This window comes from Hydra viridissima, unplaced genomic scaffold (assembly GCF_058129835.1).
Source record: "Hydra viridissima isolate aposymbiotic clone 2 unplaced genomic scaffold, HvirCarnegie_v1 scaffold_9, whole genome shotgun sequence".
Lineage (NCBI taxonomy): Eukaryota > Metazoa > Cnidaria > Hydrozoa > Anthoathecata > Hydridae > Hydra > Hydra viridissima.
This window is the reverse complement of record NW_028324308.1, coordinates 14,242,728-14,295,610: the sequence shown is the minus strand read 5'-3', so window position 1 is coordinate 14,295,610 and position 52,883 is coordinate 14,242,728. Positions and strand designations below refer to the sequence as shown.

Below are 52,883 nucleotides of genomic sequence, written 5' to 3'. Positions count from 1 at the left end.
GTTTCAGAATGTTCGATCAAGTTAGAGACTTCTTTTTATACAATGCTGCTAAACCACTAATTTTATCAAGTGGGTGGGTTTTTGCGTTGCAAAGCTTTTATCTTTATTTTAAAGAAGTCTGGCAAATTTGTTTTCAATCTCGGCGTACCTGAATGCGTGCTTAAAGAATGCGGAAACTTTGTGAATGAAATATTTGGCTTGTTGCACTTCCTTATGTGTCAACTTTAGATGTAAGCTCCTCTAAGTTGGTTCATCATACGAATGTTTTTAGTATGGGTATTTAGCTGTATAGACGGGGCGAATGATGTTGATGGCAACATCAAAAGTTAGCGTTTTCCTTAAACTCTACCTATCTTTATTCCGGAGTTTTTTTTCTGATGTTTTTTTATTTGAGAACCTTTTTACTTTGTAAGGTTCATTCTTTTAAAGTAAAAGTTCTCGGAAATAAAAATCGCGGAAGAAATAGTTGATGAAGCTTATCTTTCTCTAATCATTAAACACCACAGAAACTGAATAGCCGTAGTTCAGTCCGTAACGCTATGTCTAATTCCATAATTTTTTGCTATTTAATGTTTGCCTGGAAATATATTACCTCACACAAGTTCACAAATTCAAGCTTTCAATTGAAGAGGCTCGGGAGGTTGGAAGTACGCCAACAGTTTAAAAACACCATAAAAATAGATTTTAAAAAGCCCCTTTTTCTTTTCATATTCGATGCATTGAACTAAAACGAAGTGGTTTTTTTTTTCTAAACAGTAAAAGTTTAGTAAAAATGACCAAGAAGATATTCTCTAAGTTTCAGTCCCTAGCTTCGTCGAATTAATAACAGAGAAATCAAATAACGACTTAACTTCCAAATTTAAAGATTAGTCAATATATTAGTCACTTTTGTTAAACGGTTTTCGTATAACATGTAAAAGTTATAAACGGAGTGCCATTTAAATTTCCGTGTTTATCGCACATTATCAGGAAACTAGACGTTTCATGATCGTCAGTTATTTTCCTCGTCCCCAATCCCTATGTCTGATGCGCAGACTCTTAACTGCCTTAATGATCAAAATTTTTGAGACGTTTGCATTTTACGACACGTTTTGTCGATACGCGTTTGATTTTCAATTTTCTACGTTTCAATACTTTTTTAATTTTCAAGCCTTTCTTTATAAATTTTAAACCTAATGTCGAGTTTTAATCTGATTTTTAACATCGCTCTTAAGTTTCGCGGTTTTTATTTTTATCTTTGATTTTTAATTTTTTTTTAAATTTTTAAAATAATTAATTTTTAATTTTTTTTTAGATTTTTAAAATAATTAATTTTTAATTTTTTTTTAAACTTTTAAAATAATTAATTTTTAATTTTTTTTTAGATTTTTAAAATAATTAATTTTTAATTTTTTTTTAGATTTTTAAAATAATTAATTTTTAATTTTTTTTTAAACTTTTAAAATAATTAATTTTTAATTTTTTTTTAAATTTTTAAAAAAATTAATTTTTAATTTTTTTTTAAATTTTTAAAATAATTAATTTTTAAAATAAAATTTTTGAAATAATTAAAATAATTAAGTTATTTTAAAATTAATTTAGTTTTAATTTTCGCGGTCTGGATTTTGACGAATCCAAATGATACCTATGTAAGCCGACAGTTAGACCGAGTTCGTGGCTTTTTGTGAAATACTCTACACACAAGTTATGTTTAGGTAAATTAAGAACAACTGTAGTTTTACAGAATCAAATACTGCCGTGAACAGAGGCGATCCAATTTTGTTACAAGCCTTAATTGAAGTATAAAGTATTAGCTGAATCTGGTAAAAAATAAAAAAATAAAAAAGTTGTACCGAATGCGCGGAAAATCTGAGTCGAGTTCATTTACCTGTCGGGGAAAAATGATAAAACTGATGGATTTGTTTACGTGTAACTTTGAACGTTTTAAAAAGTAGATATTGTTTTTAAAAACCACGCTTCCAAAAACGCACATGGTAGATCGAATTAAAATGCACTCGGTGGATCGATAAAAGTCAATTTAAAAGCTCGAGATGATCATCTCGGTTGACGCATTTTTCAAAAGTTTTGGGGTTTTATCTACATGGTATGTATGGATCTCCCAAGAAAGGGTTTCTTCTATTTTCGCCGTGAAGTTTAACGGGTCATTTTCACAGGGTGTGGAAAGTCAGTCCTGGCAGTGGCTTGATCGACAACGAGCTGATGACAGAGTCTTTTAGAACTTACGAGAAAAGCATAACGATGTTACGAACTTTTAAAACGTTTTGGAAATATTAACACTTGCAGACGGTTAATATTTCCAAAACGTTTTGCAATCTCTGCTAATTCAGCTTTTTCGCTGAGATATCAGCATTGAACAGTGATGAGATCTGTTTTATCGAAGCTAAACAGTCGTCATGCAGGAGAAAACCTATTCGTCTTAAGCTTTTTCAAAAGTTTTTATTAAAATATATATATGTCTTATTGCCACATTAAATGTATTGATCTTATCTGAGATGCGGCCTCAGGCTATCGATGAATTATGATTTTGATACTTTGAAGAGGCCGCAACTTGGCATGAAGTATAACATTACAGAGGACCTTCTCTTTTTTTGATCAACAAACCTGAAAATCTAGTTTTTTTTTAGTGATATATGAAGTTCTTAGTTTAAATTTTTTGTTGTCCGAAAGAAAATCATTCAATACAATACTGGTCAATAAATTATTGAACTGTTGGATTTTTTCTAAGAATCTGTTAGCTAACTTGTGCTTATTTCATATGTTATTAATGCTTCAGCAGAATCTAGAAGTTTCAACGAAGAATATCGTGCAGGATTTTTCAGTAATTTTCAGTAAATTTTCAGTAATTTTTCAAAAGTTTTTGTTAAAGCACTCAGTTCGTGTTTACTTTTTAATTTCATATTTACCTTTTTATATCATAGCAACCAGTTATTATAAGAATAGGAAAAAAAAAATTTGCAACACAGCTTGATGATTCACCAAATTAAACAGAAATTCCTAATCCAGTGTCTGGAACTTTTACTTTAGCTCTTTCAGTCATGTTCTTTGAAAATTGGGACTTTTCGAATACTATTTTGTTTTTTTAACAGATTTGTAGGTCCCATGCTGCTTTTTCTTGTACGATTTTCAAACCACAAGTTTCTATTCATTCTCAGATGAGTTTACATTGACTGATGACGGTAAACACACTGCTACGGACTGAGAGACTTTTTTTTTGTCAACATATCAGCCTAATTCTCTGTAGATTAATGAACAATGGTTTTGTTAAACTACATTTACTAGGTCTTTATTGACCTGGCAAATGTAGTTTAACAAAAATTGACCATTTTTTCAGCATCATCACTTTTTCGCTCGGAACCGTTTAATCCTTTGAGCCGATTAACCCACGAGAACAATGACACAACAATAGCTACACCTGCAAAGCCGTACTTTAATCCGCACAGATATTTTTCTAGTTATGCTCCAATTGGGACCTAAAACTAATCAGTCACGTTGTATGTTCCACTCTTATTTCATCATCATCTTGTAATTGTGCCATCTTTATTCCTCATGCTTGTTGCGTTATTTTATTGCATCATCAAACTTCTTGCTTAATAAAAGAAAAGAACTTCAGCTCAATTTTTTTTTTTATCATTAACAAACATCACCAACCGTTTTGAAGCTCCATTGAGTTATATTTTTTATACTTTAAGACACTCAGCAAGATATTAACATTGCTGTAGTTCTTCTTTAGGTGCACAGTATCGAGCCATTGGAAAAACGGGGACTTATTCCCCTTATGAAACACGACAAACTTCTGAATGAACTGTATAATAGGTGCCATTCATTTGGATTACACCCAATTCCTATAGTCTCCAATAGACAAGATTTTTGATACCTTTCTGGCTTTGGAAGTATGGCTTTCTTTTATCAACAGATTTGTTAAAAGGTGCTATGGCTTTACACTATCGCCCTCTCCCTCTCCCACTGGTCTTTGGTTGTACCATATTTAAAACAACCAATTCCAGCTATTGAAGGGCTCATATAGATTGAACGTCAGTTAGTCATCTATAACTTCAATAAGAACAATTCGCCTTTAGAGCAACTCTGAAAAGGTTGGAGGCAGCAGAAGGGAAAAAGAAAGCTGAAGAGAAGAACAAAATGAGTGGAATTTACAAGTAGCTGATATTATTCCGAATTTTGAAATATCATTTAAATTCGTGAAGTAATTTTTAATTGAAATATTTCTCGTTAATTTATATGACGTTACTTACAGTTTCCTGCTCAGACAAAAACAGGAAAGTTCTTAAAAGTTATTTATAGATCTATCCTTGCGAGTATATTGCGAAAGATTAAAAAGTAAAGACTTTTTAAGGTAACCTGACAAAAAATTAAATTTGAAAGCTTCAAGAATACCTTTGTTGCAAACCAAATTGCGTAGGTAATTTGGTTTACAACAGAGAAATTCTTAAGTCAGATGTGCGTTAATTTCTATGTAGAAAAAGTCAAAATATGAACAAAATATTCGTAACATGGACAAATATTCGTACAGGCATTGAAATAAAGAATCCAAAATGTTTACACAAATACTTGTCAGTGATGCGAACATTTGTCCGTGCAACAAAAGCTCTATGTTATAAAACATTAGTAAGTACGATTAAACCATCGTAACTACGTACATTTCTTCGCAGATTGTGATAAACAAATCCAGGTTATCATTTTCCCGCTAAACTAAATTGTAATTGAATTGCGTGAAGAAACTATTTACGGCGGATTTGATTGACGTAGTTTATTTGATATGTTGTAAATATAGTTTAAGCGGTTTATTTTATGAGCATATTTGAGGTTCTTTGTATAGTATAAATTGAAGGAAAACTTTTTGTAAAGGGAATTTTAAGGAGAAGAGAGAATGTAGAACTGAAACGTTGTGTTCGCTGCGAGAAAACAACAAGCTAACCGGGCACATGATGGAGCCATCTTCGAATAATTAGAACATCTTTGAAAAATACGATGGTATATCCGATCCCGCAATTTAGTCGCAGCGAACAAAAGTTGTTGCAGAGAAGCAACGCGTTAAGTTGACAGTGCTCTTTCCAGTTTTGTTGCAAAGTAATACTTGTGAGTAGAAGATAAGAAGGATGTGAAGAGAATCGAAGATGTCTATTTATCGAGTTTTTCCTTTGGATGCCTACGTGGCATGAGTTGTGTACGAAGCAGAAGATGAGAGATGAGGAACAAATGGATGTCTCTTTTGCTGATCTAAAACGTTTCTCGTGTTTGGCAGAGTAGCCTGACGAGAGGGTGCGACTGGCGTTGTAGTTGGATTGCCAGAAGCGGTATTTGAGATTTGGATCCGCAAAAGAAACAATTGTTGTGATGTTCCGCAAAGCAAGAGTTGCTTTGAATTAAATGTGATCCCGAAGGATCAAGGAGGAGTGTAATTGAATTGCGTGAAGAAACTATTTACGGCGGATTTGATTGACGTAGTTTATTTGATATGTTGTAAATATAGTTTAAGCGGTTTATTTTATGAGCATATTTGAGGTTCTTTGTATAGTATAAATTGAAGGAAAACTTTTTGTAAAGGGAATTTTAAGGAGAAGAGAGAATGTAGAACTGAAACGTTGTGTTCGCTGCGAGAAAACAACATAAATGAAAGACGGAAAGACTTATTTTTTAAATTTAATTTTTCAGAAGTAAGGAAAGCAAATTTGTTTTAAATCATAAACTTAAAATTTTTTTAGTATACTGCAAAAGTTTAAAAAAAGTTAATTTTGACCTTTTTTTAAAATTAGTTTACTTAAGTTGAAGTTCACATGATATATATTTTACATATTGTATATTAATGATGTTAAAAAAAAATTATCATCTCTTTAAAAATCTGATTCGCACAAAAAAATGCACAGCTGCCAAAAGACTTCGTTTTGATTTGGTTGAATTGTTTAACGCAGCAATCTACGGACAAATATTCAGAATTACGTTAGTTTTTCCTGGCAAGAGAATGTGCCCAAAATGTACGGACAAACCTCTGTGAACCATGTGCTCATTAGTTTTATAACGTTCGGTTCATGAGCTATTTCTTCATAATCAATTTCTTCATGCGAAAAAGGAATCGATTTGAACTAAGTAGGTGTAAATCCTTTTTTACGGTAGGTTTGTTTATGCTTTTATTTTCTATAGTTTGATTTAACTATTAAAATAGGATTGGTCAGTTTAATTTCCGTTAATACCCGCTATCTTTTGAACTGTTTAAATTTTAAAAATGTTCAAGTGTAGAAAAGCAAAGCTATAAGTAAAAAAGGAGTTTGAAGTTTTCTAAGATAAAGAACAATATGGAAATGCGTTAGTTTCAAACATATTGTAATGGGTGCTTTGGATTCAAAAGAAAGAAATCAATACACAACATCTGATGAAAAGTTGGAGAACCATATCAGACAATTAGTTTTAGCTGACCTTAGTTCTGCCTATAATTCTAAATCGCCATGTCCTACTACAAGCACACCTCTTTTTTTAAGTGCGTTCTTAGATAATCCAAGATCACCAAACAATAAGAAAGAGAGATCGCCTATATATGCTATACCAGAGCCTTTTTCTCCTACCAACAAGTAGAAATATTTTTTCATTTAAGATTCATGTATTACCTAAATGTTTTTATATCATTTTCTATGATATGCCTCATCATCATCATCATCATCATCATCATCATCATCATCATCATCATCATCATCATCATCATCATCATCATCATCATCGTCATCATCATCATCATCATCGTCATCATCATCATCATCATCATCATCATCGTCATTGTCATCACACACACATGCACGCACGCATACATATATACACATATAGTAGCATACAAAAGTTTATAAATAGCTAAGTTTTTCAAGATTTTTTGTCATAACTTTTTAACTTTTCACTAAGAATGAATGAAATTTTCAACAATTGTTCCTATAATGTGATTACATAGTATAATTTACTCAAAAAAATATAGCTTATAATGGAAGGGAGAAATAAAAAATTTATTGAAAACATTCATGCAAAGTTTATAAACAAATGAAAAAATTCAAAAAAGAGATCATTTCTGAGTTCTTTACAATTTTTCATTAAAGCAGATTAGTATTTTGATGAATAGCCTCTAGATTTGAACATTGCTTAACAACAAGAAGGTATAGAATCAACTAAGTTGATAAGAACATCTATCGAGATATTTGCCCAACAATCTGAAAGCACCTGGAAGAAATCATTTTTATTGGTCAGTTTTTCGTCTTTCACTTGATGATAGAAATGTTGCCAAAGATTTTATATTGGATTCAAATCTGGGTTTTGATAAGGCCAGTTCAAAGTAGAAATTTTTTTTTTAATTGAAAAAATTTTTGATAGAATTTAGATTGTTGTCTTGCTGGAAAATCCAACCATAAGGACAAATAAGAATGTTATACCACCCCATGGAAAGGACTAAGTCCTTTCCATGGGGTGGTATAACATTCTTAATTATACCTAAATATACATTCTGACCCATTATGCTTTCGATGAGATGAAGTGAACCAGTAGAATCATGACTGAAAGATCCCCATTTTGTCTTGATGTTCTGTAGTTATCTTTGTCCTGCCTGGATGATGCTTGTTTTCAAGTGTCTTTTGGTCTCTATATCTCTTAACTATTACACTAATTGTGGATTTAGCCACATCATAAAACTCAGAAATTTGCATATAAGGAATCTTCATCTCTACAGCACATTATTAAATTTTTCTTTTCTCTTGACAATTCCTTTGACTTTCCTATTGTTTTTTAAAATCAATTTAAGTTATTATCTCCAGTAAATTAATTTCAATATAAATTAGTTTTTCTTAATTTTGATTTTCTTAATAGGGTATGGAATTGTTTATAAACTTTTGCATATATATAAAACACTTAAAAGTTATATAAATATGAATATATATATATATATATATATATATATATATATATATATATATATATATATATATATATATATATATATATATTCATATTTATATAATTTTTAAGTGTTTTTTACATTAGTTGTGGATGTTAGTATGTGTATGTGTGTTATATACTATAGATGCATTTTTAGCTTCTATATTTAGATATCTTGTGAAGAAAAGTTTAAATGAGTGTTTTGTGTTGAATTGCAAAGAAGAAATTTCTGTTCATCCAAATGAAGAATATGAAAGTAATATAGTGAAGAACCTTAATGCAGAATACTTTTCAAGTAAAAAAGCTTTGAAAAATACCATCTTTCGCACATCTTGTAAAGACAACACAAATAAACCACCAATTGGAAAAAATAATAAGCTGAAGTTAAAAGTCTGTTTTGATAAAAATAAAGAATCCAAAATTTTAAAACATAAACCTATGGTTTGCTACCATAATGCTTCTGTTACAGAAAATGTTAGAAAGTTACATAAAAAAAGCAGGAAGTCACTTTTCATATCACCTTACATTGTGCATGAAAAAGAAAACTTGCTATAACTTATGACGGGTTAGGTTTATTTAATAGATAAGATTATAGATATTGTAATAATGTTTTTAATATATTGTAATAGAAATGAACTTTACAAGAGGTACTAAGTTAATATAGAAGGTATGCTTGTTTAATTTATCTTCCTTTTAAAAAAATTCTTTGTTGACTCATATGTAATTATTGTTGATTCAAACATTTTAATGTATTCGAAATCAAGTTTTATTCATATGCATATTTTTTTTTACACAAGTTTGGAATAATAATTTTTCAGTAAAAAGACAAATGCATTTTTCTTGTAAATTGTCACAAGGAAATGTATACAATGTAGCAGAATGTAAAATGTATTTTTATTCTTAAGCATGTATAAACCTGGAGATTTTTTTTTAAAATATAAAGCACATAGGTTGAACTACCTATTCTTAGAAATAAAAATTATAAATGACAAAAAAAGTCATTCACAATGTTTACAAATTTTCTATAATTTCCATTTAAATACTTAAATTTAAATAAAAAATGGTAAAATTTCTCGTCCTAAATCTAACTTTAATTCATCAATTTATAAAACAAAACTTTAAACTAAGTACATTTATCCATTTATACAACTAAGTACTATACATTTGAGTTTACCATTTTAAAAAGAAAAGTAATTGATAAAAAATATTTCTTAGCGGTAAGAAAAAAGACATTTAAAGTCGCATCTTGATCATGTTTGGAAGCATCTTTCTCATTCATAATTATCAATGTGTGTCAAGACACCAAACTCCACTAGGGTTTCGTTTGAAACATTTTATAATCTTTTCTATATTCATGGCTTAAGGATTTTGCTCCTTAAATACCGCAAGTTGGTTATCACGCAAAAAAAAAAGCTTTCTGCTGTAACCATCTTAGTATAGTTTTATTAGTTACTTCTGATTCTTTTTTGATAAAATATTTTCTTTACTAATGCAATTTTTGTTTTTAATTAAGATTGCCTTTTCTTTTTCAAACAAAATTTTGATAGGTCGGCATAACCTTGTTGATGAAGTGCTATATAAACTTGATCACTATAGGTATGTAATTGTAATCATAAGAAACATACAGAAAATAAATATATCCTGGCGTCTTTTTCACTACATTTTTATCTATAGGTAGAGTGGCTTGATCTACTATCACAACTTTACTTATATATGAGGTTCAGTACTTTTAATACTTCACACATTTTATGCTTTAAAATAATTTAATTTAAAAACATTTAATTCTTTTTGGACTTGTGAATCTTGAAGTATTATCTGCGAGAGCAACAAATTTACTTCTGTAAATATCTATGACATATAAGTAGATTTCTCATCTGTCGCAATCTTTTTTGGTCTTACTTATTTGGTGGTAACTCACTTAACTTACTTATTAGGTGGTAAACACTTATGTGGTAAATATTCAAGCTTGAACTTCACTTCGCATATATCGATATATAAGTATGCTTCTTAGGGCGAATATTTTGCCGGAATAAAACTTTGGGGTAAACTTATCAATTTTTAGCTCAATTGGCTCTTTTAGACGATTGAACTAATACGTTTTCGACAATTTGAGCAGCATCTCTTTTGCTTGAAGTTCGGAGCTCGTAGTGGCCAATAAACAGAGCTCTTCCCTACTATTTGCTTGAACTTACGGCACATTACTTTTTACTTTGAAAAATATTTGGCATTTTTCATTTTTTAGGTAAACTAATAAGTTACTATATCAAATAAAAAAAAACGCCAACTCTCACACCTACTAGAAATATGTAGCACTTTGAAACTTAAATGTAGCGAAAAACTTTTTACTTAACAACCTTTTCACATTGACATATAAACGCTATTGACCCTCAATACAAAACGTACGTTAAAGAATTGTTAATATTCTACCTCTCCTGCACCGTTCTACCGGGACAAAATATTTTATTACATGATCTGTTGATTGTAGACTTTTAGACGCGCCTTTACTTTATTACTGCCTCACCCCATGCAAAGGTTTCAAATGCTACTTTTTACTAACATATTACGCTAGTTTTCTTGTCGTGTTATGTTCAACTGTAATCTTTTCGCAGAAACTTCCCTATTTCAAAATTACTTGTTAAGGAATTGCTATTGCCATAAGCTATTATCCCTTAAAAGGTTTTTTATAGGATATTTCATTGATAATGAATTCCCAAAATTAAAACCGATTAATAAAAAAATATATTCAACTATTCCAAAACTTTACAAATCAATTTTTGCAAACATGTTTCGTTGAAGAGCCAAGTGTTGCATTTTGATTTCTCGCATCATATCTGAGTGGAATTCTTTTAACTACATTTAGTTACTGATGGTATAAACAGTTTTTCATCCTCATCTTCTTTTTTAGCAAGGTTTTGCAATGACAGTTTGCTGTTGGTTTTACGTTTTTTAACTTCTTTTCAAGCTTGAGTTACATTGTAGTTTTTCATTTTTTTTGAGACGATCAATGATAATGAGTTCTGTGATACTAGCAACATTTGAAATAACAGATTTTTGTAGGCGAGACTGTCTTTTCTCTTAAGCAAAATTTTTTGTCTCATTTTTTATACTTTTTAAACCTCGAAGCCGATATACTTGGTAAAGCAAAAACTGTGGCTGGTTTAGAAGATGATGGTAAAAGCTTTGAAACTCGTTATCGGTAAAAAATTATTCATTGGTTGAAGAAGGGATAATAGTGGACAGCTCTCAGTTGCAGCTTGTGGTTTTTGGAGATGTAAGTTTTACCCAGCTTAACCCATTTTTTTAAGTCTGAATGTAAACTCTTCTAGAAGCTTTAATACTGGTTTCAATATTTATAATGATCTACGAACATTTAAACTATATGGTATATACAAAAAGTCCGAAAGTCAAAAAACGTTACATTACAGTAGTTTCTCTTGCATTCGACATATATTAAACTTTTACTAAAACGTTTAATAACACAGGGAGCGCCGTCTCATTGGAAGGTTGGTGGTCGCTAATGAAACGCCTTCCCACGTAACTGCCTTAGGATCCGTTATTGCGCGCTGTGTACTTCTGGATATGAAACAAATGAATGGCTCTAAGTTATAGCTATTGATTCCATTCAACAAATGCAGTTTGCAGTTTATTTCTTCTGACGCAACTAAATAACAATAAATGCAAAATGCTGAAGCAACTAAATAACAATAAATTGATAGAAGATTATTTGGTTTATAAATGGTGTCAAAAATCTCTAATCATATATATAATTTACTAAATACCTAAAACTTATTTTGTTGGTCATTATTTGCTTATTTACTTTATTTATCTTTTAAACATTTAATAACCGTTTTTTTTATCTTAATTGAGTTTTCAAAACAGTTCGGTATCTTAAGCAATAGCTGATTTTTGGAAGGCTTTAATTGACTATCAAACAATATAAATTTAATGCATATAATTTCCATTCGTTTCTAGGAATATTATTCAATTTCTTCCAATTACATCTGTTAACTGCGAAAGACATTACTCAGTCAGCAAGTTTTCAGCAATATACACAATATGATTCTCCTCAACATATATTCCGAATCAAGAATGTAAATTGGACTTTATATTTATCTTCAATTTCTACAAAACACAATTTCGGTAGAGGACTTCCAGAATGGAATCGTTTTCCAGAAAGGAATTCAGAAATCCCAAGATTTCAAGCCTCATATTTGCAAAAACTTTTATTTATTGGATTTGATGACGTTCCATATAAAGATCGCAGTACTAAATTATTTTCCAAAATTCGATCTTTACTAAATTTACTTTTATAATTTTTAGCATAAGAAAGGCTTCTTATCGCTCTTGCATACTTGATTTTATGCAGTGAACCATCAGAGTTAAGAAGATCTAACGCTTCGAGACATTCTATTAGTTTTAGTTTGCTTGGAGTAATTGAGGCCAAATAAAAACTGTTGTGTATTTTGTGATAATAGATTTTAAAAGATGTGCAACAATATTGTGCTGTAAAATCTGCTCTTGTTCAGTTAAAATTTGAAACACTTTTCTGCATGATCTTGAGCAAGATCTAGGTCACTTATCATCACTGGAATAGGGACTTAATTATATTGGAAAACTGCCACATTTTGTTTACTAGCCTATTGAAGGCATGGAGAAATTCAATTGGATTAATATAGAGATCTCGCAAACTTTTTAGGATGTGACCCTTTTGTAAAAATGTCATATAGGCATATAAAATGAAAAAATGTCATAAACATAAAAAATTAAAATATAGTATTTAAAATAGTAGATATAAATCATCAACTATTTTAACAAAAAAACTTCTGTTAATTTTCATACTTAAGTAGTACTTCTCTTTTGCACTCTCTAATTCCTTATAACATTTGACAGCTGTCTTATCAGTTATGGAGCTATAAAATACTTGTTGGATAAGATCTTATAAAATTTCTTAAATTTTAAGCCGCGTTTAAAAAAAGTGTTAATCTTTAATAAAAAAAAGTGTTAATCCATATTAATAAAGCGGGTGACATATTGGTTATAGCTATCTCTCTTGTTTCAGAATTTTACGGACAATAGAGTTGCATCTTTCTAGGGTCGAGAAAAATCTATGATTGAGTTCCTCAAATTATGATTAGTAACAAAAAGTTACCAGTTAACTAAATAATGTGATAATAAAACAAGAAGCAATCTTTAAAGTAAAACACCATGTCGTTAACTATTTTTACATGAATGAAATAAAATTATCTTTTTAAGAGGAATTTAAAAGAAAAAAGCTGTTTAGAGAAAATGTTTTTTTATTTTTTTTTCAGAGATTGAAATCTTCAACTTAAACAGAATATTAACTACTATGTTTGTCAGCATATTCAGTGTAAGCATACTCTGTGTTATGCAGAGGTCTGAGTTCTAACAAAATTTCTTATTTAGAGAACTGTTTTCATTTTAGTAGAGCGTCGACTCAGATCGCTACTTATAGCGATCTGAGTCGAATATTGCTTTGATCGATAGCCTATGCATTATGTTCTGATGATTAGAAAAGATTATCTATTAAAGTTGTTTTGTATAAAAACGACAAATTAACGACTAGAAAAATAGTGAAAGGGTAATACAACATCGTTTTTGGTTGTATATCATATCTAAAGCCTAAGAAAGACGTGAATTTCGTTTTTTACTTAATCTATCTCAAATGTTTACCGCATTTGAGCTTCACAGCTGCCCATGTACACAGTCCAACAAATCATTTGATTCTCTGATAAATTTAGCACCTGATTAACTACCCCCAACATGACAAGATTTACCTCTTTTTTGCCATTTTTATACAGCGACAAATTTTGCCACATTTTTTTTTACAGCGACACAGCTATTTCAACATAAAGATTATATTGTTTTTACAAAGCTCGCTAAAACTAGCATGTATGCCGACTTAGAGTGATTGAGGAGTACGGTTACATGGCTGTTTAGAACCCAATAGGTCATTTCACAACCTTCTACAATTTCTTTTCCAAAACGCACCTGTAAACTTTCTTTACTTCCTTTCTAGAAATTTTAAGAACTTCTAGCGTTAGAAACACGCGAAAGACTTTCAAACAACCAAAATCTCAGCCGATTATGCTTGTTTGGAAATATTATTCCTGGCAAAATATTTTTAATAAAAACTGTGAGTAATATATGAGATCAGAAAGATTAAAAAAATATATTCTATTTGAAAAATACTATTGCTTTTATCAAAGCTTTTGTTTAAATCTAAAACATTACTGTTTTAGGATTGTCCTTTACTTTTTCTTATCACGCTGAAACTTTACCTAGAGCATCTTTACGAGAAACATCCTCTCTCGTAAAACCTCTCGTGATTAATGTAAGAAAAACCATAAAGTTCGTTCCTAAATTTTCATCGTCTTTTACGGAAGATAATTTCAAACAAATTTAAAGATCGAGCCATTTTGAAAAAAATATACTATTCTATTTTGAGTATATCATTTGGTTTAATAATTTGAAATATGGTCAAGGTTTTTTAATTTGGTATATCATAATTAATTTTCTAAAGGGTTTCCCATATAAAACTATGTTATGAGAATATATTACTTGATCATGATATGTTCGGTTTTCAGTGAAGAATTTTCCAAGAATTTGACTTAACTCTTTAAAGTTATAAATAAATTATTTCTATTTATATACGAATAAAAAAATATATTTTGGTTAATATTCAAAATGCTTACACTATTTCCGCTAAGATTATCAAAATAGCGAACAATTTGTAAAGGACACTGTTTCAAATTTATTTTCTTATTATTTCTCCTTACGTACACCTAGGGGGGCTAATATTCATAAAAACAAAGAAGATCTCTGTTTTAATAGTTACCCGCTCTTCGTATTTAAAATTTATTTTAAATACACGGCTGTTACCGACAATAAGCACTAAAATTGATAGGTATTTTTTTTTATTGAAATATTATTTTTAACTTTCACAATTGCATGACAAAAACATTACAAATAACTACACAATAATAAAGATAAAAAACAAAATAACCACTTGCTTGCGTATTTTCAAATGCTAGCGCTCTGTTTTTGGTTATTTTAAGTCTTACCGTATATGTTTAAATATTTTTATAAGCTCAAGCATCGAAAGCTTTCTTTTAAATCTACCTAGTGAATTGCATATTTACTTTCTTTCTAACTAAATAGGTATACAAGATTTAAAGAGGAAATTTTCATTTGTAAATATTCAGTATGTAAAAAATGAAAAAGTCCGCAATGACCAGTAAATAATAGTTGCTGACCTAAACTTTATATCTTTCTTGTGTCTACAGAAGTGGTATTTGTTCACTGTATTTTGAATATTTTACACTCATCATTTTTTCATGGTGTTTTTATATATATTTCTTTTTATATATATTTCTTTTAGCTTGTGTACTATAAAAATTTCATATAAAGCACATTTATCCTATTTAATTCAAAAGTTATCCTGCAGTTGTTGGATTTTAAGAAGTAATAAAGAGGAAGTAATTTTATATACACTCACATAAACGCATATTACTAACAATGCAACTATAGTAGCATTAAGAATGAAGTCTAAAACTCAAATGTGTGTGTGTGTGTGTGTGTGTGTGTGTGTGTGTGTGTGTGTGTGTGTGTGTGTGTGTGTGTGTGTGTGTGTGTGTGTGTGTGTATATATATAAAGTAGGGTATTCCAAAAATATAGAGTTTTTTTAATATTGATGTCTCACCTCATTGATTTTATCTGTATGGTAACAGTGGTTTACTTGCCAAATTTAAAAAAGCCTGCATCAATATTGGATGTTTCAATAAATTGAAAAAAAAAAAAAACTTTGTGTTTATATTTTGTGGGCCACAATCTGATTGTTTTATGCAGATAAGATCAGTCTTTTCTTTGTCAGGCAGAAGATATGAAAAAAACCAAGAATTGCTAATTCTGGACTCATATACAAAAAATGATGCAGCATCATTTTTATTCCAGTCAAACCAAGAATGGCACTGTCATAATCATGCAAATGCTGTATCAACAAAATATCATTCACAGATAAATCAGCAGTGAGCCTGCATATAGGCTATGACTGAAGACAAGCATAGATAACAAACCAATTAAAATGTTGAATCCCTTTTAATTCTTTAGCTGTTTACTTAAAGATGGTTTCATTTCCTATAAATAACAGTTTGATTATAAATGCAAAGATGACTTTCAACATCCATTGTATCCTGTGCAGTGCACTAGGTCTGCAAATAGTGACATCAACCTGCAGCCCAAACATTTGTGTCGCACAAAAGAAAAACTTAAATAGTCATCTTATGAATAACTGACCTCAAGGTGACTTGTAATGAATGTTTTAATTGTGTCTGAAATCATTATCAAAGGGATCAATCTGATTTATAGTGAGTGGTTCTTTTTTTCAATTTTTCATGAAACTTCTTTAAAATTTTCTGGTCCAGTTAATGGTCTGAAACAAACATTTAATACATTGGCAAGCAACACTTAAACAAATTAGGATGGCAAGCCATCCATGATAGGTTATGTCTCAAAGCTAATTCTAGTAGAATGCAAGCTCTATTGATTCCTACTTCATTGAGTCATACTAAGAAATGATACTCCAGTATTGGAGTAGTATAAGAAGCTGTTGTCCAAACATATCAGTGAGCCTTGATTCACACTTCTAAGAATTTATATATTCATGGGCTGCATCAGCAACTGCTTGTCCTGATCCAGATACTAACTAAATTTATAATTTTTATATTATTAGTACAATAATTAACAAACTTACAAAATGTTGTTTCCCATTTTTTTCCACCATTTTGTATAAAGTAAACCATATGCAAATTGAGTTTGCTAAGAATGAAATAAAATAAAAAGGCCACTTGGTCTTGTGATAATAGCATTACACCAAATAGTAATAAGTAAAGGTATAATTTGTTTCTAAACATCACTTGGTTATAATCTTTTGTTTTAAATATGGAGTTGACTGGTCAAATATGTAAATTAATTGCATTTTCTAATAAAAGTAACAGTCTTTAGATAATTATTAATGAATAGTTTAAACTCTAATTAATGTCACCAGTAAGATAATTAGAGTAGTTTGTATTTCTAGCTTTATTTTCACTTATTTTGTGCATATTCTTTAAGCTTATTAGTATAGATTTCCAATAATTCCAATAATAAAAATTTGAAAGTCTCTGGGGGACCTCTCAAGCTTGTTCAAATGAGCTGTAACTTCACCAATTTAACTATTGTACCCAAGAGACACGTCAGGGGGTGAGATATCAAATATCTTTTTTTTTTTAAAAAAAAAAAAAAGTATATGTGTGTGTTAATATTTTGCTACTTTTCTGCAGAGGTATTTTTTATTATTAAAAATACAGATGTCTTAATTATAAAAAACAAAACAAAAATTTAATACAAATAGATAAATGCAACCAGCAGTAGACAATATGGCTGTCAACTATTGTGATAATTCAAAAAAGAAACGAAAGAGGAATGCTGATGAAGATGGTGATGTAGATATTGAGGTAGGAGTATTGGCATTATTGCTATTTAAAATCCTTACTGATTAGGGTATATCATACTTGAGCCAAAAAATAATTTTTCAGAATTTTGACTAGCACGCTTGGATTCCTATGTATTTGGGTACGGGGAATTCAAATATAATAATATTTTTGCAAAATATTGATGTCTAGCTACCGGGAAACTGGTTTTAAAATTAGCTTTTTTTAAAGAAATTAGTCTTTTATAACTAAAGCTTAATTTTTAAATGTTTTTAGTCAATTAATAATAAAAATTAAAATAATATTAGGTAAAAAATAAATCATTTGTTATAAAACACAAAATTATCATTTAGCTTCCAGGATTCTTGAGCCAGAATGCACGGCTAGGGGCTTCCGCCCCCCCCCTCCCTTCTATCAATATTAGATAGTTTTATTATGATTATATAAGATCAAGATATATTACAATTAGTATATATATATATATTTATACACGCACTGGTAGGAGATAGAGTAGGTAGAGTAGGAGCAAGGGGCTTAGTTGCAAAAGCCCCCTCCCCTTACACTTTCTCAAAATACTAATTCAAATTATAAATCTGGCTGCCTTAATTTTTGTTTTAGCTACCCAAAATTCTTATAAAATCAACATTAAAACCAAGTTGGGTTTTAATGTTGATTTTATAAGGATTTTGGGGAGTATAAATAAAAGTATAAATAAAAATCAAAAATACTAAATTAGTAATTACATAAATCACTTAAAGTCTTTTCTTGATTTAAACAAAGGCATTAGTTCACGATTTCGCAATTGAGTTCTTATAAAACCATCTCTTTTATCCCAACCACAGACTGACTGAGCTGCTTCTGTGACTAATTTGACTGCTCTCTCGCAACTTTGGGTATGTAATGAGTATAGAGGTAGCTGCAGGAGAGAAACTATCAATGCATTGAGTTGGACTAACGACATATTTGCAGTGAAAATTGGTTCAGTGATGACCTCTTTTTCCCAGTCGACAAGTTCTTTGATGTCACAAGCATCAAGGTTTATTGTTTGCGAAACTTTAAATGGTCTAACATCTGTTGAGCCAAGTTCACTTCCGGCCCTAACTGCCAATATTATGTCGACGGCAAATAACCTTTGTTCTGAGTTATCAGAACAGAGAAGTGAGACAAGTATATTCTCAGGATGAGCCCACCAAGATTCACTTTTGAGATAAAGTTTAGATGCTTCTTTAATCCTATCATCTTGGTTCTGCCAAAGTTGAAACAGTTTTAAAAGATGACAAGAACCATATTTAATGTCATGCTTAACTTTAATCTCAAAGAACATTGGAAAATAAACCTGAGTCACCTAAGTTGCAAGCAGTCTTAAGATCTCTGCATTATCAGGTTCAAGATCATATTTACTCATATAGAGAAGCAGGCATCTCATGCCACAAGTAAGCCATCGACTGTGAGACAATCTACCACATTTAAGAGCTGCTACTTCAGGATCAAGCTTTCCTTTCAATATTGCATTTAAATACTTCCATGCGACTAAACTGTCAGTGCTCATTTGCTTTAAGAAATCTTCACTTATAGTAACAAGAGGCTCCAGAAGCGGAATAGGCATAAATTTAGTAATTCTTTCAAGATTTTCTAGTTTGGAAAGCAGTTTACCTACTGCTCCACTCCATCCTTTATCTGAAGAAGTTGGTCCATCAAGTTTTTCCATAATATGACGGAATGGAAGCTCATTAATGTGAAGCCAGCAAAAAGATCTAAAAAGTTTTCGATTGAGAAGTTCTTCCACAAAATGAAGCATTCCACCTTTCCATCCAGACATTTCATTTGTAGTATCACTGCCAATTAGTTGGAGATTAAGATCTTTACCTCTTTCCATTAACCAGTCGAATAATCCAATAGCACATTGCTTAGCTGGTTTAAATATTTCTGACTTAAGTTTTGGTGTATAATGAGTAAGGTAGCGACCTCTAGGCTCTTCTGACACAGTTATATGATTTTCTTTGATAATTTGTTTTCTGAAGGTGCCTGTGGTTTTATCATGGATAAGAACTAAAGTTTTATCTTTTCTACCATCAACAAAAATTCCAGTAATTATATTTCTTTCACAGTCGAAATTTTCTTCTACTCTGGAATACTTCATAGCACACTCTTTGGCACGAAAAACTTTCATACTATCACATATGAGATTTTTTTTATCTTCAACAAGTTTTCCTGCCTTCATAATATCTTTCAGTAGACCATTAATGATAGCAGCAGTAGCAGTCGATGATACACCAAATCTGATAGAGGCAACGACAGCATTACTAATATCAAGGTAGTTTCGTTTAACATAACTCTCTTGATTTTCAAATGTCGAGTCCTCTTCGCTATCACTGACTTTATCGCTATCACTGACTATCACATCATTGGAATTATTATTAATTTCTATTGTAACACCCTTACTTTCATCATCAAATCTAACATCGGTTGGATAAATAGAGAATGATGATTCTAACTTATACTTTGAAGCTTCTTCACGTTGTCGCATGAGTCTTGCTTGTTCAGTTGACTTGTGTAAGCATTTTAGCCTAAGTTTGGCAGTCTCTTTAAGATCAAGACCAAATTCTTGCATACATGAAACACTGCCTTGTTTTTCTCGCTGGGTTTTTATCCAAATAAGTTCTTTTTTAGGAATGCTTAAATTTAAGTCACATTTGCAAAAGCAATGAGCACTGTCATCACAAGATTCGTTGCAAGGGGCATCATTATCACTGTAGTAAACGATTCTGCATTTGCAAAAAGCAATATCTAAAAGTTTATCAAGTTTAGGTTCCCAGCATTTTTTGTTTGCCTTTTGAGATTTGTGTTGAGCTATCTTAGAGAATGCAGACCAACTTCTATTAATTCTTAGTGCTATTGCTTTAGTTCCACAAGCTATGGGTTCTTTAAATTCTGTGTTGGAAATAAGCCATCATTCTGCAACTTCATTAGCAACATTAGAAAAAATTTCTTGCATTGATATGTTATGTGGATTTTTTTCACAGACTAGTATTCTGTTTCGCTGCAGATCTAGACATCGCTGAAAACAATCACGTAATGTTGGAAATTCAGTTTGGAGAAACTTTTTAGGACCTCCAAGATACTCACTTGGTTTGGTGTTAATCGATTTTCTGGTTTCCTTGCTAACTGATAATGCCATTTTTCTTTTTTTAATATATTATGAATCTGGAAGATATAAATACAGCAAGTATAGCAATTAATTTGAAATAAAATCTAAAATGGTAGTTATAGTATTTTCAAAGTATATTTGAATATTAACTGATACTTATACACAAAATAATATTGTTAAAAACTCAAAGCATATTATAAAAATTAAGCATAAGGTTAAACAATATTTTAAATAATTATTATGTACATTTATAACATAAACAGTCATCATTTAGTAAAAAAACACAATATTTTTGAAAATTAAAAACGTTTTCCCGGTAGCTAGACTTGTTTTTTCACCAAAATAAATTATACCATTCAACTCAGGGTTTATGAATACATAGGAAAAGTGACATACTGAATGAAAATTAAAACATGCAAAAGTATGATATACCCTATTACTGATACTGTTAACTGTATCAGTTAAGATTTGTTAAAATTCAAATAATTTGGTAACATTTGTTTCTAAGTAAGTTATTAAATAGAATAATTAAGTATAGTTAGGTAAATTTTATAATTTTTCAGAACCAGCATGGTTTCCTTTAAAAAAAATTATTTTTTCATATTATGTAATATTTTTATGAATGTTTTTTTAAGATTCAGGAAGAAATGAAAAAGAGTAAACTAAATTCATTTGATGAGGTATGACTTTACTTTTTAGATTCTTTATGGCTGTTTTTTTTTTTGTTTTTTCTTGATTATGTAATAAGGATTTGCAGAATGGTGCATTAAAACAAATAATTAAATCATTTAATAAAATACAAAATAAATATTCAATGCCCTCCTGAATTAAGAACTCATGATTTATAACAGATTTTCTAAGCATTTTTTCGAAATGCATTAAAATGCTAAATTAGTTCAAAACAGACTTTTCATTATTTGGCGTCAAAGCTATTAAATCTAGAGAGACCTCTAGAGAGACAATCAGTCATTTAATAATAATTTTTTATTTTTTGAAAATAATAATAAAAAAAATTGTTAAATCAATTTTAAAACAATTTATATATTTAGACACACAAAGTTAAAAGATTCCAGAAAAAAAAAATCAAGATACCTTGCATATCTTATTAATTTGCTTTGAAACTTCAAGAAATTGTACAGAATTGCTATTGATTAAATCTGTTAAACTTATTTTTCAAAAATAACAAATTATATAAGAACACAAACATGTCATACCAAAATCTTTCTGTTTTAAATGCATGAAGTCTTTTATTTTAAATAAACTTTTAAAAATTTATTTTAAAAATCTATTTTAAAAGTTTTATAAAGAAGTTTGAACCTTATTGGTTGTTAACAGAAAAACCAAACGCTTATGCTTACTCTTTAGCGTGGTAGTCTTAGCTTAGTATTACCATATATCCCTTATGTATTATCCAGAGATGTTTTTTTGATGAAGTTTAGAAATTTTTACATATTGTTTTTGAATTCAAAGCCATATAAATAGTGAAAAATGTGTCAATTTACATCTGTCTCTTGCCACATTCCGATGTATTGCAGCTTTTAAGAATTTTTAGCTATTAGAAACAGCAATAGTTTTTTTTTTTTTTTTTTTTTTTTTTTTTTTTTTTTCTACTATTTGTTTTACATAATAAATTTTTGTTGTGCAACCACTTTTTTAACTACTGAAAAAATCTTTTTTTTTCATGGCTTTTTAGATACATAAAGGTTATAATGAAAACAAATAAATTTTAAAAAAGATTACCTTTTTAATTAAAGTCAGCTCTAATTAAAACAACAATGATCTCCTTATAAAATGACTATATATTATACTTAACTAGTGAACTATATATTAGTACTTAACAAGTGATACTTAACTAGTGAAACTATATTAGTACCTAGCAAGTGAAACTTAAAAGTGTGTAAATTAAAGGTTTTCTCTGCTTTTTTAATTGCTAAGTGCACCAACTATCAAATTAAAAGCGTTATTTTTTCCCTGGTAAAAATAATTTAGAAATCCTATAAAATCTTCATACATTTATGGGATTCTATAAGAATCTTATAGAATGTTTTAAAGATTCAGTTAAAATTTCTATAGGCCATTGAAAGAAAATAAAACTTGTGTCCTTTTTAAAACATTTTAGCTTTAGAATGAAGCATGGTATCAAGGTGAAAACAATGTAATAAATTTTGATATGAGCATTTACATTTAAAAAGTCAGTTGTAAAAGTTTGATAAATAAATCAGTTATTCATTTTAGGTTAGCTTCAGGAAAAAATGAAAAAACTGCTTTAAATAAGTTTTAGTTCAAACAAGTTTGCGATTGAGTCTTGTGATAATGAAGTTGTTAAAATTTTTTTTTTTTTATTGAAAATATTGGTTTATTGTTTTTGTTTTTTTTTTTTAACATGAGAAAAAATATTTTTTAGAGCACAAAGCAAGGAATTAAAATATTGATATTTTCAGATTAGTTAAGGTCAAGATTTTTTTAAAAAGGGAATCTTTTAACTGCACACTGTTGTTAAGAATTTATCATTGAAGATTTTTTAAATACCACAAAAAATCCTAAAAGCGTCATAAGGTTTCAAATAAAAAATACTGAAGCTCTGATGTTCACTTAAAATCCAACTAAGAGAAAATGTTTTTCTCATTTCCAATTTATGTTATATTATTTCCTTGGCAGTCATTCTAATACCTTATGTAACAAGAACTGTGGGGAAAGATTAATATGATATCTCTCTAATTTCCCATTTAATTTAATGTTGACGAATCCTATAATTGAAATTGTATTTAATATTATGACACATTTTTAATATCAAGTTTCAAAAAATTTGAGTGTGATTTGAAGAGTTTTTTTCTGATTTCAACTTTATTTAGACTGCTAAGGGCTCAGATTGGATATGTACAACTCACAATCTAGTAAATGTCGACATTGATATTCCTGATGAGCTTCTGAATGATATGACTTATAAACAGTTTAACAAACATGTCCGATCTAAGGTTCAGGAACACAATCCCAAGGCTTCTGGGCTACACATCACTTCATTGGTTGGAGCAAAATGGCGTGAATTTAAAGAGTTGTATGGAATAGAATTTAGAAGTGATACACCTGATATTGAGCGTTTAAAAGGAGCTATTATGGGAAGTCCCTTATCAGAGTCAGAATTAAAAGAGAGTCATGTAATAGTATTTCTGTTTTGTTTTCATAGCAATATTAAAATGCCATTGTAAGATAACAAGTACGTATAATCTAAAAAAGGTTATTGACAAAAACAAAAATGAGATGGAGGGAGGGCATTTGATAAACATTTGTACTTAACAAATAAACTTGCTTCAAGTAAAATTGCACCAAATTGAAAAATAATAAATTTAAACAGCGTGAAAAACAGCGTAAAAATGTTCATTTCACAAATGGTCAGCATTACCAATCACTGGCTCTTTCTGTCCCCTTTCATTAGCATAATTTACTGACTTGAAATAATTGAGTAAATTGGAGTCTAGTGTTGATATTGTTTGTGATTTCTTGTAGCCCGGTTCCCCTAATAGTAACATGGACAGTGACGAAGAATATTTAGAAGACGAATCTTCCAGTGATTTAAAACTGAAAGTATTTAAAAGAGGAAACAAAGTCTTTAGGGTACTAGTTTTTATTTATCAGCCCCTTGTTATTATAGACCTTTCTTTTCTGACTCTAACTACTTGTGGCAGCTCTTAGTTTAGCAAATATAATTCTTTCTAAATTTATTCTTAACTAAATGATTTTTTTGAAGGCTCGCATTACTGAATGTTTCATTTTCCTCACAATGTTTCTTTAGCTCTAATACTTGTATAAGTAAATCTTTCATTAATTGATTTTAAAAAAATATCCTCCTGACATTTTGTTTTCGTCAATTTTTTTAAAAACAATGGCACTATAATATTTATCAATAATATTTTATTATCAGTTAATATTTTATTATCAGGTTTTGTATTATGTTTCAATACTAACAATGTTATTCAGCTAAAAAAAAAAAAGATAAAGTGTATGTAGATTGTTAACCTGTCATTAACAATAAATTTTTTTTTGGTAATTTGATTTATTTTATTATTTTTATAAATTATAGTTTTAGTAGAATTGAAATGCAATTGAAATACCTTGCCTAATAAGATTTTACTATGGTATATAATATTTTAAAAAAATACAGGCTTTTTGCAGTTAGGATTTTTAAAAAAAGAAATACTCGATATAGTAATGTATTTTGATAAGTTAGGTAAGAGGCCTTAATGTACATGTTATAGTTACTGAAATCTTCTGAAAACTAGACTTTGTACAACCTAACCTGATAATCACCAATTAAATGCATATTGTCGCAAACATCTTAATTATTATTAAGATAGTTAATCACCATGTAAATGCATATTATCACAAACATTTATGAGTTTATAACCTAAATACAGTTTTTAGAAGTTCCTTGAAAAATAGAGCTACAATTTTTTATTATTAAGTAAACAAGTTTTGTAGTCACAAAAAAAGATACCAAAGAAGAATGAACTGACCACAAATCTCAAATAAGGCATTTTATAGCTCTCTGGACTTTTTGTATTGAATTTTTGTAATATGTTTTTTTTAGAAAATATTTCTTATATATCATAATTCTTTAAATTTTAAGGCTGGTGATCGCAAGACTTCCAGGCAAGTTAAAAAAACAGCAAGACAGGGTATTGTAAATTTAGATGAAATAAATTTTGATGAAGTAACTCGAGCTGAACAAGAAGAAGATATTGATCTATTAACTGAAAAAAAGAAAAATAAAAAAAGAACTGGACCCAGAATTAAAAATACCAAAGACAAAAAGGAGAAGAAAAAAGCTCAAAAAATAGCTGCAACTGTTAAAAAATCTTCATCACTCAAAAAAGGTTTCTGGAAGTTCATTTAAAAACTTTTATATGTAATTTGTTTCAAATAAACCTTTGATTTTTTTTCCTGTTTTATCTCTTATAGAACTTCATTATTTAAATACAAATTACCATAAATATTTTGGGTATACAACTGCAGCTATGTATTATCCATTGATTTAACTTTATTGCTTTAAAATTTTGTTTAGTTCAGAAAGGTGAACCTGTTCCAGAGCCGATACACAATTCAGTATGTGATGTATGTGGTGAAGGAGGAGATATCTTGTTGTGTGATACTTGTACTTGTTCTTGGCATCTTACATGTTTAGATCCACCACTTGATGAAGTCCCTGAAGGAGATTGGAGTTGCCCAAAGTGTGAGGTGGTGAATAAATTCCTTTAAAAAGATTTTTTTAAATTCAATATTAGACAATTTTTATGCAGAGCTTTCTTTTAACTTCAAATACCTTTTACATATAGACAAAAATGTAATTCTTAATGTGTTTCAGGATGAAATGACTTGTCCAGTTGAAGAAGATGAAGAAGAAGAAACATTTCATGGGGATTATTGTAAAATATGTAGAGATGGTGGAGAGTTATTGTGCTGTGATTTTTGTCCAGGTACATATCATATGCGCTGTGTAAAACCACAGTTAATCACTGTTCCTGAAGGGGAATGGAAGTGTCCTCTTTGCAAGGTGGAAAAGTTGCCTGGAAAAGTTGAACGGATTTTGTTTTGGAAGTTTTTAACTCATACTCCAACAAGTAAAAAGTTTGTTTCATATATGTATACAATGAGTAATAATACAAATGGCATAATAGTTATTTTTTTGTTAGCTGTAACTTTTTATGAGAATTTTACTTAATGTGCTTATATTAATATCAGAAAAATTGATGATTTCTTACTTTATACTTTTTACTTATACACTAATTCACAAGTAAAATATAAAGAAGCATAAAATTAAGCATCTTCCAAATTTTTAATCTAATACCCTGGCTAAGTAATGCAAAAAAAAAGAGAATGCAGTTTTTAACCATGTTATATAAAGCTGGTGTAAAACATTGTAATATAGCAGTTATAAAAGTTACTGTAATAATAATTGTAAAACATAACTCTATACCAAGAAAAAAAAAAGAACTTTTAAAGTTGATGATATAAGTTCATGAGAATTTTTTAACAGTATTTTTTGCTTTCAACTGGATTTCTCTTCATGTAATGGGCTACTTTCATTTTATATGAAACACTACAACAAATGTTGAAGATTTTGTGTTGAAGTGATTTTTTGAAGGAAATACTTTTTCTTTTTAGAGGAAGAAATTGCTGCAGGTGCAAAAGATGAGCAATATAAAGTTAGAAAGTTCTTTGTAAAGTATGCAAATATGTCATATTGGAACTGCCATTGGATTGATGAGTTGCAGGTATTAAAGAAATTTTTAGTATACTTGTTCCAGCAGTTATAAAAATTTTTACTTTAAAGCAGCCTTACAATTTGATATTATTTATATGTAATATAATAATTAGTTTCTAACTTTTTGAAAATACTAGACTTTTTAACCTTCAGCTTGAAAAATATCATATATCGTTGTTTCGATTCTTTTGCCGAAAAAATGATATGAATGACCCTCCGATGACTGAAGAAGGAACTGTTGAAGAAGGTGAAGATGTTAATGTTGATGAAGTTGAGCATAAACGAAATCTTGATGGAAGATTTTTTCAATATGGAATAAAACCAGAGTGGTTGCAAATACACAGGATCTTATGGCATAAGTAAGCTTAACAATTTTAATTAGAATTATTTCTGGCAATGAGCCCTAAAGAGTTTTCCTTTAAATTTTTTTTAGTCAACAGTTAAAAAGCAAGTGTTTTTACTTTTTCTTAAAGTAAGTGTTACTAAGATATTTTTTTGTATTCAGAGAAGTTAAGAAAAAAATCCAGTACCTTGTCAAATGGAGAGAGCTTGGTTATGAAATGAGCACATGGGAATTCAAAGATGACGAATGTAACAAGGACATTGAGTAAGTTATACAATATGTTAAAACTTAATTTTATTTTTAATGAGATTTTTATGATTTAAATTTCATTTTAGTGACTTTGACAAATATATCGAAATCTACAACAATCTAAGGTAATTTTTTTCTTCTTTTGAAGTAAAAGATGAAGTCAAACTTATTTTGAAAATATTGTTGACTTTTTTTTTATATACCAAGTCACAAGTGCTATTTGTGCATTGATATTTAAATAAGTATAAATTTTAGTGCTATGTTTATAGAACTCAGTACAAAAAGAAACTAAAACAAAAAGATAAAGGAAAATCAAGTAAAAAGCGAGAAGGCTGGGTATGATTGTTATTACCTATATGGAAATATTTTTTTCCTTTTCAGAGTGTGATCATTTTACATTCTCTATTTAGGAATATGATATCCGACCAAATGGCTACAGTTATACTAATCAACCATCATTTATTACTGACACTGGAGGAATACTTCATGAATACCAAATCGAAGGAATTAATTGGATACGCTACTCCTGGGCTCAGAGAGATAATACAATTTTAGCAGATGAAATGGGTCTAGGAAAAACTATACAAACTATTACTTTTTTAAATTCATTACTTTCGGAAGGTCGCTCTGAAGGTCCATTTTTAATTTGTGCACCATTATCAACAATTGTTAATTGGGAGCGAGAATTTGAGTTTTGGGCACCAAATATGTATGTTGTTACATATTCTGGTAATAGAGAAAATAGACAAGTGATAAGGTAACAGTTGATATTTTTGCAAACATAAAGTTTTATGTAGTTTTGCTTTTATGGTCTTTTATTTTATGGTTTTGCTTCTATGGTTTGCTTTTTAAAAAAGCATTTTTTGTTTAATAACCAAATTAAAAATGTATATGTTTGTGTGCTTTTCCCATTAGTTATAAATATTTTGTTTAATAACCAAAATAAAAATGTATATGTTTGTTTGCTTATCTATTACTTTGTTTTCTATCTTTGAAATAGAAATTATGAAATGACTTTTGATGATGACTCAATGCGTAAAGGCCAGAAAGCTTACAAAGTCAAGAAAGATGTGATCTGCAAATTCCATGTGTTATTAACTTCTTATGAGTTAGTTGCAATAGACTCGAACACATTGCAATCCATAGATTGGAAAGTGTTGGTAATTGATGAAGCTCATAGGCTTAAAAACAACCAATCAAGAGTAAGCTAGTGTTATTATATTGAAGAAGGTTTTTTTGTTGTTAAATGTTTTTTAATTAAACATACTTCTTAAGCAATTTTAAATATTTTTTATTACTAAGAATCAAGGTTTATTCTAAATTTGTTACTTTTTTTTTCCTGAATTAAAAATTTGTCTCTTAGTTCTTCCGTACTATGACAAACTATAATATTGACTATACTTTGCTGCTAACTGGTACACCTCTTCAAAATAATTTAGAAGAGTTGTTTCATTTGCTAAACTTTTTATGTCCAGATAATTTTCAGTAAGTGTTGTTTAAATTATTTCCTTTGTTAAACTCTATGTCCATATAATTCTCAGTAAGTGTTATTTAGAATGGAAAGGTTAACTAAGCTAAAGCATTTTTTTAAGTTCATAACTTAAGTTAAAATGCATTTTAATAAAACTGATATTTTATTATGAGAAATAACATTAAAAAATTTATGTTATTTCTCATGATAAAATATCAGTTTTTATTTAATAGTAAAAACTGATATTTTATGAAAAACTACACTAGCTTTTTTAAAAATAATAAAACCTTGAGATTAGAAAAAAGTTGTTTTCAAAGTATGAGAAGTTGATTTGCAAAAGAACTGTTAAATTTCTATTTTTTTTTTTTTTTTTTTGATGAGTTCTAGAGAACATTATTATCAAATATTTGATATAGAAAATTTTTAAGACAACTCTATTGTCTCTTCTATTTTAACAAAGTTAAAAATTCCACAACCATACGAAGTATATTATTCTTTGAGTATGAAGTATTGTAAAACCTTTGTCTGAATCATCATTAAAAATATTAATGGCTTAACATTTTTATTTAGAAATCGTGAAAACTTTTTAGCTGAGTTTGAGGATATTGCTAAAGAAGACCAGGTTATTATCTGATACAGTTTTTTATTTGGTATTAATATTTAAAAAAATACTTTTTAGAGTAATCATTTTTCTTTTTTAGATTAAAAAACTTCATGAGATGCTAGGTCCACATATGTTACGCAGATTGAAAGGTGATGTTTTAAAAGATATGCCAAGCAAAAGTGAATTTATTGTTAGAGTTGAACTAAGTCCTATGCAAAAGTATGTTTTCAATATTATTTACTTCCATGATCTTTGTTTGGGTATATGATAGTTAAGTTTAAGTTTTAAAAATATGAAGAATGTCTATTTTTTTTTTAAAGAAAATACTACAAATATATTCTCACAAAAAATTTTGGTGCATTAAATACACGTGGTTCTCAACAAGTATCTCTTCTTAATATTGTAATGGAGCTGAAAAAATGTTGCAATCATCCATACCTTTTCTCAACAGCTTCTTTAGAGGTGCAATGTTCTTTTTTAAATGCCAAATAAAAGTTTGTTTTTGCAATTTTATAAACTTTCTTTTCTTGACTTATGTATCTTTTATAAATTTTAATTTGAACTACAATTTGTGAGTTGATTTTTTTAAATAAATGATGAGTTTTCAATTGCCATTAATGCAGTGATCCCATTAATAGGCTCCTCGATATGCTAATAATGCTTATGAAGTAAAAGCTCTTACTGAGGCTAGTGGTAAACTTGTTCTTCTTTATAAAATGTTGAAGAAGCTTAAAGAGCAAGGCCACCGAGTGCTCATCTTTTCACAAATGACTAGGGTTCTTGATCTCTTAGAAGATTTTATGGAGGGGCATGGTTGGCGTTATGAGCGCTTAGATGGTACTATTACTGGTGGTATACGACAATCTGCTATTGATCGATTTAATCAACCCAACTCTGAAATATTTAGTTTTTTATTATCTACACGTGCAGGTGGTTTAGGTATAAATCTTGCTACTGCAGATACAGTATTTATTTATGACTCTGATTGGAACCCACACAATGATATTCAAGCATTCAGTCGTGCACACAGAATTGGTCAGCAAAATAAAGTTATGATTTATCGCTTTGTCACAAAATCTACTGTAGAGGAGAGAATTACACAGGTTTTATTTTTAACTTTTTTAGTAAAGTTTCATAATTTTCTTTTATTGCCTGCAGATTACAAAACAACTAAACCACACATTCTTTTAATAGGTGGCAAAAAAAAAGATGATGCTAACTCACCTGGTTGTGCGACCAGGGCTTGGATCAAAAGCAACACAGTCAATGTCAAAGCGAGAGTTGGATGATATTTTGAAATTTGGGACAGAGGAGATGTTTAAAGATGATGGAGGTATTTGAACTTACTATATAGAAATATTAACAACATCAGCTCACCGTAAAGATTTAATAATACTACTGAGATTTTCTAAGATTTAGGATATTAACTAGGGGGTAGTACAGAAAAAAGTTACGTTTTGAAAATTTATTTAAGCCACTCGAAAGTTTAAGGCATTTTTAATGTAAGAAGGTTGAAGGAAGAAAAAGAATTAAAAGAAGATTGAGTCAATTTAACTTCTATATTAACTTTTTATTAGCTTTTATAAGGAAGTTTCAGTATCTTAAAGCCCAATATTGATTGTTTAAGAGAAAGGAAAATATTTCTAAGAAGTGTTTAAAATACAATTTGTATGCAATAGAGTTATTCACTAATTACGTAATTTTGTTCTTAGATGATTCTACTGGTCGTATTGTATATGATGACAATGCTATTAATATGTTACTTGATCGTTCTAATGAAGGTATTATGGAGAAAGAATCAGGGATGGATGATTATTTATCTTCATTTAAGGTCTCTTATAGTTTTTAAAATATATTATGATTTTAAATTTGCCAAATTCCTATATTTTAATTTTATTGAAAACTATGTAAGCTTTTTTACTCGAAGCAATTTGAATGATGCAATTGAGTTGCTTGTAATGCAAGAAAAAATTGACTTATTTTTAAACATCAACTCTAACTGATGGTAGTTTTGGACAACTTCTTTAAAAAAGCTTGATCTTAGTTTTTACTTCAAAGTAGTTACTTTTTCTTAAACTGTTTGTTACACATAAAGTAATCTTTTTTTAGGTCGCTAGTTACACTGTCAAAGATAAAGATGAACCTGATGTTGAAGTACTTAAAGTGAGCAAAGTTTAAACGTTCTATAAAAAATTATCTCTTATCTCATATATAGTCTCTTATCATTCTATTATCATACCTTTAAACATTGACGGATATTGGCTAAAGAAATAATTAGTAAGCACACTTTGTTTTTTAAATGTTTTTATAAGTCAGGTTTAGATATCTTTCAAATTTTAAATGCTCTTTAGCAAGAAGCAGATACAATAGATGCAGACTATTGGGAAAAGTTACTTAGGCACCACTATGAACAAGAGCAAGAATATATTGCTAGCACACTTGGAAAAGGAAAACGAATTCGAAAGCAGGTACTAAGATTTTTAAACTTACTATATAAGTAAAAAAATTGGTAAAAAATAATATTTGATTCAAAATGTTATCGGTCTCTGTTTCATGTAGATTTCTACAGCTTGTGTTAAATGTTTATCAAATTTCTTCTTGTATCTTTTACAGGTTAATTATAATGATGGTGCCCTTGCTGCTGAAACCACTAAAATGTTAAGACAAGGTAGTTAAGTTTTTATTTTCAATGTGCATTATAGTGGTTTTTACCTACAATTGAAAATTTTTAAAGTTTTTATTTGCCTTCTCCCAACCCACCATTTTATGATTTACCATATGAAAATGAAATGTAACCAAATTATCTTTAAGATATAATAATATTTAGGGCTTGCTCAATGATCTAAAAATGTTTACATGTAAAAAAAAATGTCAAAATTATTATTATTATTTTTTTTTTTTTAAAAAATAGTAAATAAATTGTTTATTTAGAAATATAAGAATTTAAAATTTTCATCAAATTTTAGGTATGATTCATTATTTTTATTTTTTCAGTGCACTGCTAATTAAATAAAATTATGTATTATTTTTATTTTTTTCAGTACACTGCTAATTAAATAAAATTATGTATTTTTATTTTTTCAGTACACTGCTAATTAAATAAAATTATGTATTATTTTTATTTTTTTCAGTACACTGCTAATTAAATAAAATTATGTATTTAATTTGTATGGATTTAGTTGTTAAACTAACAAATAAAGGAAATAATGTTTACTAATTGAATGTGAAACGTAAGTAAATTAGATTAATAACAAATAAAAGTAAAATATACCTATTGTAAAGCCAAAATTATTTTTTCAAAATATTTTGTAACTTAAAGTCTGTCTTATCTTTGATTATGGCTAATAATTGCTCAGTAACTTTTGTATGACTGATTGGAGGTACAGATGAACACTTCAAAGGATCTAAACTTTCATCTCAACAAGAAATCTTTTTCATCACCATACAGTTGAGTAGTTAACTTTAAATGACTTATCTAATTTACTTCTGATTTGGCAGAATACGCACTGAGGGTACACACTGAGTGTTTTGATCATATGCTTGAACATATACAGAAGCTACATGCTAAGTGGCAAGGGCTTTAAAAAAATGTCAATAGAAAGCTTGCTACAGATTTTGTAAATCAAACAAGATTTCAAGAGAGCATCCAGGAACTTTGATGTTGCTCACTTGGATGTTGTTAATATAGTTAAAGTTGATAAGGATTATCTTTTTCTAATAGTTCAGATGTGTAGCTGGTTGTAGAAGAATGATACATGGAGTTGATTGATCTCCAGCCCTTAATCATCCTTCAGTACTGACAATGACAGCAACAGTTCTTATCAGAAGTCAACCCAACAACACCAAAAACTCAAAAATCATTGAAACTGAACATTAGAGGTTTAGTGGATGTAGTCACAACAGAAGTTGCTACAGAACTATAAGAAATAACCTGGGATGACCTTAGTCTGTTTTCTATTAGCATAAATGAACAAAGGTGTTTCTAAAGAAAGTTAGAGAGCATTTAATTGGCACTTTTAGCATCTATCTGAAGTTCTAGTCGCATTTGCATTAGTTGACAATGATGTGCAAGTAGAAGACTTCCTGTATGTTTTACGGAAGGAACCAGGAGGTTGCTAGGACTATTAAGGTTGTCAATGACCTAACTGCGGGTAGTGTTGCTCTAATACAAGAATTCATACATAAATAACAAAAAACAGAGAACAATAACAGTTCCTGTGTCATCTAATCAAAGATCACCACAAGAATTTTAGTGAATTAACAAAGGCTGGAGTCATAGAGTGTTAATTGCATAATTTATAATACACAGTCTTATACACATAATTAAGTACTGTAAGTAGTTACTGCAGAAAAAAGTTGATTTGCATTTAAATACCTGAATTAAGTTTCTAGATTTTTTTTTTGAAGATTGAAGTTTATTATTCTAATAAAAGATTTGCTGAAAAAAATGCTCAAATTTTATGAATTTTTTTAAAAACATTGAATGGTTTGAGCAAGTCCTAAATCACTTCCTAAAATTTTTGTTATCTTTTTTTTATTGTCCCTCACCAAATTATAGTTTCAGAAGAGACTTTCTAACACTTTCATTTTTTAAAACTACCCTAATGTTGTGCGTGCATACTTCCTAAAATGGGATTATGGTTTTTTATAATCTTTTTGAAGTAGCATGCTAAATAACAAATAAATGCTGACAGGGCCTGCTATTCATAAGGCTGGAGTGGCAAGGTAGTATAAGGTATTTACATGTTGTCTTACAAAAACTTAGTAGTTATTATACAAGTCAATGACCGATTAGTCAACGAAAGAAATTAAAAATTATTAAAACATAAAATCTCAGACATGTTATTAAATAGAAACTAAAATGTGTTTCTATTTAATGACATGTCTGAGATTTTATGTTTTAAGAGTTTTTTAAACTCCTTTGGGCTAGAAAATTAACTTTAACCTTAAACCCGCTGTTTATGTTAGCTAGAACATCACTGTAAATTATTCTAAATTTTCTTTTTAATATTTGTTTCCAACTGAAGATTTTTATACTGATATTCACCATGCTAATTTATTAGTTATTTTAAAAATGATACTTGTCCCTAAGCATTAACTTTAGTTTTTTTTAAATTGGTTGAAAGATTGGTACATAAAGTTTGATGAATTTTCTTCAAAGTTCTTTATTTTGCAACAAGTTATTAATAAAGTTGCTTTACAGATCAAGCTAATCTCATTAAAGTTTTCTTTAATCTGTGTTTTAAAGTAACAAATGGTTTTGAAAAGCAGTTATGTCCAAAATAATTTTAAATGTCAAAAATGTTTTTTCACTTTAAATTTTAAAATATAAAAAAGGAAAGTTCTATATATATATATATGTATATATATATATATATATATATATGTGAGCTATGGTGTTTTGATATGTATATGTATGTATATATATATATATGTATGTATGTATGTATGTATGTATGTATGTATGTATGTATGTATGTATGTATGTATGTATGTATGTATGTATGTATGTATGTATGTATATATATATATATGTATATATATGTATATATGTATTATGTATGTATATGTATATATATGTATATATGTATGTATATGTATATATATGTATATATGTATGTATATGTATATATATGTATATGTATATATATGTATATGTATATATATGTAGATATATATGTATGCATCTTTAGCTTATGATGATGGCTCTGATTTTGATGCATCAGAATTGGTTGATGAATCTGAAGATTTATCAGATGAGGATTTGGGATCTCAAGGTATTCCTTTAACTTACTTTATGATAAATGTAATTAGTCAAACTTTAAGTAATGTTTGCTCTGGCAATGCTGCTTAAACTATAATGCTGTAAAAAAGCGTTTTTTCTTTTTCTCTCAGCTCGCCAAAAGAAGTTAAAGGAAAAAGACATTTTGCCGCCATTGCTTGCTAAAGTTGGAAGTCAGCTAGAAGTATATGGATTTAATCCTCGGCAGCGGAGAGCCTTTCTTACTGCAGTTATGCGCTATGGTTTACCACCTAAAGACTTTAGAACAGCAAAAGATAAATGGTTATAACACTTTCAATTAAAATATTCTTATTTAATTTTTTTTTTTGTTAACATTGTTCATTGTGTTTTAATATTATTGTTGTTACTGTAATCAATATTGTTAATTACATGCATTTTTTCTCTAGGTGTATTCATAATTTGCGTGGAAAAACAGAAAAATGTTTCCAGTAAGTTTTTTAAAAAATTAACATTCAATTTTTGCATATGCTGCTTTGTTTCTCTGTAATGTACTTCTTTTCATCAGAGCGTACACGTCAATGTTTTTACGTCATCTCTGTGAACCAGGCATGGATACAAAATCAGAAACATATAGTGATGGTGTGCCAAGAGAGGGAGTCAATCGTTTGCAGTTGCTCTCACGTATTGGAATTATGAGTTTAATAAAAAGAAAGGTGAATAAAAACAATCTGTATGTGTATGTCCAAAAAAAAAAAAGGCATAAATTTTATTTGGTGCTGTAATAAATAAACTTTTAGTAAATATACTATTGCTCAGGTTTAGAATATATAACTTCAGTTTTCATGAAAATAAAAAATTTGTTTAATAGCGAACAGTTTATAGATGAATCTATATTTACAAGTGGGGAGGTTCTTTGAGTTTTTAAGCCATGAGAAAAAGAAATATGCAGTTTTTGACTGCATACATACGAGTACTATTCTCAATACTTGCAATGCTTCTATAGATCGTATGCCAATATTGTTTTCACTCCATTTCGTTTAAAATCCATTTTTTTATTCAAATACTTGCCTAGGCCTCACGCCCCAATGGGAATTTTGATAACCTATCATTTACGTTTCTTTAGTAAACCAATCATTACTTGAATGTTAAAAATTATATGTTACACGGGGCATACGAATTTAACAAAAGGTAGGTGGGGATGGCACAAAAATGGTTGTCAAACACTAAACTAATGCACAAAAATTGAATCCGATAATCAATTTAAATGAAACTCATTCGTTTTACTATTTTTAAAATGGTCCGCAAGGTTTCACAAAAATTCCTTTTTCCAAAATTAGAACAATTTCCAAAATTTATAACAAAATATTCTACAAATAGAACGTTCGAAGAAAAAGATTCTTAAAATATCAATTTTTTTTAAGGTTGAAGAATACTCAAGTATCAATACCTTTCTACATACTACTTTATATGGTCACGTGAGTCTACACATTCGCTCTAATTTAAATGAAGATGGTAGAGAAAATGACGATCCAGAGAAACCAGAGGAATCAGTTTCATCTGTTGAAAAAGATGGTACAATACCTGTAGATGAAACATCTAATGAAGACTGTAATATTGAAGAAGTAGATTTAAATAAAGTTAAGTCCTCAGCTACTGAATTGGATAATATTTCTCCAAACTCAAATGAAAAAGTCAACGAGAAAGTAAAAGCACTTGAAAAGTTAAATATTGATGAAAAAAATCTTCAGAATGGCAGCTCAAATGTTTCTTCTCCGATCTTATCAAGTAAAGAAATAGACAATAAAGACAGTGAAAAAGAACTTCTGAATATAGATCAGAAGGTACTGATTAGTGATTCTTCTGCAAAAGATTCTTCCCCACCCGAAAAAAGTGAAGCAGAAATAACATCGCCTCAACAAATACCAAAATTTATGTTTAACATTGCTGACGGGGGTTTCACTGAACTTCACGTACTGTGGGAAGCTGAAGAGAAGAGAAAACTCGACAATATTTGGTGGAGATTTCATGATTACTGGCTTCTTGCTGGTGTTGTTGTGTATCTTTTAACACAATTTTTTTGTTTTTTTGTTTGCTTGCTTTATATAAGAGATATTCTTATTAACAATAACTTTCTTTAAATTTTGTAGTTAAAAAATAAGATATACCTGACAGGCTTTTTTTTTGTTTGTTTTGTTACAAAACTATAGCAAGTCTTTATGATTTTCGTACTTTAAAAAAGAAATTAATGAGAATACAAACGGAATTTTCAAAGTCAAATGAAAAAATTTTCAGAAAATAATTAACTTAACTATATAAATGCAGGCACGGCTACAGCAGATGGCAGGATATACAAAATGATGTCAGATTCGAAGCAATAAATAAGCCATTTGCTAGAAGTATGTCCTATTTTTGCTTTTTGAAGTTTTTACTCAATCTTTACGTGTTTTTCTAACCTGCCTAATATATTTCTTTGTAGTGTCCATTGATTACAAGAATAAGTTTATCGCAAGAAGATTCAAGGTTATAAAATAGTTAATTATCAATTTTTTTTATTGATTTAAAACTTATAAGCAAGGTGTGCATTACATTGTTTTCTTCAACACTTATTGTTCAGCTATTGGAGCAAGCTTTGATTGTCGAAGAGCAATTAAAACGCGCTACTCTAATGTCAGTTACACAAGATAACAAACACCCAGCCATGTCTTTGCAGTCAAGGTAGTTTTTAAATTTTCTATTTTGACTTAAATCAATTTGCAATCGCCAAACATTCTCATTTCTAAAAATTATTTCTTGCAATTGCAATTTGTCGTGTGTAGGTTTGCTGAGTTGGAATGCTTAGCAGAAAGTCACCAACACCTGTCTAAAGAGTCTTTATCTGGTAACAAACCTGCTAACGCTGTGCTTCATAAGGTCCTTAATCAACTGGAGTCTTTATTGTCCGAAATGAAAAATGACGTTGCTAGATTACCAACCTCACTCGCAAAAATGCCACCCGTTACCCATCGTTTAGCTATGTCTGAACGCTCGGTCCTAACACGTTTGGCAACTGGAGGTCAACTGCCTATACCAGGTCAATTTCCGTCAAGTGGTCTTGTCGATCGGTTTGTTTTAAGTCCTCACGGCCTGAGTATGAGTAAGACCTACCCTACTGCTCATAGATCTGATTATACTCCGATTTAAACTCGTAAGTACAAAATGAACGATTAAAGATTAGAGTGATCGTGTTGCCTATGGAGCGCTTTATCGCCAAAATTAAAATAAACTACCCAAATCAATTAAAAATTTTGTTATATGGTATTTCCAGCGGCTGGATGCCCAAAGAAAGTAAATTCAACGTTTTAAATTGGAAAATTGTAAAACGAACTTTAGAAGGTATGAATGTAGCGAATAAATATTAAGGCTGTCTTTTTTTGCGACGGTTTAATTTCGCATATCTAAATAAAAATTTATGATCGACTATTAAAACTATAAAAAACAGTTAATGCAGAAGTCACTAAAACCATTTTTGGTTTTTTTAATCTCAAGTTTTTAAAACAGTGCCAGAGAAATTGGATAATCCATATAGAATACTTATAATAAAAGACTTCTGAAACAGCTAAGGTTTGTAAACTGTACAGAATGTCTCATCGAAGTGATGGATTAGAACAATGATTGATACACAGTAATAGATAAAGTACACGAATAAATTGATTCATGAGTACCCATGGCTGATAAATGACTATTTTTAAACAAAATAACTCGAATACCGACAGCTGTACGCTGTCTACCAAAAGTAAGGAAACTCCATAAAATTTGTAAACACATACGTCACCTACTGTTTCAATACCAAAAATACTGATTTCGATAAAATTTAATCTGAGCATATTCTACGCAAGATATTTGACATTTTTTTAAAAAAATTACAGAGAAAAAATGTAATTGATGGCACATTTGTTTTTAATAGCCCTGTTATTTCTGAATCTGCACTTTGTTCAAAAAGTTGATTATGAATTCTCAAATGATTTTAGGTCATGAGATTCTGCGTCACAGAGATTTAATTGTATTGAACCGTGCTTTAACGAGTTTTGATGTGTTCAGGATAATTGTTTTTTTGGAACGAGGAACAATATCATCAACAAAAAGTGTCATTGGATTTTCCAGAATTGAATAATATTTTTCCATTATACCTTCAATTAGGTTTAGTATTCCCAGTCCTATAGTTCCTAGTGTACATTTTTAACTTTCCTGTATATACGAATAGTATACCTATCACTAGTAAATACACACTTTTGCGTATCTAATATTTTTACGACTAGTGTATGGAGTACTTTTGTTTGGTTGTCCAACTAAACGCTCAATTTCAACATCTTCTTTGGTTTTATATTCACAAACTAATCGACTTAAAACTGCTTTTAACATTTTATATTTCTTACATAGTTCCAGCATTCTATTCAATGACTTGTGTGGAAACACTTTTATATTTTTATGTACCATTCTGTCATCTTTCAGTAACACTTTTACTATAAGTTTCTACAAAATAACAGTTGTTCTACATAACATGAAACACTAAACAAAATTATAATGCCTTTCTTAATTAAAACTCAGAATCGAAATTAACACTTTAGAATAAAGTGCAGCTCCGGTCCATATTTTAACGATTTTAAGACTAAAAGTTCTGTGCTCATGTAAAACTGTTCTGTGTTCATGTAAAAAAAGCATTTAAAGCAGAATCATACAAGGGAAAGTAGAACAAGAATATACTCCACATTTACTAGCAAATAGTATATCTATTAAGTAAAATTTTTATAGTATTCAATACGTGTTTTAAACGTTTTTGTTTGCTGGGAAGACTTTCTTTTAAAGTTTCCTGAGTTTTGAAGGATTATAAACAATATATCTACAAAAATATCACCAACCAATATTTGACATCAAGCATAGTTAAGTGCATTTAACAACTATTTTAATCAAAAGTTTGATGCACTTGGGGTAAGTTGAATCAACAATAAAGGTGTGAGTTTGATTAATTTTTCTAGTTAGTCCTTACTATAACAGATGTTTTTTATTGTAATAATGCAAAATTTTATCTCTTGGGGTTTTTTCTTAAGTATAAAGTTTATGTAAAATAATATAAGTTACAAAATACTTTAAAAATGTAAACCTTGCAGAGTTCTCAGAAAAATTATTAATCAGTCCCTAATTTAAATCTTATTAGAGTTTTACATTATTTAGAAAAGCAGCTAAGAAAAAGGGCTAGCAACTTTATTTTCCTTCCGAAAGTTTAGTCATAAAGTGACTACTCTATTGATTTGCGGATGAAACCTTACTGTTAACAATATGTTTATCAGCAACTTCTCTTCTCAGTAATAATTGTCCCTTTTATACAACTTTCGTCTCATCTGGCACGATCAGTTTTTTAACGTTGTTCCTCGCCAAGGTTGCAACTACTGAATGTTACATGGAATATTGCTGTAAGAAAATATCATTAAAATTTGTGTAACAGTGTTTAACAATAGTTATAAGTATTGTATCAATGAAAACAATTGTTTCTATATTTATTTTTCTCTTTATAAGTACCCAGCAAGCACACAACGTTGAAACAACGTTAAAATAAGGTTGATCGACTTTGATCAACGTTATTTCAACGTTGTTTTAACGTTGTGTGCTTGCTGGGTATGTATATAGAAACAGTTATCACATGATTCCCCATGGTTTCGTTTCAGTTGGTTTTTGGCCAGACAAATCCTTTGGAACCTGGAGACCTTTTTTTCAGTTGAACATGCGTTTAGTCATTGTGGATTGCTTATAGCATGTGTGTGGATTGCTTATACGGGCATTGAGCTTGAACGAAAGACAAAAACTTTCATAGTCTAAAATGGGCTCCTCCATAAGAGAAAAGCCATGCTAATTTAAGTCACCAAGGAAAATTTTTTTAACATTTGCAGACAAAACCAGAAAATGTGTAATTATCCTGTGGTAATTATGTATCTCATTTTACAGATGTATGGCGATTCCTCACGAGGAAAACTAATTGTGGTAAAGCAGAAATTTACTGGTTTCATCTAGGGTCACATTTATTTTAAAAACATATTGAGACCTGAAATACATGTTTAACGATGTAATTTTTGTTTGTAATTAAATATGAAGGGTAAGGCGATATGAAAACCATAATGGTTTTTTTTTCTATACGTTTATTTAAAGCATTTTCGGTAGTCGAAACTTAAGATTTTATCTATATAAGTGAAGTTATTAAAATGACAATACTGCACTATTTTCATTAAGGTAGGGCTCTTTTTCCTTTATGCTCTTAAAACTCTCATATTTATTATAAACGTCATTCCCATACCAAAACGACTAGCAACTCTACACTCTTGGATTTTGATGAAACTTGTTGCAGTGGTGTATATCAAAAAATTAAAATTTAGAAATCTTTAATATTATTACTCAGTATCTTATAGTTCTTTAGAAACAGCTAATTAGCAAGTGGACCATTTTAAGTGAAATCTCCCCCTCTTCCATGAGCAAAAACTTAATCAAAGCCAATATTTTTTAAAAGTCAGGGTGGGGGACTCAATTTGTCAATTTCAAAACTTTGAATGAAGACTAATCGCCTGAGTTTATCCAAAATGTCTATCCAGTACAACTATCAAGTCGACATTCACTTTAATTTGTAGCATTTCTAAATTTAGTATTTAAGAATGAGCTCTTCGAGATCACAAAATTCTCAAGCTTAGCAAGAAGAACTTCAAGCTTAACCTGCTAAGGAAATATGTTAAAAATTAGACATTTTTTTTTTTGCACTTCTGGAAGTGTCCAAAGATTACAAATTAATCTGACTAAAAATTGATGCATGTAAAAAACTTTTTCATGTTAGTAACATTCATGAATGAAATAATAAATGCAGCTTAGCTCGAGGGTGGAAATTCCTCAAGAACCACATTCAATATTCAACTGAAATTTTAGAATTTGTTTATCTAATGATACATACCACCCCCCAAAAAATTTCATCAAAATCTGAAGTGGTTCGTAAGAAAACTTGTAAAAGTTTGGTCCTTTTGATATAGAAAAGCCATATAGCTACGTTATTAATAGCTTTTCTTTTAAATAAACAGTGCCAAAAACCCAAATTTATTTTATGTGCGTTATTAAACTTATTTATCTACATGAGGAACACACGGACAGGGTGTGGAAGGCTTCTGACAAATTTGTATTTTGCTGTTTTTGGTATTGATATATTTTTTTCAGTAATTTTATTTTCATTGGATTTCTACATGAAATTTTGATCCCGCAAAAGTATTATTGATTTGTTTATTTTCAGTTGTGATTACATTATGTATTATAAAAATCAACGTGTTGCAATCGTGGAGTTGTACATAGCGAGGATGCGGAGGACTGACATTGCTCAAATAACCGTCCTCGAAACAGCCGTCCAACTTCTGCGATCACTTCGGAGAACATCAACTATGTGCGATACCGAATTCATCAGAATCCCGAGACCTCAATGCGCAAAATGGCTAAAGATCTTAGTGTCAATGAGGAAAGCGACCGTCACATCGTCAAGGAGTCTACGAAGTCCCAGCTTTTAGCTGGGACTTCGTAGACTTCGTGACAAGATCGCTCACGTCCATTTCCTGAACAAAGAAAGGACGTGAGTGATCTTGTCACGAAACGGCTGCAGAAATGCTGCTGAATGCGTTGGCTAGTCGGCGGTGGTCGCTTATCACGGGTGCTTTTCACTGATAAGAAGATATACAAGGTCGAGCCGCTTCATAACGTTAAGAATCGCAGGCAGCTTCTCAAGAAGGGTCAACAGAAGACCATGGCAGCAAAAATCATCGGGTACAGTCATTTTCCAACTTAAGTAATGGTGTGGGAAGAGATCTGCGTCATCAAAAGAAACATCATGACCATCGCAACCAGCTATCAGCAGCAAGTCCTTTGCGACGTACTGGATCATTGGGCGATGGAGCACTTTGGCCCAGAAGGTTTCGTGCTTCAGGAGGCGCCGGCGCATTCTGCCAATTTGACAATCGCCTTCTGCTTTGCAGCTTTTAGGGCAAAGATGTTTGGCCGCCTAATTCGCCGGTTCTTAACCCGATGGACTATTCTGTCTAATCCATCCTTGAGAAAAAATTCTTGTGAACACGATACCCCACCGTGGGAGCACTGAAAATGGCTCTGAGACGTGCCTGGGGCGAGATAACGGTTGAACAATGAGCGACCATCGTCTAAAATTTTCCAAAGCGTGTAAAACATAATAAATGCGTAACAAAATATATAAACTCAAGAAATAACAAAGTTTCTTAGAACAGTGACAATAATGATAAACAAAAAAAAAACAAAAAAAAAAAAAAAGGAAATTAAAATAAACGCTCAAAATTTTTTCCATCGACCTCAATACATTTTTTGTTATTTACAAAGGGCAATATCAAGTGTATGGCGAGTCGTTCAAAAAAAGGAAGTTTAAGTCATTTAAATTTGAATTCTGAGAAAAGCTGATTTCTTATAATCAAAAAGTTAGTGGCCTCACTAACAGTAGAAAATCTCTAAAAAGGTTTAGGATAGTTCTAAATTTTTAGGATCCATTAACCTCTTCATTAAGAAACTACATTCACCACACAATAATTTTTGCAATCATTGGCTTGTCACCACTCTATTATAACAGCCACATTTGAAACAGTCACATTTCTCTAATTGTCTAGAAGCAGTAAAATAATTTTTTACTATTGCAATACTCGAAACTAAACACTATATATTTTGTTCATATTTACAATTGCTTTAAGTGAAATTATTTTTTTGTTTTTAATTTAGATAATTATACTTTTTCTCGGTACATTTTATATGTTTTTGTTTGTTTAAATCACCGTGAGTTGATAAAAGGGTTGTTATGAAAAAAGGGTTGTTATGAAAAAAATTAACAAGTTAAATACTGTATTCTTAATTTATTCATCAAACAGCCGACACTTGATTAAAGTGTTTATAAAAAGTAGTGAATAATGGGTAAAAATTTTTCAAAAAACTCAAAAAAACACAAATCTGCACCCTACATCACCAAACTTTCTGAAATTTGGCACAAGTGTTTAGACACATAACTTAGGAAAGACTGTAAATTTTTTTTATAAAATTCTTATCCGTTTAGGATTTACAGCAACTTGAAGTTTGTTAGATTTTGACTGAAAAATGAGGGGGGAAAAGTGCCGGAAATGTGTCCTTTTACTATTACCCTTATAAGGTGCTTGTAGTAATTTTGCAAAGCTAAAATTTGGTACCAAAGGAGTTTGAATCCTGTGTAATCTGAAAATTATAGATTTGTATCTCTCAAAACAACAAAATATAGTTTATTTCAAGATCTACAAAACGCACCATCTAATTATAATAAAAAAGAGCATTGACAACTATAACTCTAGAAAAAATCTGACTGATAGAAAAAACTTTTTGTTTTAATTTTCTTAAAGATTAGACATATATCTCCTTTACGAATCAATTTTGTTTTGGCCTTACGTTTACTTGAGGAGTTGTTAAGGTTTGATATGAACACAAAATTTTTTGATATTTTAAAAATCAGGCAATCTATCCCAATTTTCTACAAATTAATCAAATTAGAAATTAATAGTTTAGTGACTTAATTATTTTTATTAATTTTTTAGAACAAAATAATAAGGTATAAAAAAACCTTTTGAAAAATGAACACTCAATTTAAATGATTTTATATATGCTTTTCATTCACATTATTTAAATTGTACAAAAAATAAAAGATTAAAAAAAAGTATGGATAGGACATATCAGACTCAACAAACTTGAAATTAGTTTAATTATAAAAAATCTCTATTTCCTAAGGAGAACAACTTTTTTCAAGTCGTCTTTGGCTAAATCCACCACTTTTGCTCATAGGAAATACAGGCATAATCACCTGGTACTAAGTATACAGTTGTTACAGGGATGTTTCCAAAATCATGAATGAAAGCAAAATCTTCATCAACACTGCATAGCTTTGCACCTATCTAGAAAAAAAAAAGCAACATTCCGTTTTACTTATTTTGTCAAACATGTTTTTTTAAAGGCATTAAAAAAAAATTGTAAGTCCAAAATAAAACAAAAATACTTTTGAGGATGATTCCACACAAATAAAAAATCTATTCAAGTTTATCAATAAAAATTATGCATTTTATTTAAAGATGATAAAGGTATATTAAATATATATATTTTAACCTTTTGATGGCCAAGTGGTACAAACTGATGGAAACTACGTGTTCCAGGTATGGTATTTGCAGTATCCAATCATTCCTTAAGAGTGTTTCTCACCAAAGTTAAATCTTCTGATGATATATAAATGAAATGTACACCTTGAACGTTTTCATTGCAATATTTGAGCATTGCTTGTGGAGATAAATATGATTACCCATATCTCTTTGCAAGCTTGCTAGTGTTGCTAAACGTTTGACTGTACCATCTATCCCATCACAAGGTTGCTTACCGTGACTAGTTGCAAAAAAGTTCCATTTAGCAGAAAGACCGAAATCTTCAAGATGGAAACAAAGATTCAAAATATTTTTACAATTCTTGTATTGACCTGCACACCCATCCGAAAAGTTTTCAATATTTTTTATTTGAGGTAGATCTGTTTTAATATCATTGCTGACAACATCAATAATTTTGTAAACCATGTTCACACCATGTATCATATCATCTGAAATAATACAAAAAGATTTGTGATTAAGAAAACCTTTTTTGAAATAGATAATCACAGGATGTAGTGTACATTGTAAATTTGTCCGATGAAAGCTTTGTACTTCATCCTAAACTACAAATTTATAGTTTTCTGAAAAATCACCCAGAAATAATGATGTTAACTCATTCATATCTTCCTTTCTTGATCTCAGGTATGATGCTTGATTCTTAGGTAAATATGAGTGTGGTGCAAGTTTAGTCAGTTTTTTACATACTAAGTCAATGTATTCAGACACTGGCTCTTTATTATGTGTTAAGTTTGACCTATCTGTTGTTGTCAACTGATCAAATTCTACTTCATCGTCATCTTCAAACTCTCCAATTAAATTATAAAGTTTTTCAACCAATGCATTCATAGTTGCTGGGCATCTTTCACATTTACGCATCATACAGTCTTTATTAGTCATGTCACATACAATATAAAGTAACAGTTCTTTATATGTCACACCAAGAGGATGTAAAAGCAGTTTTAAATTCTGATGAATAGCACAGACACATACTGAATGTGTTCCTGAAGCACCAGCAGTAATACACCATTTTTGTCGCAATGTGCAAAACCTTGAAAACCCTATTTTTATTTCTGGGTTCATGGTTTTGAAAGCAACAAACAATTCCTTTAAATTACATAATAGCAAACGTTTTTGCATGTGAACATTTTTCTTTATGCTTACATAGTCCTTTTTACCAGGCATAATATGACTATATTCATCATCTTCATAAAAAGACTTGACCAGTTGAACTGTTACATTTGGAAGAACTTTCCCTAATTTAGGATTAGGCATGGCTAAAATACCTTTTTCTAATGCTAATTTACGTGCAGTTCGAGCTACATAGTTTGTTACATGTAATATTTCAGAAACTATTTTTATTGACCAGTCAGTTGGAGCAAGTGTTGTCAGTTGTATTTTTTTAGATGTTGCTGTAGACTCTGCAATTTTATTAGCTTACAATACTATCATGTTATCAAACAAGTTTGCCTTTTCCATATACTCATTACCAAAACCTGACTGTTCTTCAAAACTTTCTTCTGGTATATTAAGGGAAGTGGCTACTTTTTTTTTTAATGGAGGTTGTTAATGCTGTCAATTTTTTGTTTACTTTCTCTAATTTTACCTGACTTATGCAATCCTTTGACCTTAATAGGAGATATTCCAGCAACTGTAAAGTGTGTATTTACACCCTCTTTTTTATTTTGAATGGATATTTTACTAACAATATCAAACTCTTCATCATTTTCACTCATACTTTTTGATAAATGTTTCATAACTTTACTTCGATAGCTTGGACACAACTTTTTTCCAGGTATTAGATTTAAACCTATGGTTTCTGCTTCTAATACAGTATGCATTGTAATCACATGTAGAGATGCTGAAAAGAAAATGTACTATATTACTCAAATACTATAACATTAATTTACTATTATTATAAAACAATGAACAAATCCTAATAAACAACTTATTAAGAATGGTATTACCCATTAAAATGTAAATGGATAAACTTTTACCTCTACACGCTTTTTTGTGAGTCAGAAATGGATTACAGCAACTTTTCTGATTACTCTTATATCTCACTATTAACATATTACGATGATGTGTGCATATACTAGTAATTTGTTCTTCTTTCAAGTTTGTTCATTTTACAAGTAATTTAAGATCATTCCTGTCAATATCTTCAACCAGATTTCTTACTTAGGTATATGATTGTTTATAACAAGCTCCATAATCATTTACAAATGAACAATTGATTTTGTTATCCATAGAAAACTATAATGAGGAATTATAATCTAAACACTTAAATAGAAGAAATCTTCAATACAATATTCCTAATGAGCAAAGTACACTTGAACACAAACAAATGATTAAGATAAAAGTAAAGTTATATTTATAAAGAACATTTGCTTGAACAAATAGCTATTAGTTTTAATAGACATACTTTAAATACCTAATTATCTACTAATTATTGTGAATTCTCTACTAATTATCTACCAAAAATTAGGGTGAAAGTAGATTATAACTAAATATAATTATATTTAGTTATATAATTTAACAAGGTAATATTTATTGGATATTGTTATGTACACTTGTCATTTTATTACTTAGTTTATTGATGAGATCACTATTTTATTACAATAAAACAATCAATAAGAAAAAAAACATTACATAATATTACTTAATTTAATCACATAACTACTATGTAATGAAAATAACAATGCAAATGACATAAGAATTATGTAATGAAAATAACAATTCAAATAACATAACTGTTATGCAATGAAAATAACAAATTTATGTTTACAAAATATTTAACAATATTTTGTAACAACTTTGTAAAAATTTAAATCATATAACACACATTCTGTTGTTTTTTTAATTAACTGACTCAAAATTTGATTAAAAACAAATATATTTGTATTTAGTTCAAAGCCAAAATGAATTTGCTCACTTATTTTTTTTTTTAATTTCTTCAGAAAAATTGAAAAACCAAAACATCAATAACTCCTCAGCAAAACATAAGGCCAAAATAAAATTGGTTTGTAAAGTAGATATATGTCTAATCTTTAAGAAAATTAAAACAAAAAGTTTTTTCTATCAGTCAGATTTTTTCTAGAGTTATAGTTGTCAATGCTCTTTTTTATTATAATTAGATGGTGCGTTTTGTAGATCTTGAAATAAACTATATTTTGTTGTTTTGAGAGATACAAATCTATAATTTTCAGATTACACAGGATTCAAACTCCTTTGGTACCAAATTTTAGCTTTGCAAAATTACTACAAGCACCTTATAAGGGTAATAGTAAAAGGACACATTTCCGGCACTTTTCCCCCCTCATTTTTCAGTCAAAATCTAACGAACTTTAAGTTGCTGTAATTCTTCAAGGAATAAAAAGTTTTTGAAAAAAATTCACAGTCTTTCCTAACTTACATCTTTACACTTTTGTGCCAAATTTCAGCGAATTTGGTGATGTAGGGTGCAACCACTGATCTCTATAATAACTGGATAGCGCATCTCTAATATCAAAATTGACGCCAAAATCGCCATATTGGAAAGCCCCAGAACAATGAAATCTGATATGTGCGATAAAGCGATAAAGCGATAAGCCGAAAAACAGAACTTAAAGCTTACGGGATTAAAATTTTTGGGGCTTTCCAATATGGCGATTTTGGCGTCAAAAAATAAGAAGTTTTGCTCGAAGTTGCGCTATCCAGTTATTATAGAGATCAGTGGGTGCAACCCTTTGTTTTTTGAAAAGTTTTTACTCTAATACTATATAAGTACAGGGCCTTCATTCGATTCAAATTTTACCTATAAATGCGAAAAACCTGGTTTCTATTTCTGAATCTTCATGCTGATTTTGAGCTTACGAAAATATCTCAATTATTAGGCCGGGTGAATAAAAATGAGCAACTGGTTTTACTCAGTAATTGATCAGCTTTACGTGATTAAAAACTTCAGCAGTTTTTATCATACTTTTATTCGCGTAAAGGTAAGCAATTTACTCAGTATTTGCTCAATTTCACGTGAATAAAGACTCAACAAGAGTTTTTATTCACGTAACATTTTATTCACGTAACAACAAGTTTTTATTCACGTAAAGCTGACCAATTACTGAATAAAAGCAATTGCTCTTTTTTTTTGAAACTATTTTTTAAATTTTTGTTACGGTCTTTTGGAAGTTACTTCAAATAATGATCTTTAATATATAAGATAAAACAATAAAGGTTACTTTTAAGATGAGATGAGAACAAAAAAATACAACTTTTAAGATGGTATTTTAAGATAGCTCTCTATTTTTCTTCTGAATTCTATTACTTTTTGCTTTATTGAAATTTTTAATTTATTTTATGCTTCAAAATTTTATGTTCCCATCATGAAGTTTCCCCTGTTTTCTGTTTCTATATAGAATTAAAAAACTTTTCCTCTGTTCATATAACAATATAAATACAAACGGTAGGTGCCACAAACTCTATGGATTCACTTTTTACGAGAAAAGGTGAATAGTACATAAAGTTTAATAAATGCGTTGAAACGTTTCGGAGAGCCGAATAGCATTAAAGTTAAAGATCAGGCAAAGGACTCCAATTAATCAACAATAGGTTCATGCGGATTATTAAGGTGGAAAACCCCTCAGAAATATGAAATTTTTGAAAAAAAATATTATTTTCTTGTTTTGTGCAAAATTTATCAGAGAATCACCATCTGAAAACCATTTTTGAAAATTCGCTATAGATCTTCATTAAAAAAGATTTTATTGAACCCCAGTATTTTAAGCTTCCTTAACAACCGCCATAACAACGGCAATTTTTTTTGCCTTAACTAAAAAATAGTCCAATTTTACAACAATAGTCCTATTTTTTTATATGAAAAATATATCTTATCAAGTAAATTGTATTTTCCATTGTTCAAAACAACTTGAGCATAAAAACAGTTACTGGAAAGCTCATAAATATATCATAAATCTTCTATAATGGCTAAGGCTTGCAAAGTTAAACAAAAAGCTACAAATAAAAAAAGGAAAAAAATAATTAATGTAAAAAAGAACTTAGTTATAAATAATTTTGATATGGATGTAATTATGGAATCGAATATTGTAGATATGAACATAAATGTTACAAGTGTTGAAGATGTAAATGTAAATATGGGGAAACCAGTTGATTTTAACTTTGTTAATTCTGATGAAATATGTGCTTCTGCTAGAAAAGTTAAAAAAATTTCGTCATCAAGACCAAAGTTATCTAGTAATATAATTACTGGATCCTGTTTTTAGATTTAGAAACTCTAAACTCTGTAGTTTCTACCCTTAGATGTCCAGAATGTATGTCATCTAAGTTGTTTCTTTCTGAAAATGAAAACAAGAGAATTGGTCTAGCGTCTTGTCTTTATGTTAACTGCTGTGTATGTGATTATTCAAGAGAATTTTATACCTCAACATTGAATATACAAAAAATTTTTTGATATTAATACCAGGGCTGTTTATGCTATGAGATCATGTGGTCAAGGCTATTCTGGATTCTCAAGATTTGTCTCATTAATGGACATGCCTAAACCAATGACTGCTAATAATTATAATAAAATTGTTATAAAACTAACTAATGCAGTAAAATCTGCAGCTGAAGACACTATGATGGATGCTGTTCAAGAACTAAAAGACTTGAAGAGTGATCTTATTTTAAATTCTATTCCAGACCATGTGCCCAATGTTATTGATGTTGCACTTTGATGCAGTTGCCCATTTTAACATTGGTAGACAAGCTAGTGTTTTAGTTTTAGAAAAATGAATTTAAGACCTGGAAAGTATTTGTTAGAAGGATGTTGGAAAATTAATCAAAAGCGGTTATACTTAGCCATATATAAAAACACAGAATGAGCAAAGAAACACAGACAAGTAGTTCGTGTAAAAAAGAAGAGTCGATATGACAAATTTATTGAAAAAGAGCAAAACCCATATCAAACTGGTGCATTTTAAGATTTAACTTTTTTTTATTATATAGAGATTTGGATATTTATTTACACTATTTTGAAATTTTTTATGTCAGCATTTTTAAAAGCTGTTTTTCTCAGATGTAGAGTTTTTAAGACGCCGGCCAGTATATCTAAATAACTAAAAGTGGTGTTAAGCTAAAATTTTAAGTATGAATTTGTTTGATTGTCTTCTGTGATTTAAACGTGACAGATTTTTTTAAAAATTGAATCCAGTCCTTAAATCGGTCAACAAAGTCATAAAATTCGGTCAAATTTTTTACATGTACTTTGGTCCAATATATTAGCCTATTAAAAATTATTATGAAAAATCTGCTTCGTTCATATCACAGAACTACCTTGTTAGAATAAGTATGCAAAAAAGATTTTGTTAAAATTGTGTATATCTTTAGATAGATTGGCCGGGGTCTTTCAATATTTTGGTGTTTTTGGCACCTGCTACAGCTACCATTTTATCCAAAAAAAATTTTTTTTGTTTTTTTCAGTTAATTTTGTTATTTACTTTATGTATATGAAGTTAAATTTATAAAATATTGATATTTACTCAAAAAAAATTTTTCAGGGGTTTTCCACCTTAAAAGAAAAGATTATCATATATTTTTCAAATGTTTGCAATAAATCGTTATTTACCATTACATCGCGTATGATAGCAAGAGGTTGCATAACGTTTCATTTGTTTTATTTATCAGGTTTCTGAAAGCTATTACTTTTTAGATTTCATAAAATTTTTAGTTGCCTACAAACACAAATTATATATCCTAAATTTGTTAAAAGAGTTAGGTGAAGCTATTAAAAAAGTTCTATCTGCTAGAAACTAAATTAAATATAAGTGTACCCATGAAATATGAATTTTCGAAAAGCATCAGTGATGAGAACAGAAGTGAAGAAAGCTGTTTAGATTTTAATATTATTGTTGCAGCAGTTGCAAGCGCTATAAGACCAGTTTTATCATGTAATTAACTTCACAACAGTTTCAAGTAAACATTGGACGTCCTTAGACGTCCAATGTTTACTGGGCTTGAAATGCCATATAATCTAATAGGTATGATAGAATGCATGGATTAAGCATCTTTTTGTTGTAATTTTTCTCTCTATTTTTTTTTAAAAAACGTTATTTCATTTAAAACTGTTGTCAATTTTAATGAAGTCTAGATAAGATTTTTAGAAATAAAAGAAATTTTAAATACTTTTCATAAAACTAATTTTCAATGTTGTTTTAATATGGAAAACAAGGATTTCTTAACACAGTCACCAAAGCTGTGAATAGTCTCACATTTCTTAGTTTCGTTTGAGAAGTATTTTGTTAGTAATTTTCTATCATGCATCAATGCATTTAAATATGTGTTTTGAATATTTTAGATGTTGAATTTTAATGCCACAAAAGTTTCTCAAATGTTTTCGGTTAAATCTACTGTTGTTCACTTTTTATTAAAAGTTAAGCAATTTATTGACTCTGACAAAAAACGATGATTTAA

General features: G+C 29.4%; 2 protein-coding genes and 1 pseudogene across 10 annotated transcripts; 2 read left to right on the top strand and 1 right to left on the bottom strand.

Annotated features, from left to right (window-relative positions):
- The first annotated feature begins 4,721 nt into the window (after nt 1–4,721).
- LOC149884201 (uncharacterized) lies at nt 4,722–8,876 on the top strand. Of its 3 annotated transcripts, none has more exons than XM_090098536.1 (2): nt 4,722–5,672; nt 8,091–8,876. In XM_090098536.1, exons 1-2 carry the CDS (start codon nt 5,629–5,631, stop codon nt 8,473–8,475), a joined length of 429 nt encoding a protein of 142 aa, XP_089954662.1. In that variant the 5' UTR covers nt 4,722–5,628; the 3' UTR covers nt 8,476–8,876. The 3 variants fall into 3 exon arrangements, 2 of the variants coding, with proteins under 2 accessions (XP_089954662.1, XP_089954661.1); XR_016455880.1 differs by lacking the exon at nt 4,722–5,672 and adding an exon at nt 5,687–6,125; XM_090098535.1 differs by lacking the exon at nt 4,722–5,672 and adding an exon at nt 6,150–6,581.
- Nucleotides 8,877–14,758: 5,882 nt separating this feature from the next.
- LOC145185822 (ATP-dependent chromatin remodeler Chd3-like) lies at nt 14,759–38,624 on the top strand. Of its 6 annotated transcripts, none has more exons than XM_090098516.1 (34): nt 14,759–14,845; nt 17,331–17,433; nt 21,193–21,237; nt 23,410–23,712; nt 24,062–24,169; nt 25,182–25,428; nt 25,617–25,789; nt 25,917–26,172; nt 26,717–26,826; nt 26,970–27,175; nt 27,322–27,423; nt 27,495–27,533; nt 27,678–27,744; nt 27,819–28,165; nt 28,409–28,610; nt 28,772–28,893; nt 29,450–29,501; nt 29,581–29,702; nt 29,804–29,945; nt 30,122–30,586; nt 30,678–30,816; nt 31,196–31,314; nt 31,593–31,646; nt 31,835–31,951; nt 32,097–32,151; nt 35,177–35,260; nt 35,379–35,547; nt 35,673–35,714; nt 35,792–35,939; nt 36,648–37,282; nt 37,549–37,622; nt 37,703–37,746; nt 37,841–37,941; nt 38,043–38,624. In XM_090098516.1, exons 2-34 carry the CDS (start codon nt 17,335–17,337, stop codon nt 38,404–38,406), a joined length of 5,352 nt encoding a protein of 1,783 aa, XP_089954642.1. In that variant the 5' UTR covers nt 14,759–14,845; nt 17,331–17,334; the 3' UTR covers nt 38,407–38,624. The 6 variants fall into 6 exon arrangements, with proteins under 6 accessions (XP_089954642.1, XP_089954645.1, XP_089954641.1 ...); XM_090098515.1 differs by lacking the exon at nt 14,759–14,845 and adding an exon at nt 17,014–17,179; XM_090098519.1 differs by lacking the exon at nt 24,062–24,169 and having other exon boundaries at nt 14,771–14,845.
- A 3,788-nt stretch (nt 38,625–42,412) lies between these two features.
- On the bottom strand, nt 42,413–47,887 carry LOC149884200 (uncharacterized; annotated as a pseudogene). The gene is made up of 4 exons (XR_016455877.1): nt 47,435–47,887; nt 45,412–47,298; nt 45,113–45,203; nt 42,413–43,430 (listed from the first exon to the last, which is right to left on the bottom strand). The product of XR_016455877.1 is annotated as an uncharacterized LOC149884200 (transcript).
- Between the last annotated feature and the right edge of the window lie 4,996 nt (nt 47,888–52,883).

Coding starts and splice junctions, on each gene's coding strand:
- LOC149884201 (XM_090098535.1), top strand. CDS start 6,340: ATGGGTGCTTTGGATTCAAAAGAAAGAAATCAATACACAACATCTGAT. Junction 6,582..8,090: donor CCTTTTTCTCCTACCAACAA/GTAGAAATATTT, acceptor TTCTATATTTAG/ATATCTTGTGAAGAAAAGTT.
- LOC145185822 (XM_090098516.1), top strand. CDS start 17,335: ATGCAACCAGCAGTAGACAATATGGCTGTCAACTATTGTGATAATTCA. Junction 25,429..25,616: donor ATCTTCATCACTCAAAAAAG/GTTTCTGGAAGT, acceptor AATTTTGTTTAG/TTCAGAAAGGTGAACCTGTT. Junction 37,283..37,548: donor CTTCTTGCTGGTGTTGTTGT/GTATCTTTTAAC, acceptor ATATAAATGCAG/GCACGGCTACAGCAGATGGC.